The sequence below is a fragment of the Centruroides vittatus genome, unplaced genomic scaffold, assembly GCF_030686945.1.
Source record: "Centruroides vittatus isolate TY-2023 unplaced genomic scaffold, ASM3068694v2 contig_2604, whole genome shotgun sequence".
Lineage (NCBI taxonomy): Eukaryota > Metazoa > Arthropoda > Arachnida > Scorpiones > Buthidae > Centruroides > Centruroides vittatus.
The window spans coordinates 35331-101677 of NW_027121655.1; the positions used below are offsets into that span (position 1 = coordinate 35331).

General features: G+C 28.2%; 2 protein-coding genes across 6 annotated transcripts; one reads left to right on the forward strand and one right to left on the reverse strand.

The window, feature by feature from the left end:
• Nucleotides 1-2786: 2786 nt before the first annotated feature.
• Nucleotides 2787-3468, forward strand: LOC136971580 (centrosomal protein of 19 kDa-like). Its single transcript, XM_067266046.1, has one exon. It carries the CDS (start codon nt 2939-2941, stop codon nt 3416-3418), a length of 480 nt encoding a protein of 159 aa, XP_067122147.1. The 5' UTR covers nt 2787-2938; the 3' UTR covers nt 3419-3468.
• A 5252-nt stretch (nt 3469-8720) lies between these two features.
• Nucleotides 8721-60738, reverse strand: LOC136971565 (chloride channel protein 2-like). 5 transcript variants are annotated; one of them, XM_067266026.1, is made up of 26 exons: nt 60662-60738; nt 57276-57348; nt 47773-47923; nt 45941-46072; nt 38552-38680; nt 38084-38217; nt 36635-36712; nt 32571-32649; nt 26562-26687; nt 24484-24568; nt 24096-24197; nt 21934-22018; nt 21702-21851; nt 21510-21579; nt 20554-20664; nt 19685-19782; nt 19478-19593; nt 18636-18769; nt 18373-18560; nt 18181-18295; nt 17025-17101; nt 15232-15282; nt 15116-15151; nt 14941-15045; nt 9291-9377; nt 8721-9208 (listed from the first exon to the last, which is right to left on the reverse strand). In XM_067266026.1, exons 2-26 carry the CDS (start codon nt 57327-57329, stop codon nt 9026-9028), a joined length of 2676 nt encoding a protein of 891 aa, XP_067122127.1. In that variant the 5' UTR covers nt 57330-57348; nt 60662-60738; the 3' UTR covers nt 8721-9025. The 5 variants fall into 5 exon arrangements, with proteins under 5 accessions (XP_067122127.1, XP_067122126.1, XP_067122125.1 ...); XM_067266025.1 differs by lacking the exon at nt 60662-60738 and adding an exon at nt 58263-58352; XM_067266024.1 differs by lacking the exon at nt 60662-60738 and having other exon boundaries at nt 8721-8928; nt 9010-9208; nt 57276-57491.
• Nucleotides 60739-66347: the final 5609 nt, after the last annotated feature.

The window sequence follows — 66347 nt, forward strand, 5'->3', positions numbered from 1 at the left end:
AAAGTTGTCAAACCAGCCCTGACTGGCTTTAAACGAGTCCTCCGATTCCTCGTTTGTGGAAGTGTGTGGGATCTGCTTCAGCAAATCACCGTAAATCGCTCGTGCCTTCTCACGTATGATGCTTTGTGTTAAGGTTCTCCTTGAAGCTGCTTCTCTGTCACCCACACCATCAGTAGTTTCTCCATCTTTTCATGGAGAGACGTCCGGAGCTTAGAAATTATTGTAACGCCCTTAGCTGGCATTATACGCTTTATCAACTCCTTCTGTTTAAGCACATTGATGTGCTACGCCCGTACATCCTCGCCAAGTCAATTACTTGCACACCTTGCTCATGTTTTTCTATGATTTCACGCTTTAATTCAATAGACATCATCATCTTCTTCGGACCCATGGTTATAAAAATAAATGTGATAATGTTTTGTAAATGTACAAAAAGCGTAAAACGCGAACCCAATTTATCAAAAATTCTTCGAAAACGAGGGAAACAAGCACACAGACTGAGGTCTAGTCTGAGGTGGGAGAAACCGTTAGACGCTGCACACGACCCCAACATGCGGGCCGCATGTTGGGGTCGTGTGCAGTGGTGTAGTGTGCGATTCCTCGTATCTCAAATCTTGCTCTCATCTCAAAGCAAAATATCGCTCGCTCGGCGGCTCGTATCTCAAAACACTCGTATATTAGGGCACTCGTATGTCGAGGTACCACTGTATATATATATACACACACAAGCTTCGCCGTTCGCTGGGCAGTCGTCTTTCTCCTGACGTTTCTGTTCATCGCCCTCGTGCACGGGTACATCAGAAAAAACACGTATACAGATGATGCGGACATGTGGGCGAAGACAGAAACGTCGGTCGATCGTCACATGTAAACCTTCGCCGCCAAACTTTCTTCAAAAACCGCACACTTTTTTTTAAACACTGAGAAGTGGAAAAATCGAAAAAAATATTGGGTCACGTGACCCGGTTTTTTTGCCCGCGAACCTGCATGACGTAGGCGCATCTTTCGAGGGCTATATCTCGCGAACGCGCACATATACAGGTATGGTTCGTTTGACTTTTTTGCTCTCCAGGGGGTCGACAATTTGCCCCCCGTCATTCGGACCTAGAATCTTGCCAGTCGACTCACGCAGGGACCACGTATGGTGATCTCTATCGATAATTCCCAACATGGCCGCTGCCGCATAGAATCACGGGAGCGTGTCCTGACCTTCTTATACAGACCTTGATTTTTCCAAACTTGTGTTCACACGTATTACTTATAAACATCAACAACCATAGCACGTTATATAATAAACACGCCAAACGATAGTCAAAATTCTTAGGTCATTAAATTTAATGACCGATTCCAAATTAAATTTTAGAAATGTCTGAATTAAAATTATTTATTTATAATTATTAAATTTAATACGAGATGGAAACAACTGCCTACCTCCAGTCAAATTAATTAATTTCTAATATTTAATTAATTATAGCTTTTACATAACCCAAGAATTTGGCATATCATTTGGAGTGTTTATCAAACACATTAGCTGTGATTTTTTTTTCTTTCTGCAAATCGAATTCTCATTCCAGTATGGTTCATTCCGCACTAGAAGAAAATATGGTGATTCACGCTCTTTAACCGTGTATATTGTACAGTTTTTTTGAATAAACGTTATACATAAAACATTTGAGCATTTTTTCGGCGTGGAACGCATTATCGCATTTTACATTAATTTCTATGAAAAAAATTGTTTCGCTTAACGAGTGTTTTGCATTACGAGTAAGACTCTGAAACGAATTATGCTCGTTAAGCGAGGTTGCACTTTATTTAATATCTTATAATATAATCGTGATGGATTCATAATGATGACAATAGCGATGTTGAGGCCGAAGTTTTTAACACGGAAACGTGTACGTCAGACGTTCGGCGCCGCTTTCCTGTAAGCCTAGAAGTTTGGCAATGGCCTTTGGAATGTCGAGCATGATTCCACTGACTTTCCAAACGCCATTGCCAAACTTCTAGGCTTACAGGTAAGCGGCACCGAACGTCTGACGTACATGTTTTCGCGTTGAAAACTTCGGCCTCAACCTCGCTAATAAGCGCAGAATCCAAACAGTTAGGGGTTGAAAATTGAAATTTGGTACACGGTCTCACGAGAATGCACAATAAGAAGGGGATTTTCCGAAATTTCCCTCCGAGAGGAGAGGGTTAGTGTTTTATCACATCACACGAGATGGCGTTAGTACAACGAGCGTTCTTAATAGAAACCGCCAAATTGAAGCCAAATTCAAAACTCCACCACTTAACGAGATAAAAAAATAATAGATCTCGTCTTACGTAATATTTTTATCTTCTATCCCTGAGTAAGAAATCGTAAAAAATCCTTGACCCCCACCTACCCCAAAATACCTTACGTAATTTATGGGTGGGCCCCTTATGAACGTACCCATTGTTTTGATTTACAGCGCCACCTGAAGTCCTATTAACTCGCGCATTGATACCTAAGAAAACGAATATTTATATATTTATATAAGAAAATATTTCCGGACTTAATCATGATTCATATTTATATAAAATGCAAATCTGATTTATAAATTTTAAAATGTGGCAAAAAAATCATTAAAAATAATAAAATTTGAATAGTTTTGTTTTACGATCAAAATATTCGATTAGTTTATTTAAAAACATTTTCAAATTACATTTTATTAATAATAATTGAATACGATGTGTTTTTATAAAATAATAAATTTTTCAGTTAATTCTACATTTTTTCAAATTATGACACCAGGGGGCCAAATGTCACATTGTGTATACATGTGGGAGTTGTTTTGTATTTATGTGAGATCTCGAATGTGCTTTTGGAAATGATTATTTTTTATTTCCAAAATAAAAACGGGTGGAATTTAAGGTAAAAAATTAACAATCGAAGCATATTTTTATATTTTTCTTTCGGATGATGTCTGTTAAAGTTAAAAAGCTGGGATTACGACTCAAACCTCCGGCCTTGATACTGATATACGAAAATGGCGATAAAATAAGGCAGAGGAATATGCCAATTCGTGGCCTTTTCAAGAATTCTAGCGTCCAGATTATTGCCAGGGAACTTAAAACCAGACACGACTTTTATTTGAACGACGTTCCCGTCTATAGGCTGGAAAAACAGTTGAGGATCATCCAAGAGACGATGAAAGGAAAGGGTTTGGATGATAGCATCAAAATAGTGGAGAAAGAATTTAGTATAGATCCAGAAGAAGATCTCAATAAGCTGGATGATGATACACTCGAAAGGAAGAAGGATATTATGGAAACGTCATTTAAAACCAACCAGAAAAAACCTGGTGATCCAGACTTTACTTACGACGTGGAAGTGGATTTTGGAGATTTTTGTGTTGAAACGTCGAATTGGGATTCCGACGACAATTTAGAATTCTAATTTTTTTATCTTTACGTTAAATAAAACTAATCGGAATATTCGTAACAGTTTTTTTTTTTTTATTCGACTTCTACAAAGTACATCAAGTTTATTTTTAAGTACATTGAGTAAAAAAATATATATAAACAATACAGGAAGTATATATAACACAGTATAAACAATTATATATGTATATAAAAACAAGATAAAATTGACAATGTAGTTTATTTCATATAAAATTTTACAAGTGGATAGAAAAAAAATCTAATTTCTAAAAAAGTAAAAATCAATTACCAAATTTTAATGGGTTCAAATTAATGTATAATTTCCACAAAAACATGGTGATTGATTTTAGGAACATTAAGAAAAGGATTTAAACTATGCAAATTTTTTTGTTTTTGCAAATATAAATGAGTAAATAAAGATTGTTTTTTGTTTTTTTTTCTTTTAATATAACTATACTATTTTACTAGGTATTCTTAAATTAGTGCTTGAACATTATTAATGGTGATTATGAATATCTTTGCATAATATAAATAGAACTATAAAATTACTTCTCACTATTATTTTAATAAAATAGCCTATAAAACTACTACCTTGTTACTTGATCACGTTAGTTAATCTTGAATATAATACTAGACCCTTTCGAACGAGAAAAATTCAGATCGAGCAAGTACATTTATGGAAAATACAGCTTTCGGATTACATAAAATAGTTCACTTTGATTTAAAAAAATATATATATATTTAAAACAATATATATAATAAAACGAAAACTATTTAACTGGGCGCACAAATTTGTAATAAAAATATATGTATACGGGACCAATTAAATAGGTTTGCATTAAACTATATTGACAACTCCATATAAATTATCACAGATTTTCATAATTTTTCTCTCAATACAAGTTTTTAAATTTCACTGAATACTGTTATCACCAATGTAATAGGAACTCTGCGTAAATGGAATGTACGCGATGAAAATATTTCTGATACAGAATGTAAATATTGTATCAAATCTGACGTTCGATCTCATATAGCATGTATAAAAGTTTGTATAATCTGTAGATCGATTATACAAAAATATAACAATTTTTCCTTTTGTAAATAGCACCAAATGTATCTCGAGTGCCGCATATAAGGAAATTGTATATCTTAAAACAGATTTTTATTTTGTAAAATTGAAGTACTTTTTTTCCCTATCATCACAGGAAAGTAAAAAGTTGTTATTAATTAAAGAATTTTGATTTGACAATGTTCTTTGGATAGAAAATTATGATACTAGCGAAGAACGTGTTAAAGATTGATGCACGCGAGCAGTGAAATTACGACAGTGTCGAGCGGGTTGCATTAATCACCTTCTTTAATGTCGACAACTGTCAGAAATAATTGGTTTAAACCTCTCATTGATATTTGGGTGCAACAATTAAACATTTTCTATAGATTCATTCTTAACAGCAAAATCTTTACTTCTTGTAGATACAAATCCTTTTTAATATGTGACTATATTTTCATTCATACATATTATTTTGTTCTAGAATAATAATAAATTTCATTTTTGATAATGGACAAAACTTGGCACCACACTGAACTTTAAATGAAACAATTTACTTCATTTTACTCTTAAGATAGAGCGCAAAAACAGACCAAAATGCTTTGGGTATAAATGAAAATCAGAATAATATATGGTTAATAATACTCTAACTAGTCTTGTTCTTATTTCAATCTGGATGTGAAAAAATTTCTTAATGACTAATGGCAAATACAATCTATATTATACTATTCTAGCAATAACATTAAGATTTAATTGATATGGTTGAGGAAAAAGGCATGTTAACTTAGAGATGTTTTCCTCCTCATAATTTTTCATGTAGTTTCCTCTCAACATTCAATAAATAAATAAATGAATTATTTATCCCTGACTATATGTTTGGTTAACACTTCACAACCTAAAACAGTTTTCTCTTAACTGTATAAAACTGTATTATAATTATATAAAATCATCAATGATGTGATAAATTGCAGAAGTTTATCTCATACTTCATTTTTATTATTGAACTGTAAATTGTTATTACCTCAAATTACATCCCCTTACATTAAAACTGATGAAATTATTTTATTAATTTAAACAAAGCTTTTCATTTTGTTTCAGTGAGATCGTTAAATGTATTATTTATAAAACAGTTAGCATTTACTAACTGTAAGATTTAATCATAAATGAATATGATATTTACTTTTGAAAAAATTACTACTAAAGCTGGTTTTTGTCTTAAAATTATACCCTGAAGGTGAAGTAATTTTGTAAGTACTTGTCCATCTCTAGGAGTCAATAAGAGAAATAAATATTGAGAGAATATGCTTGACCACTATTGGTTATTTAGTATATTCTCAATCTTTATTTCTCTTCTCAACTCCTGACAATAGCCCAACTTAAAATATAACTGAAAAAGCATCTTTAGGTTTTAAGTACTCGCCTTGCTCTTAAAGAGGTTTTCAAAAGTTTATTTAGGTTCAGTACTATTGTGCACTTAATAGCAAGGTTGAGGCCGAAGTTTTAAATGCAAAAAAAACGTGTACATTGGACGTTCGGCGCCACTTTCCTGTAAGCCTAGAAGTTTGACAATGGCATTTGGAAAGTCAGTGGAATCATGCTCGACATTCCAAATGCCATTGTCAAACTTCTAGGCTTACAGGAAAGCGGCGCTGAACGTCCAATGTACACGTTTTCGCATTTAAAACTTTGGCCTCAACCTCACTAATAACTGTTTATATGCACTGGAAAGTGAGAAAAAAAAACTGTGATAACTTTAAGGCAATAATTTTTTTTTAAATGTTTTCTTTCTGAAAAAAGCAAATTGAATTATAGAAGCTTTTCAAATATTTATATTTGAAAGAAAAGTAATTTCAAAATATTCTATATTTGATAAATTATTATGTAGTACTTACTTCACTTTCATATTATATGGTATAATTTTATATAATATATACAGTAAAACCTGTGTAAACCAGAATCATACACTGTATTGAATTATTTTTTTCTATTTTGAATAGTTTTTAGTATTTTGGTTTTTTTCTAATCTTTAAATTATACCAGATAAATGTGACAGAATTACATTCATTTTTTAATAATATAATCACTTCAATGTATGTAAAAAAAGTTATTATTATTAGGTTTAATTCAAAGTGATTCCAACTAAAAATAGGAGTATTTGAATGCAAGAATTAAGACCTTTTCAACTGCAAAAAGTTCTTGTTGTTGCAGAAAACTGTGCTGGGTATTTGAACACTTTGCAGATGCAATCCTTTTGAGCTCTTAATTAAGACATTGGTTGCCAAATTGGCTTGTTCACTAACTGTATCATTCTACATCAGAAATTCTAACTGAATTACAGTAATACAAAGACCAAGTTATTCTGGCTTCTTGAGAGAGTTTAAGAGTATTAAAGTTCATGATTGATTAGAGTGTTGGTAATTATAAGATTGATCAACTTATGTTTGAATACTCAGTACTATTTAGTTACCAATTTTAATCCAAACAAGGCAAATTGGCAGTACTGTGTTACCTTATTCTCACTGTTTTTACAAATTACATTTGTTATTTGTTTCTTGGAAGCACATTTGATTTAAGAAATGAGAATTTTCAATAAAGTATTTGATTCTGCCACTGGTTAATTTTAAAAAACATTATTTTTAACGAAGACCTTGTGTCTGTATGTCCCCTTGTCACATGATCTTCATTTTTCTGAAAAGGTTCACACTTACTTTTAGAATATAGTTTGTCACCCGGAGGCAATTTCTCTTATTTGTTTACAATAGCAGAATTGAATTTTCTGCTCTATCCAGGTTAAGTTACACTCTTCATACTCATAATCCTCCAAAAAATTTTTTTCATTTAAGCAGGTTCTGTTTTAAACAGGTTTTCTGTATGCATATATAATATAAATCGTAACAAATGGCATTTATAAAATTCTCGATAACATCTATAACTTATTATAGCAATATTTACTGTCAAGTGACCGGAAGCCACAATGACTGACTAATGTTTAAATTTTCATTCAAAAGTAGCTACAATGGTCACGTAACTTATAGAATTAAACTTAATATAATTATAAGATAAAATCTTGTTAATTGGCATCAGAATAAATTTTATACTATAAAGGCTAAAAGAAAGTATAAAACATAAGTCAGTTTTTGATTCATTCTAGCATTAGTATAAATATTGACAATCCTGAATTTTAAGAGAACTTCTTGTGTATTTTACAAATGCACTAGAGACAATAATAAAATTAATATCTATAATTTTTCATTGTACTGTTAATAAAGCTATTGCTGAACAGGAAAAGAAATGAAAGCCTAATATATATTTATAGTAAATTTTTATAAAATAAATTTTAGTTTAAAATCATTTGTACTCTTATTTTAATCATTAAATTCTGTTTATAAATATTATGATTTTAATAATAATAATAATAATAATAATAATAAAAATCAGAATCCAATTAGAAACCTAGCATTTTGTACTTAGTAAATTCTGAGTCATTTCTTATGAAATGAAAATGTATGAAAATATTTAATACATTTTTTTCTTTAGCAAATCATATTCACTCTAAAGAAGAAATAGATTTAGAATATATATTATGCCTTTATCCATTTTCATTTTCATATAAGACTTGTTACACTGTGGGAATTGAATCACACAATTTCAAATTAAAAACACCTTTAATGTAACATAATCCTGTTATGACATCAGGATTATGTTACATTAAAGGTGTTTTAAGTTGAAATTGTATGATTCAATTCCCTCAGTGTGATTGGACTTTCTTGTAAACTAAGACTTAAGTGGATAAAGGCATAATATATAAGAAACTAAGGATAAGCATGTATCAAAAAGATTTAGAACATATTTTCTAGATAGAATTCTATGAGATTTATCCATTAAAAAACAAATAAAAAAAGATTCAGCGATAATCAAGAGCATGAATCTCTAATCAATTATTAGGAACAGTTTTTTTGTTTCAAGTATAAGAAATAATAGTAATAAATATTAACAGAAATTGCTGAAAGTTTTAAAAGTATATGTTAATTAAATTATTTGTCACTCAATAGAGACTAATGAGTGATTATCAAATTTTTTCTTCCTCAATTTTGTCTCTTATAAATGGACTTAACAATAGGGTCAACAGTATAAATTGTTCTGATCAGTACATCATTCTTTAATTGATGATAACAGAGATCTGGATAGGAAGAGATTCACTCATCCTATCCTGTCTGAATCTCTGAATAATAAGACAGTGATTTTGCATCAATACTGCATTCTATTTTAATTAAAATTGATTAGACAAAGAAGAAAATATAACAGTGGACAATATATTGTGACATGTATAAAACAATTTTTAAATATCTGACTTTAAATTAACAAGATTTTATTTTGTTTACATTATGTCATGTAACTTAAAAATATCTTTTAACTTTATGATAATTCTGTGAATTGACTCTGTTGACTATTCATTATTTCTTTGGTTCTTATGTTAACTAAAAGAATTAAAATAATTAATTCATTCACATCAATTCAATTAAAGAATTAAAAAGTTAACTATTGTAAAAATAACTAACAACAATAGCAATAATGCTATACGGATGAAGTTTGGTTATCGACAACTTCTTTTGCATTTCCTATAGCTTCAATTATATCTATTTCAGATTGTGCCTCTGAAGGAGGTTGAGAACTACTTTTGGTTGTTCCTTCAGAAGTAACACTATTTTGAACTCTTGTTGAACTTCTTACAGGTATGTTTTCAATTGCTTGACGAACCTATAAAAAATTTTCTTTAATAATTTACATATAAATTTGAATAAAAGCTTTTTAGTTAACTTAAAATGGAAAAAAATCTTACTTCTTTCAAGGCTACAACTCCAATTAGACAACCAATTGAAGTCACATAAGCATGATTTAATCCAAGCATTGAAAATATGGCATGTACCTGCAATTTTAAAAAATTATGAATCTCATAATGCTTTCTTTTCCAAACTAAACTTGATACTATTAATTCATCGTCATATTTAGAATATGAAACAAAAATACACTTTACTTTAAATATTAAATACAGCTGCTTCTCACTTAACATTCTACCCATTTAATGATGGTTCAGACTTACAACCAACTCTCAGACACGGAGAATCCTTTTTCTTATTTTTGTCTATTTTCCGCAGTTGGTCAGTATTAACTACACAAAGCATTTGTAATCTCCAAGACTACATATTTCATTTATAAATTTGTACTTTATTGTGTGAAATGCATAACTAATCTTGTATGTTAACTCCACTAAAGGAAAGACATCTTTATAGCACCATGTCTTGTGGGGAACTTCCCCAATACCCTCTTGCTCTCTCTTATAAAAGAGGAAACTATATTTGGATATTAGGGAATTTATATTTTTGTATAATCTACTAGAGCCATCTTTTTTGGGGGATAGCTCTATGAGAAATAAGAACACAACAAACACCCTGGCTGACTTTTACCGTAACTCTCTTGCCTAATAGCCTTTGTATTTCTTTTTCCATTTCTTTATGTATATGAAAGGATAAATGACTAACCAGTAATATTTTTGAAGTTACTCCTGCATGAATTTTAAATTCACTTTGATGGACTAAGAAAACTGTTTTATGTGCAAACAGATTTTATATTCACTTAATAGTGAATCTAATTCTGAAATTGTAAGGAATATTACTGTTTAGAAAAAATAATTAGGTCCAAAGCAATCAAATCATTTTCAAGAAGACATGGACGATCCTGTTCAATAATTACAAATCTTACCTGATGTTTGGAACAAAGTGTGCTTAATTTCTGATATTTTTTCCTTGAGACATAAGGTTGTTTTTGCTGGAAATAGATTCTTCTCCTTTCAATGTATCTCATTTGCACTCTCCTCTCCATCTCTACACTCTGACTGGATGCATCTGATGTGAGAGTTCTCTTTTCTTACATATCTTTTCTCAGAATCTTTTCAATTTCCCTTTGTAGATCTACATATAAATTGTAGGAAAAAAGGATATTTCATGAATGTAACATCCTTTGTTTTTAGTATTGAGACAATTGGTGCTAGCAGGTCCTTTGTCTATGCCTATCACATGGGATGACCTTGATTTTAGTTTTCTGGGTGGTGGTATTCTTTTATGAATGGCATCTTTCCTTCATGTCATATGGAATTATCTTCATTCTTTGCTGCAGATAACATAGTTTAAAGAACTAAAGTTAAAGATAAACTTTAGTTCTTTAAAATTGTATACAAAGTTTGTTACTTGCACAATGCTCTACAATCTGGACAGAGACAGCCATCATTGATCAGTCTCACCAATTGCAAAGTAGGAATTGGCATTTTAGATGAGTTACAAAATTGTCAATGTATTCATTCTCTTTCTTTAATAATTTGAAGACAGTTCGCTCAAACAGAGATCACCATTTTTAATTCGTAATTTCGTTCGTCCGATGGCTATTTTATGTTTAATAATTTGAAGACAGTTCGCTCAAACAGAGCGAACTGTCTTCAAATTACTCTCTTTCTACTCAACACTTCTGAAAATGTGGCACTTATATATATATATAAAATTCTACTTTGTAAATTTAATGAAAAATTCAGTATAGAGAAGCTCTACATGGGATAAACAAACTTATATTTGAAGATTTTAAGAGTTCTTTTTACCTCATTTCCTCCTAGCAAAAGCAATACACTGTTTTTCTAGACATTGTGACACTTTGGAAGTAATCAAATAATGGGAATAATGAAAAGATTTCTTCTACCTGAGAAAATCAGTGGTAAGTGATTGTAAAGTCATCATGCATGTGGTATGATGTAAGTAAAAAGTGCAAGTCCTCATCACCATTTGTAGTGTTTATTGAGCTGCAATTTGAAAAAATTTTAGACCTATAAATTACCACTGTCGTCCATCTGTCCTTCCCTAATCTTGAGAAAGGAGTTAGATAAAATCTGAGAACAGATATGGAAAGCTTAGGAGCAGGAGGCTGCAATTAACTATATACAAATTTCTGATGCAAACTGGAGGTCAATTATTTCAATTCAAAACTTTTCCCCCGAAAACAGTTAGATAGATGACACGATTCTATTGTTAAAGGAAAAGTATGATGTACAGAGGCAAGACACTACTAATTTGAGTTGGAGAGCATATTTTTAATTTAATTTAAAATATGTGTTTAAAAATTGCAACCCGGCATTGTGACAATGTCACAATAAATATGTGTTCATTATAAAATAAGTAACCCCAACAAAGGAAGGGTTAGATTAGTTAACATACACCTTTATTGCACCATGTCCTATGGGGAACCATCCCTGACTTTCTCATACTCTCCATTTAAGGGAGAATGTTTTGGTTTATGAATATTCCATAAATTGCTATGACATCTGTTGTTCACTACAAGTATTTCTTTATTTCAGAATATTGTCAACCATTAGTTGAATGTTGCCCATCCACACTACTTGATATTTGTCAAATAGCAAATGTGTGGATTTGGGTCATCAGTGTTTTGATTATAGTTGTTTTTAAACTAGATCTAGTCTTTTATTTTTGAATTTAGTATATTTTTTTTCAACTTGGTTTATAGTTTAAATATTTAAATTTTGTAGTTTTTCTGGTCTTTTTTTTGCAATGTGGTTTTTTTATTGTATTTGTGAAAAAGAGGAATTTTTTTAAAAAAACTTTCACATTTTTCTGCTTTGATGAAGTGGTACCATTCACTATCTTCCTCTTTTAGGTTTAGGCATTTTTTTCATTAACAAATATGAAGTACTCAACTTTAAAAGTGGTGGCACGAATTGCTGTTTGAGAATCATCCATTTTCTATTGAGTCGTTAAAAAAAAAAATGGTCATTTCATTTGTAAATTTAAACTTTCTGGTCTTGTAGTTCAACTTTTTTCCATGTGAAAAGTGCTGTATGTTTGCAATTGGAAAAGTGCACATATAATATGTGAATTTAGAAAAGTAATCTCATTTAAACATGTGGAACTTACAATATAAGAGTACTTTGTCTGAGGGCACGTAAAAAAGAAAATTGAATAATTTTCTTTTTTTTGGTATAAGCTGGGACATAATGCAGCCAAATCAACCCAAAATACCAATAAAACTTTTGGTGAAGGTTCTGTGAGTGAGCAGGCCACCAGGAATACAAATCTCAAAAATCAGGATTGAAGAACATCACTTGACTGTCCAGGAATCACAGAAAGAATAATATCCAGTATGTTCAACCTACCATTTCTTGACATCTAAACATGTTAGGGAAAGTCAAGGTGGACAAATGGATACCACACAACCTCAGTGAGAGATCATTTGGAGGTCTGCAGTTCTTTAATTATTTGTCAAAAAATGAAAGTATTCAAATGAAATTCCTCCCCATCCACCTTAGTCTGTTGGAAAAAAGTCTGGAGAATATCACTTTTTTTTTTATACATTTGAAGTCTTTTGGCAAGGAAAATCTTCAAGGAAGAGGATGCAATAAAAAGAACCTTTAATGACTTTTTGGCTTCTCATTCTTATGATTTCTATCAAATTGGAAACAGTATATTAATGTTGATGGAGACATTTTTAACCAAATATGTAAGTTTTAAACTAAATTAACCCTTTCCCGGCCAGGGTACCGATCTATCATTACCCTAATTGTTTCGCAAAACGGCCAGGGTACCGATTCATCGTTACCCTGTTAAAAATCGATTTTTATAAAATTTATCGACAACAGATGTCAGCACTTGATGGTATCGTCTTGTTTATCGTCTGTTTTACATATTTTTGTCCAGGTGGTGTTCTGTCGATTAAAAAAACTTTTAATTATCGATAGTTTTTCCTTAATTTTTCATTTTCTGATTATTTTTTATTTTATTTTTAGCATATCTATGCAATAATATTACTATAATAAGTTCATTAATGCTATAATAAGTTTATTCAGCTATAATATGTTAATGCATCATAAATATTCAAGTTATGACCTTCAGTTCTGATATTTTATATATTTTTTTAATTTTTAATTTTTAATTATTTTTTAAATTTAAAATATCCGAAAATGTTACATCTATTGCTACTGGTAATCATATGTTTATTACGAAAATAAATAATTTTGTTTGATATAAAATGAATAAAGTATATTAGTTCATTATATTAGTTGAAAGCAGAATAAAGTTCAAATTTTAAACAAATGTTTGATATAATGTGCGATAATTTCACAACGAATAAACGTACATGCATAAATGTTATATCAAATTGTACAGAACAATATTCTACGTCGTATTGGCTCAGTGACAATAAGAATGGAGTAAGCAGGCAATGTTAATTTTGACAAATAGTAACAAATTTTCAAGTCTGAATGTCAGTTATCATATATTATTATTTTTTTCTCATAAATGTTTCAAACAAACTTTATTGAAATATGTCGTATTTAAAACTAACTATATTGATAAATATATGTAATTTTTTTCATATGAATAAAATAATAATTTAATTTTTAGTGAATTTTTAAAATAATATTGCCTGATTCACCTATTTTGACCTTGGCCGTTTTACAAAATAAGGGGGCGTGGCAAACGGCAGGCTAAGGGTTAATAAGCGTTCAAAGTCAGAAGTAAAAATCGGCCATTTCATTTGCTAAAACCTAATAGACCTCAGTTTTTCATATTGAGAAGTTATTATTATTATAAATGATAAAATATTACATGAATATTACAGTAAACGAAATCATATGACATGGGAATGCAGAAGAATTTGCACCATAGTTGCTTTTTTTCCTAGATTTATTTCAGCAATAGTGTTTAATTAATAGTAGGACAAAATTTCAGCATTCAGAAATAAATTATTATTGTGGAAAAAAAGTGAATGATAAAGTATGTGTGTAAAGATGTAAATTAAATGTTTAGGAGACAAATATCAGTTCTTTACTGAACTCCAAATCATTATGTTTGTAGAATATATCACACAACTCAGTGTTTACTTTGATCAACCTTAGTCACGATTGGATCAAAGATCACTTCAGTATAGAACTCTCAACAATGCTCATCATTGGAGAATGAGCAAGTTATTGACATTTCATTGGACTCTATATTGAAACTGAAGTTTGTTTCCTCATCATTACCTGAGTTTTGGAGCTTTGTAAAGCACAAGTATCCAGAAGTTTTGATTCCTTTTGCAACATACTATTAATGTGAGGCAGGGTTTTCAGCATTGGCAGTCATTAAACCAAATACAGAGCATGACTGAACATTGGAAACTGAGATTTGCATCTCTTTCTCAAACTAATGAAGAAGCAAGCTCATTCTTCCAACTGACTTTGTTACAAGAAAAATATTAATACATTTTATATTTACACTTTAATCAAGATAAACATAAGTTTATTAATTTGTGTCCAAAACTTGTCTTTCTACCCATACATTTACAAATATCTAATTGAAAGTCAAAACCACTTACATTTAATTAAGTTATAAAATTCAAATATCAAGTTTTAAATTATAATTATTTTAATTCAGTAAGGCAGACAGCTGACATCTTACCTTTATTAATGATGTTCTTTTCACTAATTGGAATGGAGCAGGATCAATATGACATTGAGAGAAATCTATGATGCAGTTCATTTGGTCTTCTTCCCATGCCAATTGCTTTAAAATTTAAAAAAAATTTTAATTTTAACATATTAATTATAAGATTAATAATTTAAGTTTTACTTACCTCTTCAGGAGACATATCAATTACACGTTCTTTAGGCTTAAAGTAAAGAATAGTTAATTAAAACAATATATACACACACACACACACACATTCAAAAAGTAAGATAAATAGACTACCAATTGAACTCTCTTCGGTAATGTTGGAGTTGTTGGTGCACTACTGTCAGACTGTAATTTTTAAAAAATTTAATATATATATATTAAATTTTGTCCTTCTATAAAATTGTTAATATATAATAATACTATTAGAATTTTCAAATTAATAATATTTATTTGAAATGTTCAAATAATGCAATGAAATGCCCTAATGATAAATAAAATGAAAATTACATTTACTAGTCATTCACCGACCAGTAAATGCAATTAAACATGGCAGACAGATCCGCCATATGTGCACCACATGGCATTTGTGAAAAGTTTCTTTTTTGTCTCAATCATTGATATTGCAACCTTCCTCATCAACTTTGCTTCCACATATTTCTTGGATGCCATGGTTAATAAGTAAAGGTTATATTGGGTTGAACAGAAAGTTTTGTGTACTTTCAACAGCTATCATTATTTAACATAAATGTGTGGTTGAATTGTAACATTTGTGAGATTGTATTCTTTGTTTAGAAGCTTCACATTTTGTTTGAATAAAATCAAGTTGAAAAGTCTTCAGTTAAAAAGCATATCGGGCATAGCTTGCTTTGTGAGTTTCAAAAGGAATCATCATCATACAAACAGGAAAAATAATTCATAATATGTGTGGAGAAGATGCTCCTAAATTTTAATGTGTCAAATGTGATTTCAAAAGTTCAATGTTTAGGAAATTTTGAACTAAAATATATATATATATATATACACACACACATACACACATTATACTTTTTTTTCTTATGTTTTGTATTTTCTTTTAATGAGTGAAATTACATAAATTGAGTTTCATGTATTATTATTATTAATAGTTATTGAATTTTAAATGTTCTCAACAATTAATGACAAAATAATAGTTTTTTGCCATAGAACACAAGAATTAAAAATTGTTAAAATTTAGCAAATTAAATTTCTATTTTTCTCATAAAATATAATTTGATTTTTACTATAGTAGGTTTATAAATGAAAAATAAATAAATTTAATTAGTTCTTAGAAGTTTTATATTGAAAACTCAATAATCCAAAACAATGCTGATCTTGACAAACATTTTATTTCATAAACTGCAGTTCAACAACCATAAATGTATTTTGAAATCATTTATTCCATACTGAAGAAGGGATAAATTATTCCAAAATGTTATGGCTATTGAATTACAATTTATAAAATAAAGATGTTTGACAAGGCAAGCATTGTTTTAGACTACCGAGTTTCCTATAAAAATTAATTAAATATATATATACAGGTATACCTCGCCTTATGTCGGTAATCGGTTCCAGGAGAGGCAACGTAAATCGAAACTATGGTGGAAAACGTTAATAATGACCACCTAAAGACCGCTAAATAAGACAACACAGAAAAACAGATGTTTTCATGTTTTGTTCTCTAGGATTTATGATGATTCTATTAACATTTGCTGTAAATGTACATATTTTAATATGATTTTATGTGCTTTTAACACTTTTCTAGTGATATTACAACTTCAATATTTATGGCAGATGGATGTAAAGTCAAATAAAATGACTTAAACTTTACTTTTATTTTTCCATATACTTTTCTGACAAACAACGTATAATCGAAAATGACGTAACTCAAGGTATAACTGTATATCTTAGATATTAAAAATTATATATATTAATTAATTATAATATTATATTTTATTTATTCTTTATCTTAAAATATATAACTTTCAACAATTTGTAAATATAGTATTAAAATGAAATAAGAGTTTGAATGATAAGCTAAAGGTTATCTAACAAATTAATTATAAATATACCTTATCCCCACTATTAACATCTTGAAGAGTTAATGTTTTTCTGAAAACGGCATCAAAAGCTTGTCGCAACCTAGCATCTGCAAACAAAATATTTGTAATAAGTACCAGATATCTTCAGATAATTATCAGAGACTCAAATTTTAATAAGCTGATTTACTAATAGATATAGCCATATGGACCATTACAGTTTAAATTTATACCTAGTAACATTGTAAAAACAAGCATGAAATGAATTATGAATTAGGAAACGTTTAGTTTAATGAAAACCTATAACAAGAGTTTAACATTTTAAACAAAATTTCATTCATTATAAACATTGATTTTTGAAAATTTTAATATTCTACAGGATAATGCTCTAGTTTATATGTAAAAGAAGTTTAACATACTATAGTAGAAATACAGCTTGTATTTTCTCTGAAATTCAGATTAAAAAGAATTAAATAATATTCTTAATAATTCTTAATGTTTGTTGACTAAAACTTGAAAATGACATTAATTAATTAATAATTATGGTGTTTTTTATAAGCTTATAAATTAACAGAACAAAGCATTTTTTTAACTAATCAATATAACTTTCTTTTTGTAAAAATTAAAAATATTATTTTATCTTATTTTGTTTATATAATATAATATAATATAAGAATTCAAATTTAAAAAAAATTTATAAATATTAAGTACAACAGATTCTTGCTTTTATGATCTAATTAGTTCATGGAAAAACATCATATGAACCTATGAAAAATATTAAGGTGACATTGCATTCCTGGAAATATAATTTGAACTAGTCAATAAAAGCAATAAAAGCAAAAGCAAGAGGTCAAAGTTATTAGGATCTACTGTGTTACATAATTAAACAAAAAATTTATATGTAATTTAATAATTTAAAAAACAGTAAAAGAAAGTTTAGAAAGTAGAAAAATAAAACTTTAAATAGAAATTATCCCATTGATATGTGTAATTGATCTGTACTTTTCTGTACTTAATATCATTCTATTGGTCTAATATATATATATTAATATTTTATAGCTTATATATACATATATATACACACCTCATGTAATACATAATATTCTTATATTATAAATTACATAAATTTGTTGCTAATTTATATTAAATTGGATTTTTCAATCATGTATAATGTTAAAATATTTCTTACCTAAAGATGTAATAGTATTATATGGTGAATTTACAGGAGAATGTTTTAATATTGATTTTCTAGGTGATTTTGGTGTCATTGTTGGAGATGGTGGTGGTGAGACTCTAGGTGATCTCTGAAATAATATTTTATATTTATTCCTTTTTTATAAATTTTATTTACTTCAAATAATTTTAAAGTTCTTATACTTACTCGACCATTGGCAGGAACAGGAATAACTTCAAAACGAGATTGTCTTTGTTCTCTGGGACTTTTCCTCAACGAATCATCAAGAGTCTGTCTTTTTGCAATTTCCTGTAGTCTTCGTTGTCTTCCAAAATGAATTTCATATAACCATAATAATTCAACACGATGAACAGATCCAAGAAGAATCATAGAATCTATTTTTAAGAAAAAAATAAAAATTAAGAATTGTAATCTCAAAATATGCACTAAATAAAAAAATTTTTCAATACCTGGAGATTCAACAAGTGGAAATACTTCTAACCTACTTGATCTTAATAATTTTTTAAGATCTCTAAAAGTAGCTCCTTTCCAGATGTATATAATATCCCTTACCATGATATCGTCAACATAAACGTTATGGATGCTGTAAAATAATTTTAATACTAAATTTTAATTACCATATTTACTACTTTATTTATAACTACTGATATAATGCAAAACAGACCCTGAAAAAATTTTGTATGAATTTTTTCGTTTACATTTATGGGCTCATAGAGTGTCATACATCAAAAAATGCAAAAAAGCCAAAGGTCAAAATTAACTGATCACCATACTTTCCCTACATTATATTCTATAACTACTGTAAAAATATAAATAATTATAAAACACAGTAAGGAGTTGTAACCAGAAATTTTTTTCTGCTAGCTTTGATTTTAATAACGTACATTATAAGTTTGTTATAATAAATAAATTATTATTAAATATACATTGAGATTTTATGCTCATTGACTCAATCTTCGCATGCTATATTTGTAAATAAAAAGAAGGTTCTAAAATTTTTCCTTCATTATGAAAATTTTTTTGGTCTATTAAAATGAGGGTCTACTGTAAAAAAAAAATGTTATACACTATATTATTATATTTGCATTATTTATCTCAAAATAATTTTAATAGAATTAGTAAAAATTAATAATAATGTATAGAAAAGAATTTTTTTTAGATTACAACAAAAAAGAACAAAGATAAAATGTTTATAATTTACCAAGACTTCAGAATCATAGATAAATTTTAAATTTAACTCTGATTATTTTATTTCGATAAAGATTTTTATAAATTATTAAAGTAAACTCACTCAGAAGATGCAGAAACAACTGGAGGCAAATAGGGAAGATTTTTCATTTTAATGATACTGTCATAAATTGAAGGCTGCAAACTGTGGGCAACAGCATTTGAGACTAAAACTGATATCTGTAAAAATGAATTTACTATAGATTTATTAAAGATGGATTTAAGATATTAATTTTTTAAATTATAATCACACAAACTACAAATTACATACAATTACAGGTAAAATATGAGACATTTGTCCTGTTAGTTCAAACACAATAACTGAAGTTGATATTGTGTGTGTGACACTTCCAGAGAAAGCTGCTGCACCTGCAAATATATTAATAATATCAGTATTAAAAATTTATTTTCTGTATTTGATTTTCACAATCATAAGTATGGGCTTAAGATTAAAACTCAGCAAAATGTATCATCCGGAAAAATTATTTAAAAACCTGAAAAATTTTTCAATTTTTAAGAACATATAAGATATTTATATTCAAAAGACAATAATACAAGTTTTTAAAATAAAATTATATTTTTTTTATACTGTTATTTCCTTTGCCATTACTCACTGTTCATAAAACAAGATTTCTCATTACTTTACACATATGTTATCATAAATAAAAGAACAAAGACATCAGTTTCTTTGCACAAATAACTCGAGTTAAGTAAGATTTATTTTGTTCGTGAATATTCAGAAATTTCTAAAGTAAAGCATCCAAACAAATTTTAGCCCAGAAATTGAATGCTGTCAAGATCTGTTCTCAAACAGCACATGGAGCATATGACAGTTAAAATAAAATAATTTTGTTCAACAAAACACTTCAATATGCTTTAACCATTTTCACAATAGTATTAGGAAGGTAAAATTTTATACTAATATTCTCAGCAAAAGTAAAATATCTTTCCTTTTATTAATTTAATTTTTTCTTTTAAGACATATTAAAAAGTTAATAAAGCTATCTACACTTATTTTAAGTATCAATAAATTCAGTTAAATCTATTTTGCCAACAGTAACATCTCAATTATATTGTTTTGTTCTCCTGTTCAATTATTAGATTTTCATTTTAAAATAACAAACATTAATTTGTACTTACCAGCAACAGCATAACCTCCAGGTATAATGTTATTCTGGGTTCCTGCCATATGAAGACCTTCAGGAAATAATATTACCATTCCTTCTCCAATTAAACGCCCAAAAGCAGCTCCTGTTTATTAATATATTAAACTAAATTTTCAAGTAATGTTTTTACACTAATAAATACAATGGGTGATCGGTCAACGAACCTAATCCATTCCAAGACCATGTTCGCTATCCGAATTGTTCATTAACCAATTATCGATTTACCATAAATTTTTGTGGGAATTTGATTAATTCATCCTGGAGACCCCAAAAAATAAATAAAAAATTATATACTTTCTTACAATGTTTATTTACATGTAATAACAAACTAAAAGCAATCTCTATTTTTTCACGGATGGCACATCTTTGTTTCTCAGATGCGATTTTCATTATTTCTTTATCTGCTTGAGTCTTTTGATTATATCTTTCTTAGCCACGACTGTATCTACTGTAGAGCTATTGAAGTCATCTGCCTACAATATCAGACATCTGCCCACTCTCTACCTTGGCTATTATCTCTTGCTTAGTTCCTATAGTGAACACAGTTCTTGACACTCCACTCTTTTTAGGCCCCATAATATCATCAGTTTTTTAAATAAAAAGTTCAGGAAAGCACTTACAAAAATTCAGAGAACAGAAATTGACTAGTGCAAAAAAGGTTATGTATACAACTGTAAAAGTCTCATTCCATAAACCATGTGTAGATGCCATTAAAATATAGTTTTACAAATCTTAAACACAGCATCGCTTCTTGTGTTTGTTCTGTCAGGTGTTCGTTATCTAAACAAGTGTTGGTTGTCTGAACATAAAAATCTTTCTTGAAAGTGTTTGTTGTCTTATTTGTTTGCAGTCCGAACAGTTCATTAACCGATCACCCACTGTATTTTGTTATGTGCTCATATTGTAGAATGAAAATTTATTAAAATTTACCCATTTTAAACACTGGAATAAAAACACCTGAAGGAACTGGTAATGTAGCTGCAATTGCTGTTGTTAAAAACTATTAAATGAAAACATTTTATTATTGTTACATTTATTATAAAACAATGCAAATCAATAACCAAAATTGCTTTATGAGTAATTAATTATATTTTATATATAGGAAAAATAAAATAAACTTACAGTAACAAGTATAAAAATTACAAGATTTACATAAAAACTTGTGTATTGTGTGGTCCAGTGACTAACAATAAATGCCACATTTCCATCAACTGTATGGTCTTTCCATGTCATATTACTAAAGAGTTCTCTAACAGCCTCTTGTGTTGAAAGCTAAAAATAATAAATATATTATTAATTATTACTTAATAAAAACATTTTTAATTTTAAGCAGCAATAAAATAAAATAAATTACCTCAGCTGCCATAAATTGTCCTAAGCCTAATGGAAATGTTAATGATGATATAAATAATGTTATGAGAGTAGGGTATAGCAGACGACTATTAAAATAAAATGTTTAAAAATTATATAAGAAAAAACTTGGAAACAATAAATATTACACAATTTCATAATTTTACTAAAATTAAAGTTTATCAGATTTTAATACACTATACTCTTGCTAATCAGGCCATTCCTTGCACAGAGGTATGCCAAATTAGTAAGAGTACCAGATTATTCAGTGTATAGATCCTGCCTAAATGCAATGTAATGAATAATGTCACCTTTTGCCCTTTAGTACTAATTTCTTTTGGAGACAGGTAGGCAAATAATATGACACACTGACTTGCAATATTGTACACAGAAATGAAATCCAAATAAACAGGAAAACAGGATGTGGGACTTGATTAACATTTTCATGGTAATGGAAATGCACAGGCACTCACACTGCCATATGCCAGATAACTGAGAGGCCAAATTAGCAAGAGTTTACCGTAATATGAAAAATTAATTTAAATTTTTAAATATTACAGACAAGCAAACTAATAATGTATTCAACAGTATTTTGTTAAATTTTCTTAGGATATTCAGAAATCTGAATATCCTAAGAAAATTTAAATTTCTGAATTCCTTTTTTTTATTTATTTTTACATTTCGATAAGATGAAAAATAAAGTCTAAATGCATTAATATTAATTTTTGAAGTTTCTTTTTACATTCAATTTGTTCATTCAGTAACTTATTTTTTCAAAATAATTTCAAAATCAGAATTAATAACGTGCAACAAACACTTTGATCACTGATTTACATATATTTTATTTTATTCAAAATTATAAAAATACAAAGTAAATAGGAAGAACTAGACATCTTATTACAATAAGTATGAACTATTTCATGTGAAATCTTTCATATGTTAAACACTAAATATATTAAAACTCTACTTAAAGTAAGTAATTGGAATAAGTAAAACTCAGTTTACTTATTCCAATAATAATGTCATTTTCAACTTCACAAGTAGGTTACACAGTTTGATCACTTAAAGTTCTTTGAAACAAAACTCTTCAAAAAATTGAATGCCTTAGAACATGAAACCTGTGAAGTATCAAAACTTGTTGAAGCTACACTAATTGTTAATCACTTCAGTACACAAATACAAATAAGAGTTTATTCTAGTATAATTCTATTTTCTATCTATATGATAGAAAATAGAATTATAGACTATAGATATATAGACTATTATTTCATTTTTTTAATCATATAATAGTTGTGCAGTATAACAAAAATTTGTAAAATTTCCAAATCTGTTTATAGAAGGAACTGCAATCTCTGACAAAAATTATGGAAATAAATGTTATAGCAACTGTCTAAGCAAATATGACTCCAAATGTAATGAAACATGTGAAAAATGTCAAAAGTTCCTTTACCAGAGTCACAGAATGGTTATATGAAAAACTTACTATGATAAGCAGTTGGTGGGTGAAAATAAGAGTGATTACAATACATAGCAGATAGTTCAAAGAATTCATACATTTATGCATTTTTCTAAATAACAAATATTAATATGACTATTATAACTTACTTTTTGAGTTTAATTTTATGAGCTCCACCACACCAAATACATGGCTTTCAGTGACTATACCAATGCAAATTTAAGAAAGCTACTCATTATTGAATTTAGTATGATAGCCTTTATAAAAACAAACAGAAAATCTAATGCTAAACTCTAGATACAATGGAGTTATCAGAATACTTTGAAATTAGGTATTTTTAATATTTGCTATGTTCATCAAACCTAAGTAGAATAATAATTAATTGAAGTTCAAGCTTGATTTGTGAAGATGTTTTCAGACCTTTTTACTCATACAGTTCTTACCTAATTTAAATTTTTGTTAAAATTTAAATACATAAAAATGATAATTCAACTTCTTCTAACAAATTGTTATATCTATTGATGTTAAGAACTTCTAATGAACATTGGAAACAAATTCAATCAATTTCAAAGAAAGATATAAATCAAATAAATATAAATATATTTATAAAAATATTCTATTTATTAAGAAAATATATTATTATGTAAGTTTGAAAATTAAATTCACATTATATTTTTAAAAATACTCTACATAAAAAATAGTCACCATACTTTTTCTGAAGAAACCTGTTCAACTTTTTACGACTCCTTACAAAAAGAACAATTTTCCTGTGAAGCCATACAAATGCTGCTCCAGCCAAACCACAACTTATGCTAAAACAAATCAATAAATATTCTATATTAAATTAATTTCTTATTTCATACATATTTATGGTAATTCACATTGTAACAATTATTTCATACAATTCTTAAATAATATAAAATTTAAAATTCAATATGACTTAGAGAAAAATTTCCATTATTACATAAAATTTTGTTTATGCATAAAAATGTTTTAATAATTCCTTTTATATTATTTCAATATCTTAGACTTTATAACTAAAATTATAATAACATTCTACATAAATCAATTTCAATCTATTAATTTAGGAAATCATACCCAACTAATGCAAATGCAATTAATTCTTGAGGATCAAATGGAAAATCAGTTTGAAAATTTGTTTTATAGAGTGCAATAATTGTTTCTGAAAAATAAATAAATTTAAAAATTAATTTGAACAAATAAAATGATTTTAAAAAATTAATAAAATATTGGATGTACAAGAATTATCTACATAACTTTACTTTTAAATAATAAATGTATTATCAAGCACTGACAGACATATCATTTATGTAATACCTGACTCTCAAAAACTTTGACTTTTATGAGATAGAAAAATCTCCAATTTTGCATAGGAGCCATTAGTCTCTCACAAAATATCCTTAATGTTCCAATTCTGATCATACGTGCTGCAGCATATTTACATTAACAGTTTCAATTGCAACTGTGATTCTCTCCAAGTTGCTAATGTCAGCCATTGGGGTGTTGTACACATGGTCTTTAACATATCCCAACAAGAAAAATTTATACAGCATGATATCCATTGAACTAGGCAGCCGAGGAATTGCACTACCACGACTAACCCACCTGTCTGGAAATTTTTCATTGAAAGAATCACACATGATCAAAATCCAGTATGGCAGAATTACTCTGTGAAACTTTCAGTTTTTATATCATATCAGATAATCTGTATTTCTTTGGCTTCCAATTACAAATTTTTATTATTTGTAGCAATAAAAGTTGTGTAGATAATTTACATACATCCTGTATTTTTTTCATTTAAACTGATTTTTAACATAAATACATATTATAAATTATCAAAGACAACCACTGCCCTATGTTATTGGGCTAATAACAACTATAATATTAATCAATTACCAAATAATTTGACACTAGAGGAAGGCATTAGGTGCCATCTCTTAATAAATTTAATAATTATAATTTTTAATTAAATAATTTAGAACTACTGGAAGAAAAGAATCAGCCCGGAGCGGTACTCAAACCCACAACTCCCACTTATATACATAACATACAGCAGTGGTTGGCTTTGATATTACGAGGTATTGGGTTTAGTAAAGTTGTTTGTTTATGAAAATAAATTAATTGTAACAAAAGTTACCGACAATATTTCAGAATTATTCTTTACAATTCAAACTATTAATTTAGTTAATAGCTAAAATAGTGTTATTGTAATTCAATTATTGTATAATTTATAAGAATACATTTTATAGCAATACAATTATTAAGAACTAACACATTTCATTAAGTTATTAACATAGAAATTTCTTTGTTATTAACAGTATTAATTTCATGTTAATTATTTGTTATAATTAAATCAATATGTGTCCTGTATATAATAAGTATTACTGACAAGTATTAAAATTATTTGTGAAAAATGAGAAACTTCATCCTCTATTGAACAATTGTATATACAGTCGACTCCGCATAAGTCGACACCTGGAAAACTCGTCACCGTAGGTTAGGTAGTCAATTTTTTGTGGTCCTGGCCGACTTACATAGGCAATAATGTTATTAACCTTAAAAACCTCAGTTTACTCGACATTGTTTAACTAGTCACCACTGGATAAATCAACATACTTTTCCTGTTTCACACTTTTTTGTCGTCTGATAAGTCAACTCCCCTCCTGAAAAAATGAGTTCACACCGTACGATAAGCTGTGTGGTGTGAACTCATTTTTCAGGGGGGAGTCGACTTATCAGAATTCTAAAAAGTGTGAAACAGAAAAAGTATGTTGATTTATCCAGTGGTGACGAGTTAAACGATGTCAAGTATACCGAGGTTTTTAAGGTTAATAACATTATTGCCTATGTAAGTCGGCCGGAACCACAAAAAATTGACTACGTAACCGACGAGTGACGAGTTATCCGGGTGTCGACTTATGCAGAGTCGACTGTATGTTTTAATATTACAACATATACATATTATATGGATTCAAATTCAAATAAAAAATTAACTGCATATTAAATTAGGCTGAAAGTTTGACAAATTGTATGTTACAAAATCCTATGCTAAATAACAGCTTTTAATCAGTCACTCTAAATTATAACAACGCATTATACATTAAATAGAAGTTAAATAAAAAGTTCATATAAATTTAGTTCATTCAAAAAATTACCTTCCTCTTTTAGCCAGACATCTAATAATCTCCAAATCATTGCACCACAACAAGCAGCAAAAAAGCCCCTCCAATAATTTCTTACAGCAAAAAACACAGATGTTACTTCAATACTAAATAAAACACCTAAAAATTGAATATATAATAATTAAATTTATATTTAATTCATTGTTTAATAATACACACTAGTGCTTGAAGATACATATTTAAATTTTATTTCACTTCATTGTTTATTCAAGTTTAAAAGAAACTTATATTTTACAAGGAAAGATAATGAAAAGACTACCTAACTTTTAAATATTTTATATTTAAAATGAAAATTTATGTGAAATTAAATCCTATACATAATAATCAAAATCCTTGATGGTAAAGTTTTAATAATAAAGAATCAAGTTGAATTTATTGGTTTTATATGCTTTGACACAAATACACTGGAACATTGTTTAACAAGTATAATTCGTTCCAGAATCTTACTTGTGATGTGAAACACTCGTTAAGCAAAACAATTTTTCCCATATAAATTAATGTAAAATATGATAATGTGTTCAATGCCGAAAAAAATACTCAAATATTTTATGTATAACGTTTATTCAAAGAAAATTATATAATATACATTGTTAAGAAGCATGAATTCTCTTCATCTTTTCTTCTAGCACGAAAGAAGCACCAACCTGAATGCAAATTTGACTTGCATAAAACAAAAAAAATCACAGCTAATATGTCTGATAAACACCCCCAAACAATATGCCAAATTCTTGGACTATGTAAAGGCTATAATTAAATATTAGAAATTAATTAATTTGACTAGAGGTAGGCAGTTATGCTTGCCATCTCATATTAAATTTAATAATTATAAATAATTAATTTTAAATTTAAACATTTCTAAAATTTAATTTGGAATTGGTCATTAAATTTAATATGAGATGGCAGCATAACTGCCTACTCTAGTCAAATTAATTAATTTCTAATATTTAATTATAGCCTTTACATAGTTGAAGAATTTGGCATATTGTTTGGCATGTTTATCATATAACAGGTAATGGTTGTTGATGTTTATATGTAATATGTATGAACACAAGTTTGGAAAAATGTGTGATCATAAGGGACACTAAAGATGTTAGCGGAACGAGTGCTAAACACAGAGTGATGGAGCATGCGCACAATCCGGAACTTCTCTTCTCGTCACTTGTTATGCAAAACATTGCTTGTTAAGCAAGTAATTTTTTTTACAATTTGTTTTGCTCGTTAAGCAAGGTTCCACTATATAGTCATAAGAGTGAGTGGTATAGTAATGTTGGCCAGATGATTGAGGTAGTTAAGGCTTCAGCCTACCACTCTGGGTGACCCAGATTGAACCTAGACAGTTGAAAAATCCCAAAAATTTTTCATGAGCAGTCTGTTCTGAATGGTGCCATAAGTAGGCGGGTGCACTTGGAAGGGGGCCCAAAATGCATGTATTTGTTTTACTATTTTCCCAAATCTAATTAACTAGTTGAGTAACGCTGTATCAGCGTGTAGTCGCACCTTTATTTTCTAGATTATGAGGGAAAAAAGAAACAAAGAATCATTCGTTCACAACAATATATTTGATTTCTATTGGATCATTTAAAGGTACAAATATAAGGTCAGAATAAGCCATTAATTAATTGCTATGCCAACGTCTCACGAAATTCTGTCTATCATTATGGTCCTGGGACTTACAGATTGACTTGTAGCGATCTTTACTGTAACTCTTTAAAAATACTGAGCCAGTTATTTTTTTCACCCGACTCAATGTAACATAGGTAAGACCGATAGCTGTCTCTTTTCCCCTATATCTATTTTGATTTTTGGAAGAGTTAATCCCTGTGATTTATGTATAGTCATTGAGTATGCTAAGGTAAGGGGAAACTGTCTACGAGATTGCAATATACTGTCATTGTTTGAAGAGCATGTTATGGGGATTATTGGAAACAGATTATCATAGATGAAAGGTCCCTAATAGCTATCGAATTCCACTAAAATAAACAGCAGGAAGAGCATTAGGAGCATATATAATGTAGTGTATAGTTCCTAGTGAACCATTGACGAGACCTCCTTGCACCCATAAGTTGATTCTTGGTATGATTCTGGCATTAACTGAGAGATTAAAATACTTGGAGAGACCAAGAGCTGAGTCATCTTTGGACGAAGGCAGGGCAATATCCAGAGTGTTTTTTGGATGCTATATAAGCAACAGGGTACCCAGTTGACTGCAAGTAGTCTTCGTTGCTTTGTTTAACTTGCTTGTTTGTTGGATATAGCCGTTTGGAACTGATCAAGTTCATCTCTGGATAAATAGGCTCCATTTCTTGTCGTCAGAGTGTTCAGATCTGTATCAGAGAAATCACCCAAAGCTAGATGTTGTAAGACGTCTGTGAAGGAACTATCTGTGCTATTTTGTCTATGAGAATTACTAAGTACAATGAACTTCACAAAAGAATTAAATGCGAATGTAATGTAATGTCCCAACAAGGTAGGGACCTTGTTGGGACATTACATTGTAAAAAAACACTTGATTAGAGAGGAGTATCTTTAACAGGAGGAAGCTGATGAAAATCACCAAACAAATAGATAAAGAATCCACCAAACGGCTCATCTTTCTCGGGGTTTATCTCCCTCAATTTTCTCTCGATCATGTAAAGCATTCTTGCACAAATCATTAACATTTCATTGATGATGATGAATTTGAGCGACTTCATCTCAATCTGAAATCTCTGTGCAGCTTCTCCATTTAGAGATCGAAATTTCATACTAACGATAGGAAGACGAAGGAGAGAATGGATCATAAGGCCATCAATATTGATCACTGCTGCTCCACGTTTTAAAAAAGAAAACTTTTTTAAACTTAATTGTATAAATATAAAATTGCAACGTTTTAACAAAAATACTTGTTTACGTTATTCATCTGTCGCCTCTGTGTTTGTGAAATTGTGGACTGTCAACTGGAGCGAACGACGGATGAATAACATAAACAAGTATTTTTGTTAAAACGTTGCAATTTTATATTTATACAATTAAATGTAATACCGTCGGCCATGTTTTATATTTATTATTATTTTAAACTTATTATTCTATAAAGATTCTTTATATTTGTTGTTGTGTATCTAGTTAGAAATAACATTTACCTTTCAAAATTACCGTTTTACTGCTTGTCATATTTTCCAACCACTAGATGCTTCTACACGTGCGTGCAGGAAGTGACTAACACTTGACTTCATGCATTCCTTGTCAACATTATAACTCTATAATGAATTGTCCAATCTTAATGAAATTTTCTAGGATGACTCAGCATCAGACAAGGGTGAAGCGATTAAAATTTCAACTCTCAAAAATGAACCATACTGAAGAAAAACGCAATCTTCGTTTTGACCCCTATCTCCAGTTCTAAAAAAATGGATCAGTTTTGAGAGTTGAAATTTTAATCAGTTCATCCTTCAGTGATAATGATTCGTCCTAGAAAGTTTCATCAAGATCGGACAATTCATTCCAGAGTTATAATGTTGACAAGGAATGCATAAAGTCAAGTATTAGTCGTCACTTTGTTTTGACAATTAAGGGGCCTAAATGCAAATTCTTGCACAGGCATAGGAATGGCTAGTTACAGAACTGGTTCTGGATATGTTGGGCTCTGTCCCTCACCACCCAGTCATCAGCATTGTGATCCTGATCACAATGCGGATGACTGGGATAGGGAATGGATATGGAAAAAAAAAAAAAAGCTGTTAATGCCAATAATGTAGTTTTAAAAAATTAAATTCTATTTTATTTCTTTCATTTAAAAACAAAAATTGAGTGAATGGCATAGTGGTTACATCTTGGCCTAAGAGTCCATATCACATGACTATTTTCAGTTCAAATCTCAATTGTTTTTAAGAACTTTTTTAATTTCATTTTTTATACTTTTTATTTTCCACTACTGATTTATTTATTTTCATGTTTCAAGAATAAACTATGTTAATCTTCCTATGTTAATAATTACATTGAATTTCTTCAACATTTCCAAAAACACTACTCTAACTTTTTAGTTGTTCTTTATATTTTTCACCTGGAACTTTTGTCCTTGAACCATTAAAGCTGATGGTTACTTCAATTTCATAATAAATTGTAGTGAGTACAGGCATCCCTTACTTTTGTTTAATGAGAGATTTGATTAATGTTTGAAATTAATTGCAACAATCCCTTTTTATATGCAGCAAAAGTTTAAATTAGTGCAGCTTTAACAGCTGTCTTTACTTAACATATATATGTTTTTCTCAGCAAATAAAGTGTTATTAAATTTGCTATTTTTGCTAAAAATGTTTGTTATTAACTGAAAATTTGTTCTAGAGTCAAGATTGTTCATCGAGTACCAAGATACCACTGTATTTGATTAACGATTTACGTGGTAGTATTGAAAGATTAATTAACCACATTAATCAAGGGATACTTGTATGTGTCACAGAATATGTAGTGTTCATTATTGATACATGTAGATAACATATAGAAATTTAATACATTTCAAGATTTCAAGTTTAATATAAGTTTGCTGTTTTCATAAAATTAGTATCTAAATACTGTGATAATGCTGTGTCGAATTTATATATTCATTATATACTGTATGTAAAATACTGCTCCAATAGGGGATGTGGCTCTTGCATATTTCTAATAGAGAATGTATGGCTCTTATGACAAAGTTTGGTCACCCCTGTTCTATACACTTATAACAACAATCAGGATCCCATAAAATATCAAATATTTTCTTTTATAACATATTTTTGTTTGTATGCTTTCTGAAAGTAATATTTTATATTTTATTTTAGTTCTTCAAACTATAGCAGATTATGAATAAATGTTATATACTCTACTCTGCTACATTTAATTTCTAAATTATTTTTATGAACAAAGTGTGAAGTTTTTCTATACATTATCATGCAACTGTATTGCAACTGTAAAGTTTTGCCGTATATATTTATTTGCAATTATATCAAGTCTAAGCAGTTGATCTTGGGCAAACCTCAACAGAAAGATTTGATTGACATTTCTTTTCAAAAGACAAGTGTCATGTGGGTTGGCAATAGAGAGTAACAGATGTTCAAATAAAAACAGAGTTTATTTAATTTTAAAAAGGAGAAAAATTATACAAGGAATCTTGCTGAGAGCATGCAGCACCCTAATCTCATATCACATGTAATAATCATTGGTAGGCTAGATGGTCTTGATTTTTGGACATTAACCTTGACCTCTATGGAACTTGACTGGCTCAACTTTGGAGCATTGCTTCAGAGAGGAACAGTTCACTCACTGGACATAGTGGTCAAAAGTAATATGATTAGGCTCTACTGACTCTCCTCAAATGCATCTCTCCAAGAATGTGTCTGTAAGCCTTTTCCTTTAGTCTCCTTTTCTCCAACCTTGTGGCCCTCTTTGGGGGATAACCAACTAAGCACAGAGTTTCGGCAGTTGGCCCTTTTTGATCAATAAGACAATTTCAGTGTTTTTTTCCATTTTGATGAAAATGGAAAATGAATGACAGTTCAGTTATCACCTGAGAAAATTTATTTTGTGAGTGGACATGATTTCACATGGAAAATTAAACCTAATTCACTTTGATGCAAGATCAAGTTAAATTTTTTTACTTTATTTTAGAAAAAAATATTGTTCTAAATAAATTTGGAATCTCACATAACATTCTGTTCTAACTCCATTACTCTATATCTATCTGTAAATGAATGTATTATATTTTTCCTCCAAATGAAACTTTAAAAATGTAGTCTTGATTGCCACTGACAGATATAACGTTATGTCAATGACATGTTAGAAATGGAATTGAATTATTCATGCTGAGTTAAAGGTGAATACATTACATTTTACTGATACTGATTTTGATACTGAGTAAACCAATGAATTTAGTAAACAGAAAAACAATATTTCAATTTGGTTATAAAGTTATACTTTTTAATTAACAAAACTATTAATTATTTATATAATTTAAACTTTATTTCTTTTTACCTCCAATTGGTGCTGCAAAACTGCAGGCAACACCTACAGCACATGCTGCGGCTAACATTTCAGTTGTTCGAGATTCATTCTATAAATAACAAATAAAAGACGACAATAAAGTTAATGTTTACCATATTTTAATGAGAAATAAACCTTTAAGTGCTTTTATCATATAAAAAAAATTATAATTATAAAAAATAATTTTGTTTGTGTAATTATTATTATCCTGATATAATAAATTCAAAACAGACATTTAAAAAATAATTATTTTACAATAAAAATAACATTTCTTATAAGTATTTCTATGATAATAAATTAAATCAAAATTGCAAAATGCAGTATCTTGAATATTTAATGCATATCTTTAAAAAAATAATTTTAATGTAACATTAAAATTATATGTTATTGAATATAATTATAAACATTAAAATAATTTGTTATATAAATTTTATATACATAAAATATATACATGACCATGGTTTTAATTATAAAATTAAAGACATGTATTAATTATGTGTATGATGAAAAGCTACATCTTAATTGCTAGGAATATAAGATTTCATATTTATCTTATTATCTTGTAAAAAAAGACAAAGAATGCAACTCTGTGAGATAATAAAGTGAACAGGAGGTTAAATCTGGTGCCGACTGGCTGTGACCTGTTTTGCATATTTTTTAATTTCATATTTTTTCTGGGTAGGTAAAATTTATTAATATATTTTTTTTTTGTTTTTTTTTATTATAATGGTATACATTTATTTTTATTATAAGGACATCAGGTCGTCACAATTTGTCAGTTTGTTTACGTTAACTTTGTATGTATGGAATATTGTGTATTAATTACGTAAGAGGATACTGTATTGATGCATTGGTAACTGTATTCATGTATTTTTATTGTTTTTATGTAATGGAAATGGTAATTATGCACTGGTTATTCTGTTTATGCAATGTATATTGTATTTTATGTAATAGTTATTGTATTTACAAATGATATTGTACACTGACTATTATATTTTATGTATTGGTGTTTGTTCTATACAGTGGGTGATAGGTTGACGAACAAATCGGATAATGAACACTTTTGCAAAAGATTTTTATGTTCAGACAACAAACACCTCACAGAACAAACATAAGAAGAAGCAACGTAAAACAATGAATACCGATTGGTCATCCCTTGTCTTCAGGCAACAATTCAGAACTTTTCAGAGCACGAGAGATGTCAACACCGACACTCAACCCAGTATATACTGATTGGATAGTATTCATCCAAACTTTGAAACTCTCCCTTGTAATTCCAGCCTTTTATTTTTCTGACAGAAACAATTCTTTTATAGTATTCGCGAGACCGTCAGGTGGGCACTCGTTAAGTTTTGCATCAGTTTTTATTTTTGAAAGGTGAGAGTATAATAGCAAAGGTAGAGAGTGTACAGAAGATGTCTGATGTTGCTGGGCAGTATGGCCTGAACAGGTCTACAGTAGGCCACAGTTCAATCTTATCTGTATAATCAAGAAGACTCAAGCAGCTAAACAAGTAACAAAAATCACATCTAAGAAATAAAGAACATTGTAGAGCTCATAATGGAACCTGAAACTGATCTGACGACAGAAAAAATGCCAGAACTCTTGAATGAAGAACACCAAGAAACTTGGCAAGATATGTTTTCTTCTGAAAAAGAGGATTAATGCCGATATCTGCTATTAAACATCTTTTGAAGAAGTGGGAGGATGTCAGAACAACAGACTTAGAATGGCATTCAAACCAGGTAGAGGTTAATAGGCTTAGGGATCTCTACAATTACAATGCTATTAATTACTTCTGAAAAATTCTGAAGAGAGAAAAGTCATCGACATTAGACAGATTCTTTAACAACCACAAACAAAAAAACACGACTAATAAAAATGCAAGACTGTGTATATATGTATTTTTATTATTACATATAAATAAATGTAGTAAGAAAGTATATAATTTTTATTTTTTTGGGGTCTCCAGAATGAATTAATCAAATTCCCATAAAAACCTATGGTAAATCAATAATTGGTTAACGAACAATTCGGATAGCAAACAAAGTCTTGGAATAGATTATGTTCATTAACCGATCACCCACTGTACTTGATAATGTGTTTCTTTGATGTTTTGTCTACTTTGTTCCCCATACAAAAGGTAAAAACCTTGTACTATATAAATAAATAAATAAAGTGAATAGCTAGTATCTCAAGAATAAAAAACAACAAATAACTGAAGTTAGATGAGATTGCTACACTTGATAAGATATTCTAAACAGATTTTTAATTCCTTTTTATTATACTCATTGACAACAAAAGATAGTACATCAAGGCAGTAATGAAACTTTATTAGTGTGAACACAACAACAATGGTAATAAGTGATTACAACATCATAACCAAATGGACAATTTTCAGTGGGACAAAAGTAGAATTTAAAAGAACCTTTAGTACCTTTAGGAATTCCTCTTGCCTGAATACATGGATCAAATGGTCATGCATAAAGGTATACAGACACCCTATGCTATCCTGAAACAAATTTACCTACAGATGTTGTAACTGTTATTCCAGATCCATTTGTAGATGGCTGAAGCTTGCAACCCATTTGGACCCACAAATGCTCAATAAGCAACAAAAGCAGATCAGATAGGCCAAGGAAATGTGGTAATGTGATGGAGATATATTTCTTAGAAACCTAAGCTATCAGCAACCAAATATCATCTTGTTAGAAAATTACTGTTTACAGCTTGTCTTGAAAGGCAACAAGAGACAGCACAGGATTTTCTAAACACATTGCTGTGCCATCAATGTTCCTCACATGTGACTGACTATCATACAAAAGGCTCCCCAGACCAGCAGACTGGCAATAAAAGCAATGTGTCACTCAACAGTAAAGACAGAATTGAAGCACTCATCACACTCTAACATGGTGGTCAGCCATTCTCAAACAGAACCAGGTTTCATCATTTAAAACGATACACTGCCAAGTCCATAGAAAACCATATTTCTCTGTCATGGCACTACTGTAGACAAAGCCATCAATATTGGAGTACTAATGGCAGGACACTTAGCAGTTATGGTGCATGCATCTTTGCCTCTCTGCTAGTCACCTGCCAATGACATAGAAAAAGACAAGGTTCTGTAGTAAAACTTTCATCTGTCTCTGGATGGAAGACAAAGACACTGTTGCAGCTGTTCATGTTTGCCTCACAATTAGATGATCATCTTTTTTGATAATCATCCAGAGCCTGCTTGCCATATATGTATGCCCTCATGTATCCACTGCACCAACACCTGCTCACAGTCAGGTCAGAATGTCTTTGACTGTATTATATAGACATGCCTAGCACTCAAAGACCTTTAAACAACAGGTATACTGAAAATTCTGAACACACAGTAATCCTCCATGAGCTTGTTCATAGTACACTAGGGTAGCGGATTTTAAAACTTTCTAAAGACATTACTAGGTATGTAATTAGACTTCAACTGTAATCATTTACATACCTAAGACATAGATGTAGTTGCAAATGCAGTAATTTCTTAATTACTCATATTCAGGTGCATAACTTTTTTATCAATTAGTATTTAATGTTTCACAATTAACTGAATGAAATAACAGATATTCAAACTGATGTAAACAAGCTGAATATAACAATTTAATTTACTAAAAATAACAATAGTTATTATTTTTAACATGTTGTTATTGTTATTTTGTAATTCTTATATAATCTAAAAGAGGAATTTACAATGTGAAACTACCTTTAACTTGTAAAGTTAAATTATCTTTCTGCAATGTTATTACATTTCATATTCAAGTTTTTCTTTAGACAATGTCTAGATCATATTTAAGATATTTTTATTATTTTAATATAGTATCAATGTAATAAGTGTAGTAATCAATGTTTTGACTTATCTTAGAATATGATATTGATTTGCAGTCTTGATCATATGTGTAAAATATTTCAAGTATATATAATATCTGAGTTACTAAAACATATAAAATTCTTGGAAAATATAAATTAAGATGCTTAAATGAATCAATACTTAAATTAAAGAATAATTTTTAAATTACCTCATAAATTCCCTTAAAGGAAGTAATTAGTTTGCTCAACATTGTGGCAACAATACTAGCAATATGTACAAATGGACCCTGAAATATATATACATGTGTAATAAATAAATTTACAAAAATCAATTGAAAGCATTTTGAAATTTTTAGAAAATTAGATGACTATTATTAATTATTCATTATTAAAATTTATTCAATCTAAACAGAATTCATTTGAAATTTGTTCCAAATTTTATTCAAATAATATATAAACAAATGTAGATTTTCAATCAGTTTTGTTTATTACTTTAAATACAGATCTATCTTAGATTAATATCATTTAAATATAAAATCCAAAATTATTATTTCTTCTATAATTTTAAAATCAGTTTCATTAAAAAAAAAATAAGTGAATAACTTGTTAAAGTTTTTGATTTGAATAGCAGTTTCATAAGATTTTATGATTATATATTTTCTGACATATTAAGCATCTTTGATTGAATTTTGTTTATTTTTGAAAGCATGCACGCCATTAGAACGTCTCAATTATAAACATGACATTCGCCTCAATAAATTTTTTTGACATTTGAAATTTTACAAATGAAAACTTACTGAACTTGAAAATTTTATAAACATCTTTCTTCTAAATCTTTTATTTCAAAATTCAAAATTAATGAGAAGAGTTTTTGTGTTAAAAAAAACTTCATTACTATGCATTTGACATATCTATTACATTTTGTTTTTTTAACAAACTTTATATCAAAAAATTATTTTCTAAAATTATATGTGATGTTTTGTATTACCATTCCTAAAACTTTTTGAATAGTTCTTGCAATTTAAAGCTGTAATTTCTCTATTAAAATAGTGTCAACTAAATAAGAGGATTTATAAAATGGTTACAATTTGAATTTTATATTTGTACAATACTTTGAACTTTGATGAAAAGTATAAGGAGATTAATATATATTTTTCACTCAGTAATAAATTCAAAAATAAAAAGTCAATGAAACCTTATAATTCAAATCTCTCATTTAACTTGAAATTTCTGACACAATGAATTTTAAAAATAATATTAATACAGTACGCTTCCAAAATTCTTGAATTACCAGAAAACTGGCTATTTTTTAAACTAGCCAGTTTTTAAACTGAATTTGGTGGGCTATACTATAGCTGTAGTTCACCACACAGTAGCTTTTTATTTTGTTTTCCATGGTGTATACGTTGCATGATACCAGCCCAATGTGACTGTTGGCATACAGTGTGTTAAAACAGTTTTGTCCTTTATTTTTCATTGTTTATTTTGTATTTTAAGTATATATTTAGCCTGTGTCCAAAAAACCAGAATTCTTCCAATCCCAAGCTTACCAGATATTTGGTCCAATACTATATAATTTCTTTCAATGCTTGTGGTAATTACATAAAAACAATTCTAACATTAAAATACTAAATTAAATTCATTAAATATTATCTTACTTCTTTCCCTAATGGAAGACCACTTGCCAAAGTACATGTCAATCCCACCATCTTTGATACAAGCGTACGAAGTGTTAAATACTCTTTCAACACAACACCTCTTAAAATTGTTTTCATTTCTGGTATTCCAGAACCTAAAAATATACAATTTTTTTCAATAACAGTTATAACAATAATTTTTAATTTTAAATATAAATTGCATTCAGATTCTAAAATATCTCACCTTTCTCTTTTAAAATTACTTCTTGTTCATTTAGTTGTAAGTATTTGAAAAATTAGTTAAAAAGTTAATTAAATCAGAAAAGTAAAAAGCATATCCAGAGAATAATAGAATCATCCCAAGTCAAGATAAAGTGAAGGAAAAAAAGAAAAACCTGTCAGAGAGAATATATTTAAACAATTGAAGTTTTATCATACAGCATTTTTTTAAACTATTTTTTTTTTACTACTTATTAATTAATTATTTACCTATTGCTTGTGGAGCTGCGAGATGAACAAAACCCGATGCAAAAAGAATAAGTGTCATGGGGAATGCAATCCATGCAAGATACTGCAATATTGGATGTTGCGTCAGATCTCGATAAAGCCACATTCGAGCTGAAATAAAACAATAATTTAAAAATTTTTTAAATATTTAAAAGAATATCAAATAGCAAATTTAAAAATTACAAAATTACATTAATAAATTTATAATGAGAATAACTTCTTGTTATTGAAAAAATCTTAATTTTCTTTCTATCATTTATAAACATCAGTTAATCAATTTGGCTTCATTTTTTATAAATATATTTTTTTTCTAACAGAATAATATTAACTATGTTAACTTTAGAAAGTATTATTTGAGCTTTTGAAGTGTCCAAAGAAAACTAATTTCAAAAAATTTTCAAAATAGATACCTTTACTTTATAAATGAAAATTTCCATTAATAACTTTATGAAAAAAATACTAATAGACAAAAATTAATTATTTATAAGTAAAATAAGTTTTTAATATTTTCAAAAATTTTCCTACAAATAGCAAATCATCAGGCTTCAAGTTATGTATTAAAAGTAAAATAAAAGATTCAGTTTTACATAAAGATTTTCATATAATTATTTAGTATTTTTAGCAAATAAAATATGTTGATATATATTGACAGCTTATGATGATATTTTTGTATACAAAGTACAATATCTATCAAAAACTATTATTATTTTTAATAATTAATTCAATGATTAATTCATTAAGTATTAAATTAATTTTTATGACATATGTAACTCTATTATGTGATAAATTTCTTAAAAAGGATAACAAGAAAAATATACAGTGATACTTCGGTTTTCATTGATAATCCGTCCGAAAACAATTGGTGAAATCCAAAACCGAGGCAATTATTTACAATGTAAATCCAATTAATTCATTCTAGACACTCCAAAATACATACCAAAAACACACTTTATAGAGAATAAATAGTGTTTAATACTAAAAACTATAAGAAATTAATATAATGTTTTTGATTGATCCAAATTAATTATAACTGTTCAACATCTTCAATTGTTTTTGATCTCAATTTCATTAGCACATTCGTGCCTTTCGCTACATTAGCCTCTTTTATTGCTTTCTTTTTCACCACAATGGAACTTATCGTGGATGGCAACTTCCCGTACATGCAGCCATTTCAGCAATCTTAATGGCGCTCTATTTTTCAATGATTTCCCTATTCAACTCAATCATGTTCTTGGCCTTCTTCTTTGAAGGGCTGCTGGCTTTGGAAACTTTCTTCAGTTCCATGATGGAGCTAAAAAGATAGAAAAGTAATGGAACTGTTTGGCTAGATGCATGGGGTAATGCTCACACAACGAGAAACAATGCCACACTGAGCAGGAAAACATGTGGATCACCCTTTGTTTTCTAAAAATTAGCAGAGAAGTCACATGAGCACACTGACAAAATCTGAGAAAACTGATGAAAACTAAGATGAACTTTTCACAAAAAAAATCCACGAAAACCGAAACTGATGATAACCAAAGTCAATGAAAACCAAGGTATTACTGTACATATGTTAAATTGATTTTCAAAACTTAGTACATTTATAATAAATGGATGCAATAAAATTAATAATTGTGTTAAATATCATAAATATCATCATCTCTAGATTTCTATTATTCTATAATGCCTAATTAATTATTAGATCTTAAATAATCTTAAATAAATGCATTAGATCTTAAATAATGACATTTTGCTTGAATACATAGCTTGCCAAGATACAGATATAAAAGTTGCTTGTTTTATTGTCATCTCTTTAAAATTCATTAAAAATAAATTACAAAAATATTTGCAAACTATTGTCTACTATAACACTACATTTTATGGTAAATGTATGTATTATATATATATATATCAGATATGGGCAAATGTGGCTCTTGCTGAAAGTGTTAATGTGTTAATTTCTGTTTATTATTATATTTTTACAATTTTATTTTTATAATTTTGTGAAAAATATGTTTATTAAAAAAATTCAATATTTGTTTTATATTATATTTATATTATATAATAAAACCGCTCGCCTTACTATACTATCTGCCATGACAGTAAAGAACTGCGACTCCCATGCATTTTGCAAAACCTACATTTCGGCTCCCACTGAACTCTTGCTTGCCCACCCGAGATTATATATATATATATATATATATTATACATACAGGGTAGGCCAGCAAAAACGAAACGGCAGAGTGTTCGTGTTCGTCTAAGCAAATCGCTCGGACAGGTCAATTTTACTCTCGAGGGGACATCTTTTGCAATAAAGTTTTTGCGATTCTGAATACAACAGACAACAAAAAAATTTTAAAAAACTCATTTATTTTTTATTAACTAAACAAACATTTATTTCAGAATAAAGTAACACAAACTATTAACAAACATAAAAAAACCTTTTAAGCTAGACTGCAAATGCAAGGGGAAAAAAATTTATTATAAAATTAAGGCTGATAATGTGTTATCTGTTTGCAGATGTTCTTTTTTGTAGTGTTCACATTAAGCTTGACCACTTAGTGATTCAATCAGAATTTAAGATTATTATTTGTTTATTGTGAATTTTGTACAACGTAATCGTTATGACTTACACAATTGCTGAAAGGGTGGAAATAGTAACTCTTTATTTCAGAAATGGCGAGAATGCTCATCTTACTGCAAATTTATTTAATCAACGCTATCCAAACAAACATTGTAATGCAAAATACGTTCTGGAGTTGGTTCAAAAGTTTCAGTTAACGGGTTCTGTGGCTAACAAAAGACGCGACCCCGGACGTGAACGTCCAGTAAGAAACGAAGCGACAGAGATTGGGATTTTGGGGCAAGTTGCTGCGGACCCAACTTTAAGTACAAGGAAGCTGGAGGCTGTGACTAGCATTAGCAGAACATCTATTTGCCGGATCCTCAAAGCTCACAACTTTCATCCGTACAAAATTAATTTAGTTCACCAATTAAATGAAGACGATTTTGATCGGCGACAGCAATTTTGTGAAATTATGACAGAAAGGTTAAGAATTGACGTGGATTATCTTTTTAACATTTGTTTTTCCGACGAGTGCACGTTTTTTTAAACTCAACAGTTAATCGTCACAATTGTCGATATTGGTCAGATAATAACCCAAGCATATTTCATGAAGTTCATAGCCAAACTCCACAAAAGCTAAATGTGTGAGCCGGAATCTTTGGAGATCGAGTACTTGGCCCCATTTTCCTAGACAGTAATCAAACTGGAGAAAGTTATTTAGATTTACTTGAAAATGTTGTACATCCATTACTTGTTGATATCGTCGAACTTGATGACCGATACTTAGAAGACTGCCTTACTTTCCAACAAGATGGAGCCCCCCTGCATTGTGCAAGATCAGTTATAGAGTTTTTGAACACGGCTTTTTCTGGGCATTGGATCAGATGTAGAGGTCCTTTAGAATAGCCGGCTAGATCCCCAGATCTTAGTCCTCTTGATTTTTTTCTTTCAGGGACATTTAAAAAGTAAGATCTATGCAACTGAACCAAGATCTCTTGAAGAATTACGACAAAGAATTATAGACGAGTGTTGTCAAATAACACCCGAAACTTTCCGAAGTGTAAGAAACCATTTTGAGCAAAATTTGTATTATTGTATGGAGGCTAGTGGTGCTCAATTCGAACATCTTATCTTATGTTTGTTACTTTATTTAAAATAAATGTTTGTTTAGTTAATAAAAAATAAATGAGTTTTTTAAAAAATTTTTAAAAAACTCATTGTCTGTTGTATTCAGAATCGCAAAAACTTTATTGCATAAGATGTCCCCTCGAGAGTAAAATCGACCTGTCCGAGCGATTTGCTTGGACGAACACAAACACTCTGCCGTTTCGTTTTCGCTGGCCCACCCTGTATATATATACACACACACATATAAGATAAACCATTAATGACAGAATTTTATTTGGCAAATTATATTTAAATTACTCTGACATTAACTTAAAATCTTGAGCATATTATGAATATGTAATTGTTAGTAGCTGTTTATAAATTCTTTTCCTAATAAAAAATTTTTTATTCTTGACTATTTTTCATTCCATTCTTCTAATATCATACAAAACAATAATGCTATTTTAGTAAAAGAGTCTAATTTTAACAGATATTCAAATAAAAATGTCTTTCAAGACTCTTAAACATCTCATCTTCAGTATCTACTGTATAGATTCACCAAATTAAAATTACATTCAAAACATATTTCAAACTTTACATTAAAGAATTTAGGCAGACTTTTTAAAAATAATTCAAAATAACGTTCCAAATCTACTTTATAGAAACATATGCAGAATAATCTTTATCTTAGCACAAAATTAAAATATTTCAAGGAAACAATCATTTTTGGTTCATCTATTTGTCATGGCTTTTTTATGTCTGAGATCAGCCAGACCCAGGAGTATCCAATTAAGTTCACTGCCTTGAGATTGAATATTTAAAATACGTTGTGCGAATATGTAATTATTTATAATGTTTTTGCTATCCTTGTCTGAATTTTGTCTGTCTCTTGTATTATGATCTTGGCCTCTTGTCATTTTCATGTTGTCTTTTCTCTGAAATACATACTTTTCCAATACTGTAGTTGTTTTGCCTCTTCTTATGTCTTTTTGTGTTCTTGTATTCTTGTTTTAAGAGAACGACATATATCTATGTACAATGTGTGAGTTCAATGTTGCATTGTAGTTAATGGAATCATACACTCCACTCTTCTGTTCATCTGGGATCTTATCTTTTTGTTTTTGATCAGGTGATAAACAGTTGGAGGACATGTAGTAACAACTTAGATACCCTTATCTGTAGAGTATTTACATACTGTTTTTGTAGAATAAATTCATAATCCAGTATAGTAACAGAAAAGGATGAAATCCTACTAATTAGTCAACTAACTTTCTTAGACAAACAAAATTCATAAAATTTGTAGAGATCAATGGAATACTTAATAACAAATAATGTAATGTAATGTAATTGTATGATATATCAATTCTATTAAAACTTAATCAATTTGCAACATTAAAAATACATTCTAAAACATTTTAACAGATTTTTCTTAATAAAATTATATTGGTTATTGCTTTTAATATTTGACTAATATACATTTTATTTGAAAACAATTTGATACTAAGACTGAAAAAAAACCAAAACTATCACTTTTTTTAAAGAATATATTATGAATATCTAAGGAATAATAATAATCAAAATTAATATTTAGAATCTCAGAATATCTTTTAATTCATGTTGAAAAATAAATAATAAATATTACCAAATCTTTAATGTAAATAATAAATATTTCATTTTCAATGGCAAAGATAAAATATAAATATTAATAAATGATACAGTGGAACCTCGCTTAACGAGCACCTTGCATAATGAGCAAACCAAACTGTAAAAAAATTTACTCATTTAACGAGCAATGTTTCGCATAACAAGTGACGAGGAAAAGGGAAATTCCGGATTGTGCTTATGCTCCATCAGTCTGTGTTTAGACGTCGTTTTGCTAGCATTTTGGTGTCGCTTGTGATCAAATATTTTTCCAAACTTGTGTTCACATATATTACCTATAAACATCAACAACCATCACCCATTATATGATAAACACGCCAAACGATACGCCAAATTCTTGGACTATGTGAAAGATATAATTAAATATTAGAAATTAATTAATTTGACTAGAGGTAGGCAGTTATGCTGCCATCTTGTATTAAATTTAATGATCAATTCCAAATTAAATTTTTAAAATGTCCAAATTAAAAATTAATTATTTATAATTATTAACTTTAATATGAGATGGCAGCATAACTGCCTACCTCTAGTCAAATTAATTAATTTCTTATATTTAATTATATCCTTTACATAGCCCAAGAATTTGGCATATCGTTTGGCATGTTTATCAGACATGTTAGAGAGGTCACGGCTGACGTTTTCATCACGAAAACATGAACATCAGATGTTCAGTGCCGCCTTCTTGTAAGCCTAGAAGTTTGACAATGGCGTTTGGTACGTTAGTGGAATCATGCTTGATGTTCCAAATGCCATTGTCAAACTTCTAGGCTTACAGGATGGTGGCACTGAACATCCAATGTTCATGTTTTCGTGATGAAAATGTCAGCCACAACCTCTCTATTATCTGTGATTTTTTTTGTTTTCTGCAAATTGAATTCGCATTCCAGGTTAGTTCATTCCATGCTAGAAGAAAAGATGAAGATGCTCCTTAACAATGTATATTGTATAGTTTTCTTTGAATAAACGTTATATATAGAATATTTGAGTACAGGTAGGACTTCTACAACACAGTACCATTACAACGCGTTTTCGCTCCAACGCGGTTGGAAAAATGTGGAAAGTTTCTTACAAAGCGGTACTTTTACGACGCGGTTTAGAGTATTTAGAAACGAATTATCTTCCACATAACAGAAAAATCGCAACTGATCACATAAGTGCAGTGGAACTTGATGAAACAAGCTCAGATCTTGAAATAAGGCCAGTCAAACATTCTCGAACAACTATAAGTGACGATGAGGACTGAATTTGTGGGCATAACATTATGTTTCTTTTTGATTTTGACTTGAAATCATAATCTTTTTATTTTATATGATGTTGAATTTTATTTAAGCTTTTTATGTACATAAATTTAAAAAATGATGAAAATGTTACACTATAAAAGGCAGTTTTTCTCTTTTTAGAACTGAATCCCAGTTTTGTATTAAGTTGGTGTCTCCTATAATGTGATTTCCCACAACGCGGTATTTTCAAGGAACGTATCTACTGCGTTGTAGGAGGCCTACCTGTATCTTTTCAGCGTGGAACGCATTATTGTATTTTACATTAATTTATATGAAAAAAACTGTTTCGTTTAATGAGTGTTTTGCATTATGAGTAAGATTCTGGAACGAATTATGCTCGTTAAGCAAGGTTTCTCTGTATTTTGAACATCTTTTTCCCTTTGATAAGCAACTTAATGTAGAAGTTCCAGGATTTGTTTAGGCAACAAATCATAGTTATAAAAAAATTTATGTTAATTCTTCGTATTTAAATACACTAATTCATTATAATGAAATATTTAAACTTTATATTAAGTCTCTAATTTCAGTATAATTACAAATAGTCATTTCTCTATAGTCATAATTACAAATAGTCATTTTCAGACATTAGCATGTATGAAAATGAAAATTTTAAACAGAAGAGCTTTCATTATTATTCATTATTACTTTTAATAAATTTACTAATCTTTTACATAGTCTATTATTTTTAAAACGATGATTCCTGAAAGTAAAATTTAATAAACAAAAATTCCTATTTAATAATGTCTAATTATACAAAATTACAAAAGTAGTCACCTTTCTGACAGATTGAAATTCCATAATCCATTGTAAAACTAAGAATAGAACATATAACTCCTAATAAAGTTAAGAATATCCAATCTTCTCCTAAATGGGCAAATGTATGTTGCCAAAAACTTGAAAAATAACCTATAAAAGAGTAAAAAAAAGGACATAAAAGTTGAAAAATATATTTTTAAAATTTTGAATTTTGAAAAATTGAAACATATTTTATGTGTGTAAAAAAATAAACAATATACTAATAAAAAAAGCTTTGATAATTTGACGAAACAGATTACCAAAATCAATAAAATACACAAAAATGTTTTCAGCTTCTGCCTTTTTTCTTATAGCAAATCTAATTTTGTTTAATGTATTTGTAAAGTTTGATACATAACAGAATCATAAATTAATTTGTTTTGTGATACATCGTGATAATTGAAGTCTGATTAAAAATAAAGATTAAAATTTTAAGACCCCATAAATCTGCATTTATTTAAATATTTATATTAATATTAAATAATTATATATTTATATAAGGAATATTAAAAACCAAAGTTTGGCAATTAAGTTTCAGCTCCTTTATCAAATTTCAAAAACACAAATATTTAAATATATTTTCAAATACTGACCTTAATAGAAAAATTTATGCTATAATTACTGTAAAAAAGCAATTACACTCCATACAATTTATGTATATTATAATACCCTCCATATATCTCTCTTTCATACTACTATACTCCATTAAAATTATCAGTTTTGGAAAATTTATATAGTCTACTCTGATAATATATTATATTTCACATGAAATTTATATGGGTATCTTTCTTCGGGTATAAAAAACATTTGTTATTTTTAGAAAAATAGGTTTTTAATTACAATGTGATTCTTTCTATTCAGATGGGAAGTTAATTTATGAAGACATTTTTTCTCATCTGAAACAATTAATAGAAAGAAGTGAATAATAAATACTGCAGATTGAAAAATTTTATTTATTCTTTTTCTATTTTTGACTAATTAATATAAAAATTACATTTATTGTAAGAAACTTTTAAACTTTTTCTATTATTTCATATTTGCCCCATTTATACTTTAAATAAAAGCTTACTGTATTTATGCACAAATAAGAGCATGCTCTTATGTTTGACAACTTGTTTGGGCTTATAAGAGAACTGCACTGTTGCATCATTGTAAACTAAATGTAAATGTACCAAAATAGTGGTAATTCAGTGGTATCTCTGTGGTAACCATTATTAAAAATTAAAAAAAGCTTCTGAAACTATAAAAAGTTTTTAAAATGGTGAGTATTTTTAGTTACTTTGCAGAATATAGTGCCATTTTGCCCAATCTATACACACAAAATTACGGTAAGTAAAATATAGAATAAGAATATAATATTCCTTTTCCACATTCCTATTCAAAAAGCTTTAGTTTTTTTTTTTTTTATCTTTCTTAATTAAATATGAAGTCATCATACTATAATTTAAATAGAAATATAAAAATATATATATAAAAATTAAATGATTTTATTTTTAAATAAGAAACTTATAGATTTTAATGACTTTAACAAAGATCTCTATTGTACATTTAAATGAATGATATTGAATTTTTTACTTTAAAGCATTATTGAAGATATTTTTATAAGCTCAATTAAATTTAAGGCTTAAAAAGTTTCTGTAATATAAAAATTGTTCTTTGAAAATTAAAAAAAAGCAAATAAATAAAAACTGACTTTAATATAAACAACTTAATTTTTATAAAATTAATTTGTTTTCACACTAACAAAAATTCAATCCATTCAAGAAATGAGTTTGTGAAATCAATATTAATAAAAATTAAAATTTAATTACCTTTGCAAATCCTTTGCCATTTACTTTTATATTGTTTTAATTCTCTTTCAATTAATTTTTCTTCTTTTCTTAATAATTTTTGAACATGTTTTATTCGAAATGCTTCTGCTCTAGCATATTCTTCTAAATTTTTTGTGTAATGACCAAACATCTTAAAATATAAGAAAATTTTTTTAATGTATATTAACTGAAATTTAATACATTAATTATTATTATGATACTATTATTTATTGTAATAACAATATTCGTATTTCATTTAATTATAGAACTTTGATGAAAAATCATGCTAAGACATTGGTAAATAGTTATACAAGTCAACTGTAAATCTCAGATTGTAATAAATTGTTGGCTAGTCAATTCTACAGCTGGTATTTACGAATTATTAACATAAACAAAAGATCATTTTTTTTTCATTGTTTAAAATTTCATTACAGTAATCTGTCAATACTTATACAACTCAGACTTTATAACATAATCATAAAGTCCAGATGAACAACATTAATGTTACATAAAAAACTGTGGTATTTATGTAAGGAGAACATTTTCTCTATATTTCATTTATTTGTTAAATGTAAAGAAATACATTTAACGACATGTAAATATATGTCTAATGTTAATTTTGATAGAATAAAACAGGATAATTCTTGTTTATTATTTCATAACTTGTTGGGAATGTCTGTTATCAAAATGATATTTCAATAATTGACAGAGTATGTCATATAATTTTTTTATTCAAGATCTGTTATTTTATAGAAAAATTATATTTGCTCATAATGTTATTCTTACAATTTTAATATAGATGACTTAAAAATTATGTATATTTAAGTTTATGGCAATAAAGCTACTTCATACATACATATATATATATCATATATATATATATATAATTTCAAAACCTTGTAAATATTTTTTAATTATGTATTATATTACTATTATATATTTTTTTCCTCTAAAGATGCTTGATTTTCAACTGTTAGTAGTTATATTTGATTATATAAGATGAGTAATAGATGATTATATAATCAAAATATATTTCATTTTTGTTTACATATTCTGAATTGACTGACTTTATTAAACACTGTTTTAATATATAGTTCTGTCATACAGAAAACAATGCCTTAAGTTTGTTTTGTTATTTGTTTAAATCCAAAAAAGAGTATAGATACATAGCCAAACGATTGCCTTAAATACTCAGGTTTCGTAGCCTGAGTATTTAATCATTTGGCTATGTATCTATACATATATCAGGCTTTGGGTTGTTATTTGGGTGTTTAATAAAAAAAAAAAGAGCACTTCATTATTTATTTTTCATTATATCAATTCACATTAACCTATAAACATTATAAAGTCATAAATTTCAATGGATGTAAGATAACGAAAATAAACATTTTTAGAGACAGAATGATAATTTTTTATCTATCATTTTTCAAACTGATAATTTTATATATAAAATATAATACTAGGAAAATACAAACGAATATAAAAGTATGATATTTTTCATGAGAGAATCAAATTTAATATTATTAACTTTATCAATAATTTTTTTATAAAATTAATATTAAAATATTTTTAATAAAATTAAGCATTATTTATATTCTTTAATAATTTTATCAAAAATGTTATCTTAAATAAATTTTCTTTTGTAATTATTTTATTTAAATGCTGTGTACAATATGCTCTGTTTCTTAATTAGCTAGCAATCTGTTGATTATATAACTTGTTTTTTTTTTACATTAAAATATACAGATTTATAGTAAGTTAATTATGCTATTATTCATATAAATGATAAATTAGATAAATTATAATTGATTCATATTAAATACAATATATCGTATCAATTTATTTCATTCTTAATTATTTATTTGTTATCTTATAAAATAATTAAAAATTTAACTTAAAATATCTCTTGAAATAAACTGAAAAGTGTTTTAAACAATAACGTTCAAAAATTCCTCTTTATCAAATTGTCATGCATTACATAAAGATATTAGAAATAAATATGTAATTATTATAATTAAAATTGTCTATTCATTGAATTGTGTTAATTTTTCATAAAACTCATTCTTAATATTGATCTATTTTACTACTACTATTCAGTTTTTTATTGATAATTTCATATTTTCAGACATAAGTTTCAAAATGATGACATCTTGGAAAGATCAGTACACATTTTTTGAGTGATTAGCAATGCCATTCAATGAAAGTAAAGTTTTTTTTTGTTTGTTTTGTTCTGAATAAATCTGATTAAAAAGATTTGTGTATTCTAAAACATCAGAGCAATTTTGTTTGTATTTTTTTTAAATAGTTTATGTATGGAGTTGTCACAGACTATGATCTATCTTATTTATTGTAAATATAATAGACAACGAGCAATTATTTATTGTGACAGTGTCACAATGCCAGGATGCAAATTTTAATCATATTTTTAATTTATTTCATTTAAAATGTATGCTCTACACATGCCCCTGTACATCATACTTTTCCATTAGCAATGGAGTCGTGTTGGTCATCTATTTAATACCTTTCAGAAGAAAAGTTTTGAATTGAAATATAGTGACTTCTAGTTTGCATCCATAGTTCATATATAGTTAATCAAGACCTCCTGCCCCTAAGGTTTCCATATCTGGTCTCATCTTTCATTTACCTAACTCTGTTCTCGAGATTAAGAAAAAACAGACAAAAGACAGTGGGAATTTATTTTTCAAATTGCAGCCAAATATGTGTTTCTGATTACTGCCTTGATAAAATATAGAGAAATCTAAAATACTTATGTATATTTTGTTTTCCATTTTTCTTTAATTATATTTTAAAACATCACAATAAATATATTTATTTCACATATTGAAAAAATTCAATATATTTTCCATGTTTATCTCAAATTATTTTCTCCCAAAACCTCTGTATCTCAAATTATGGACCGAAGTGTCAATTACAAATTTAAAGCTCAGTGACTACATTTTCATAAGCATAAATTGTAGTTGAGAAACATCTCTTGCAATACAGTTCACAGTTGCAATTAATGCTGCTTTTCTCTGATTGGCTACGAGTTTGGCTTGTGTCTTATTGATTGAGAAAGTCAAGTATTGGAAACTATTGGCAAACTATTTCTCTTAAGGCATGTCAAAAATGTTTTATTTATACTTAATGCAGGTACTGTATGTGCTGTACTTGCTATTGTATTAATTAATAAAATGCTGTACCTACAATCAAACCTATTACTATTTATTGTGTAAGAACCTTTATATCTTAAAAAACCTGTCTATCTCTACTTTTTTTCTTGTTTCTGTGAGATGTGAGATAAACAGATTCAATTTGTTTTCAAATATTTATGGACTTCTTTTAAAATTCATCTTTTATCACATAGACTTAACAATAAGCAGGACACTACTCTTGCATAACAGCAACATCCTTTCTTTTTGATATTTATATATTAAATTATAAGAAATATTATTTTAAAAATTATTCTGTATTTCTTTAAATTTTAGCTTTTTTTATAATGTGTGTTATTTTTTAATTCTTAATAATAAATAATTCTTTTATCATCAATTTTAATTATTAGTTTTTTTATTTATGTGATTTAGGGTGTTAAGTTGGTATTTAACTATTTTAATCTTATTTTTATACAAAGATGAATCCAGAAGTAAATCTTACAAGGAATTTTTAATTTATATAATGAAGTAAAAGTTTTATTGCTTTAATAATGTCTTAAAATAAACTATACAAACTCAAACATAAAAATGTAACAAAACTGAAAGGTAACTATAAAAATATAAAAGTAAAGGCATTATTTGAAAGAAAGAATGAAGTTCCTGTTAGCATAAAGACCTCTAGGTCCATTCTTGTCTATATGTAATTTATATTGTCCATGTATATGTATATGTAATGCATATTGTTCTGTCCATGTGAGATAAAAATGACATTTTGTACATTATTACTTTACAACTTTCTAAAATTTATTTTAAGAGAAATATTTCAAGCTGAATTTTTCATTAAATACAATTATAAAATACTAAATGATACATTAAGAAGAAAATAAATTGATAAAAAAAATATTTTATGTTTTAATTAAAATAATTAAAATTTTATGAATTATATGACTAGCTAGGTGACTCACTGTAATTCTAATAATAACTGTTTAAAATAATTATTCTTCAGCCTAACAGATTGTATATATGTTCTATTAACATTTGGAAAATGTTACAATTAATAAAAATATAAACGTTATGTTTCTTAGAATTTAAATACGTTTCATAAATGACAAACTTTATGAACAATATGTAGGATATAGATCTTAATTGCATTGTTTCCAGAAACCTAGAAACAATATTGTTTTTTTTTTTCCAATTTTATATTATTTTATGAAAGAGGTCAAATATATTAGTATCAACAAGTTATAACAGACCAAGATTCTTATTATCATATATTCCTTACAAAATTTCTAATGTAAGAATTGAAAATGTGTAATAATTTAAAAGTTAGAATCTGTTAGTTTAAATAAATTAGTTAAAAATATTCCTTAAATTATTATTTATATTATAATTCACTTTTATTTTATTACATTGACAATTTTCATGCTAATGAATAATTCTAAATGGATTCAGTTTTGAAATATATTCAATTGTTTTTTTTAACTACAATAAAATCTTGTTAAGTTGAAGTTTAAATGGTAAAAAAATCCTGATTGAGTTAACAAGTTTGATACTCAATTTTCTGAAATATTTTATGGCCATGAATTTCCTGTTATCAACCATTTCTCAAGAATCTATTGACAAAATGATTGCAAAATTGTTTACAGTTTATGGCACTTTTGAGTATGTTGTCAAGGCACTCCCTTGTGTCCTAATCAGAATGCTGATGACATACTACATCAGCAGAGAGATTTTAATTGTCTTGGGCCCTAGGAGCAATGGTAAATTTGAGCTTCTCTTTCATATACCTGATAACTACCCATAAGTAAACTTTAAGTGAAGCAATTTCACTTAATATCAATTTTACTTAGTTAACTTTTTATCTGTATTTACAATACAATAACAGTCTAAATAAGTCAGAATCAGATCAGAAAATGCATGAACCTGGATGAATTCATAATGGCATTATAAAGGAATTTTTTTTTATTCAGGTCTTCCTAGTACCCACAGGACAGAAAGCTTTAAAAACAATTTGACTAGATTAAAAATAATAAATTGAAAAAGTTCATTTTAAAATCCCGCTTCTAACTTATGTTTGTAAATTGTTTTACAAAACCCTGATCTGTCAAAGTATTTTTACACTTTCCACTTCATGGGTCCTAACAGGGTCTTTTTTTTTCAAAGTTGAACCATAGGTTCTGCCAGACCCATATTGGGACAGTCAGGTGATGAGACTTGACGCATCCAGAATGAAACACCTCTGAAAAATTCTTTGGATTTTTCAACCTGCATGGATGTGATCTCAGGTCCCCTAGAGCATAGGTTGATGTCTTACAGCTTCAACCATTTGGCTGGCAACACACAAAGGGGTTTGCAAATGGAGAATTTTGGAGATTATAAAAGCACAAAAATATTAATTCTAGTTTTCTTGCTGGGCTAGCTGATGGGCTAAGATATTATTAATCTAAATATAACCAACAGTCAGATGGCTGAGTGATAAAGGTGTCAGCCTATCTGGGGAACCAAGAACGAACCCAGATAAGTCATATAAACCCTTGTAATTTTTCAATGATGATCCATGCTGGATATGTCAGGTCCAATCTCTCATCACATGGCCACCCCATTGTGGGCTAAGTTGAACCCATGACAGGCTTGATAAAAAAGGACCTCTACTGCACACAGTGAAGAAAGAGTTCTTATAAACATATTTAAATGTACAGTAAGGCAGCTATTTCACTTATTTATCAAAAGATTTAATTATTTGGTATATTTCTGTAAAAACAGAATTACTATTATTTTTTTTACATCTTTCCAGGCTGCAAACCCCCATTTACTGGGTTCCAGGCAGTTGCCTAATTTGACTAATGGTTAAAACAACTCTATCAATAAAAAGATATCAACACAAGATTATGTTTGGCATGGAACTGTAGCATTACTTTCTGTATGAATACCGACGATTAAGATAAACAAACACTACAGTTAATGTTTGTTTATCTTAATCGTCTGTATTCATACAGAATTTAAGAGAAAGTGAAGATCACAGATCTAAAAAAAAAGCAGGGGTACACAGGAAAATAGGTTCAAGTTAAATGTACCATAATTTCAACTTAATCAGACTGTATTATCTGAAAAACCCTATATACTATGCCTGGAATTGATAGACAGATTCAAGTTAATGCAACTTCGAGTTAACACAGTTCAACTTAACAAGGCATTACTGTATTTGTTTTTACATTGTAAAAATCAATGTTATATCAGGAAAAAATTGCTAATTGAAAAGTCTAGAATAATCTAAGATATAACAAAGATTTTTTAAGTGATGATTTAAAACATGGTTTATTAGCAACACAAAAACTAATCATTTATTTTTAAATAAATTTTTTTTTCTTCTATAAAAATTATAAATCATAATTTTTTGCATATTGTTAAGCCATAGTAATTAATTTTATTAGTTAATTAAAATTAGATGTTTATTATAATAGCATTTTTATAATTTATATGATAATTAAACTATTATATGATATTTAATAGTTCAGAGTTTTCAGCTGGTAGATCTTCAAAACTAAGCTTTTTACTACTGATAAATTTATTCTTCTGAAGACAATTTTGGAGAATTTATTTTGAAAAAAGTTTAAATTAAAACATTCATTCCTTCAAATAAAATACTTATACTCTAATTGAATAAAGGTAAATAAAAATTATATTAAAATTTATAAATATTCTAATGATAAAATTATTTTTATCATGATTATCATTAGTATTCATCTAAGAATAAATTCCTTGAAATGAAATTAATGAGACATTAATTTGAAATCAGATTTTAAATATTATAAGTTAAACAAAATATCACAAATTATAAAAACATTTTTTCTATATTGAAACTGAGAGTAAGTACTTATTTATTTTAACATCTAACATGTTTTATTTATTTGATATAATTGATAATAGATAATTCAATACAATTTTGTGTTGCTTTAACAATATATTATTTAGTTATTAGTCAAGTATATTAATATATATAATAAAATTTATAAAAAGATTTGAAACTTTTCAAGCATCGTCCTAAGTAAAATTTTTTAGAACTATTTAAAATTTATTATAATAATATTAAATTAATATTTCAGTAAGAGAGCTTATTATTGATGTTTAGTATCCAACTGTGTTACTGTAGAGCACAACAGGAAGCAGTAACTATTGTCATTAACTATAATATACTGTTTACATTTATATGTAAATGTTTTATTTATTAACAAAATTTATTGGATCAAAATCACAATTTTTTTTAAATTTCTGAGAATTTTTAATGGAAATAGAAAGTCATTCTACTTGTGTAAAAAAAAAACTATTCATCATGATTATTCACATTAATACTATAATAATTTCTTTTTGTTATAAAGGTTTTCAATGAATGAAAAATGTAAAAATTAGCAATGATGACAAAACTTCTATTTGTATAACTTTTACCAAGTCATCAAATTAATAATGTAAATTTTCTAAACTTAAATGCTTTATCCACATAGAATGACAACTTATAATTCTATAGTAACAATTATAAATATTTATAAATTGTTTGATTAGATTTATTTTTAGAATAGCTTTGAAAGTTATAAATTTAATATAATAACATAAAGCCAAAATTAATTTTTAATTCAAACTATACACAAATTAAAAATGTCATTACTTAAAAAATAAATAAATAATATTTTTGAAATAATTTCCGTGCACTATTTTTTAAAATTTATAATACTGATTCAATACTTTATTACTTTTGACTACTAAGACCGTACAACAGTCAAAAATGTTTTATATAACTGAAATTACACAATGATGTCTAATATTTATTTAAATCTCTTTTGATACAAACAATTCCATTTTAAATAGAATATAAAAACCAAAAAAGTACCCGACTTCTTAATCTTTCAAACAGTTTGTTTTTTGGGGTTTTTTTTTTATTCTATTTATTTACTATACAGAATGTTTATTTAAAAGATAGAAATGTATGCAAAAATTGAAACTATAAATACTTAAAACAATGATTTGGAGTGTGGCTACATACGGATGTGATTCGTGGACAATAAACAAAGAGGCAGTTAATAGGATTCATTGGATAAATTCCTTTGAGATGTGGTGTATTAGAAGAATGGAAATAATTAATTGGATAGATAGAATAACCAATGATGAGGTTATGAATAGATTTGGAATGGAAAGAAACCTGATGGTCAGCATCCAGAGTAGAAAAAACAGCGTATGCTAGGCATATAATAAGAGGATTCTGAGGAGAACTGATAAAAATTGCAGTTCAAGGAATGGTGGAAGGCAGACAGAGAAGGGAAGACCTAGGACAATGTCAAAAAATGGACTGGCTCAAGCTTGGGAAAAGCCTACAACTGTAAAGAGTGGAGAATAACTGTCCATCAACTGCAACTCTCTTTGAAGAGGATGCCATATGAATGAATGAATGTTTATGGTGTCAAATATTCTGTTTTAAACAAATATAATATAAAAAGTAAACATTTATATTTGTTTATAATAATACTAAAAACAAAGTGATTTTATTTATTTGTATTTTAAAATAAGCAGTTTGATGATAAGTTATAATAAAAATAATAATGATAAGTTATATAAAAATAAAATAAAGAAATAATTAAGATATAATATATAAACTTTCTGTTATATTCTTAATGATCTTATTTAACCGAAACAAGATTTATTACTTAATAAACTGTATGAAAATTATCAGGTGCATTCAGGATTTAATTTTGGGAGAGCCCAGTCGAACAGATAAAAAAATTAATTCCCACCTTACGTGACCACTAATTCATAAGTAGTATAGAAACAGAAGATACAACACAGTATTTTATAATGTATTTTCTTTGGAGGGTGCCAAGTCCCATTGATTTGACCCCCCCCCCTGTGAGTTCACTGCTGAAAATTATAAATGTCAAAGTTTATTTCTAAAAGTGAAAGTTGATTTACTAACTGCTTCAGTTTTAATGTATATTTTTCTGGAACAGAAGAAATTTTCTAAGTAAAATAAAGTGTCGAAATGTTGTGAAAGTTTTAATCATTTCAAATTATTATTAATTAATTAAAAACTTTCTCACATAATACATTTAATGTTACAATAAACAGAAGCAAATAAAGCATGTAATATAATGAAAAGGCTTATTTTAATTTATTTATTTCCAAAAAAAAAAAAAAACTGATATTTCCATACAATTGTCCTAATAGGTCATTGGATCAATAGGTCAATATAACTATCCGATAAAAAAAATAAATGATACTAATTTATCCTGTCTCCGATGGGTAATATACATAAAAGACTTTAAATTAAATTAAATTAATTATTTAAATATTAAAAAGAAAAATGTTTACCAAAGTATGTTCATAACCGAGTGCTTCTTGGTCGTTTATTTGTACTTCAGCCATGTTTATTTTGATTTAAAAACTAATAAAAATCAAAATAAATAATAAATAAAATACGATGTTATAATTTTCTCAAATTTCATATATTTTCCGATTAGAAACACATGGACTTTATCATTCAACTCTCGGCACAAACGTCTAGTAACATCTGATTACGATTTTTAAATTTTGAGGAAATGACGCAATAAGATTTCCTATAAAAACGGAAGTGGATAATGACGTAAGCATGAGTAATTTTTCTATTATTTATTTTATGTTCCATAATCTCCGAATGATATTTATAGATAAAAATTTATCGCAAAATATTTATTATTATTTATTTATTTTATTTTGATAATTCCGAGTTATATTTAGTTAATCGTTCTATAAATATAGCACGAGCGATTAACGTTAGTGACGTAATTACAAATTTTTTTTTGTTTTTGCAATTTTAGAAAGGAATTTCGAATTAAGAAATAATTAAATATTCTTAATTTTTTTAAAAATAAATTTTTAAATTATTTATGTTGAAATATTTTTTTAGTAATTCGATTTTTTTTTTTTTTTTTTTTTTTGTTGTTGTTGTTGTTGTTGTTGTTGCTATTTGAGCTGGTGATATAATTTTATTTCTACAAAGAAAATTGTTAAAAATGAAAATTAATGCATTATTATATAAATTTATGTTTTTTTTACTTTTTTAATATATAATTATAACCTGTAAATTGCGTGCTTTGTATGGCAAATAAAGACTTTTGGCAATTGTAGCCTTATAGCGAGCGATGACGCAAATTTCGCTTCTTTCCTCCCTCCATTATTTAAGTGGAGACATACCTAAATAATCACCAGATTTTATAATATTAAAACGTTGTCTATCATACAATCATTGAGAATTACTATTAAGCACGCTTCAAAGAGACAATAGATTATCTATTCTCATCAAATCGTTTTAAGGCCTACTTTCAAGGCTGGATTTACAAATAAGCTAAGCTACAACTTAGGGCATCCCTCTATCTCCCCCAAAAAAGAATTAATATATTTTATCCTGTATTATTTAACGGAAAATATAGGGCCTTTTGTCTACAATAGCTTAGAGCCATAACGAGTTTTGAATCCGGCACTTTACTTTCTTCCTCATTTGCATATTTTGCACTTTAAATTAATTTTTAATGCTTAAAATTCTGTATTTTAAAATATAATTTCGAGTTAATTTGTCCTTCGTTATAAAATGTTTAATATAATTAAAATAAGAAATTTATTTCTAATTTCTGGAGTCGATCCAGATTTTCTCGGTCCCGAATTAACTATTTGCATTTATACAATACGAATATAAGATAATTTAATTTTATCAGCCAAAAATAATAATGAAGATAATAATGGTAATTAGACTTTTTCGAATCATGCTGATGACCTTAGTTGATTTATTATTATTATTATTATTATTGATATTTAATAATGATAAATGAAATTGCTGATTTGAAAGTTATTGAAAGTGGGTTCCTTATCTAATTGAGTATATCTCATAAGGAATTAATTTCAATAACTTTAAACCGAACATTTATTTATTAACTTAAGTATTATCAGCAATATTTTGCTGTTCGTAGTGTCCTTTAAGAATATGTTATGGATAATGTTTCCGTAGGAAGAATAATCGACTGTTTTGTCAATTCGCAGAACAAAATGTATTTTTGGTAATGCTGTATGCAGTGGCGTAGCGTAGTGGGGGCGGCAGGGGCGGCCCGCCCCGGGCGGCACTTATAGGGGGCGGCAAAATTTCGCAATAAATAATAATATCTTGTAAAAATACCTAAATAAGGGGGTGGCGAAATTTTCCTCCGCCCGGGGCGGCTGACACCCACGCTACGCCACTGGCTGTATGTTACATTTATCGTGTTTTTATTATACATCAATGGAATAATTTAGTATGTTTGTGTGTGTATATATATATATATATATAAGTGAGTTTGCGCCGGTTCGATGACCAAGAACTATAGGGGATCCAGAATTGAGTTTCAGCGAGCAGTTCTCTAAGAAGTTTCATAAGAAATCTGCTACGGATATGTTGTTCCCCGTCCTCACCATTCAGCCGCCTCATTGTAGGCCTGGCCGAATCCACAATGTACTAATTGTGGGCCCTGTTAGTGCCCACAGGCGAAAAGAGGGGAGAGAAAAAGAACAGATTTGACACCATGTTCAAGTGATACGTATTTAATATCCTGAAAAGAGGTTTTATCAAAAGCATTCTCAATATCAAGAAAAGCAGCTAACGCAATTTCCTTGACTTTTAGAATTTTCTCAATTAGTATAGAAATTGTATAAAGCACTCTAGCGAGATTTACCAAGATGATAAGTGAGCTGAAGGATGTAGAGGAAGTCTGCTCAAACAGGTGTAAAATTCTGAAGTATGAATTCCTTCAAATGAGGCCTTTCGATGAGTTTTTCTGTTATCTTTAACATAAAAGACATTAGACTAATAATTCTAAAATTTTTGCCTTGGATTTAGAATAGGATTTCTTGCCAGGCATTGGAATAAATATTTCGTTAATCCAGTGGTTTCCAACCTTTTTGTACCTAGCGGCCGGATGGCCGAGCGGTCAAGGTTAGCAGCCTGCCGTCCTGGGGGACCCGGGATCGAATCCGGACGGGTCGAAAACTCCCCAGGAATTTTTCGGGGGTGGTGCATCCGGATATGTCGGTCCCCGTCCCTCACCACCCGGCCGCCCCATTGTGGGCTTGGCCGAATCCATAATGGGCTTGCTATAAGAGGCCCTCTTAGTGCCCACAGGGCGGAAAGAGTTACAAAAAAAAAAAAAAAAAAAAACCTTTTTGTACCTGCGCCCCCTTTAAAAAAAAATGTTGCGCCCCCTTAATTTTTCTAACAATCTAATTTCATAAATACTCAAAGCGCGCTCGGCTCCAAACGCGAAAGCGAGATGTTCTCGTTCCAGCAAGAGTATGAATGGATGTTTTAGCATTTGTACCCGAAAAATTCGCGGCGAGGATTGTGGATTACGTATACCTATTTTGCTGATTCATTTTTTTGACACCTATTCGACTTTTTTAGTTTGTATTCGAAAATGATATTTTGGAAACAGCTGCATGCCCCCCTTGCAACAGTCTCGGGCCCCCCTAGGGGGGCGCGCCCCACAGGTTGGAAACCACTGCGTTAATCGGTCACCAAATCAAAGATGCATAGCCAAATGCCAGACAGGCACAACACACATGATAAAGAATAGGAACAAAATGTTAGTTTCAAATTGTTGGTGAATCAAATTAATACTGTCAGGCGCGACTGACTTAATAAAATTCTAGATACCTTTACTAAAAATTTTAGAAAATTTGAAATGATTGAAACTTACAGGGATTATCGTGGCATTTTTATACAGCATTTCAACTATTTCAATAGAAAAAAAAATGTATATCGGTTCGTTGAAAAATTCCGATTTCCAAATTTAGAGATATTGAAGAAAACTTTAAATAAATAAATTTTCTAGAAAAATGCTTAGTGTTTAGAGCAATATATTCAGCCAAACGTTGATGTTTAAATATGCCTGTAAAATATGCTTGTTATCAGTTTCCAGGAATTGTTTATACACGGACACAAATCATGCTGTATGGAGAAATTCGCTGTTTAATTTATATTCGATTGTCATAGCCATGTATTAAATACCGTATTTTCTCGCATATAAGACGAAGTTTTTATTCATTTATCACAGCTTCAAATTCCTAGGTCGTCCTATACGCGCGAGCGAAAGATTCTTTTGCGTTTTTGCAAAAAAATTTTGTGAACCGTGTATTCGCATTTTTTACCGGATGCTTACCCTCTTGTATTTAAAAAATTAACTATTTTATCTGGGTCGTTTGAGTCGTTCTTGTAATATATACTATCAGGAGTAAAGACGAATAATAATAGGAAAAGCAAAGCTTTTGAATTGAATTCCAGATTGAAATTCCAAAATCACACGGAAGTTCGATATAAGTTTTAATCCATTCCCACGTGAAAACAGATGATTATTCGGAAATCAAAATTCGGAGAAATTCATAAGTGTAATCGACGAAGAGTGAATTCGACTGTTAAGAATTGGCAAAAAAGGTTACCGATTGTCCAGCTTTACGTGAACAAATTATGTTGTCGATTTTACAAGATTTTTCCTTAAAGTTTAAAATGCTAGTAATTTTTGCAGGACAATGTGTTCATTTATGTTTATTTGATATTTTACTTGTGATTAAACGAAATAAAATTAGAATCGTATTAATAAATCTAATTTTCCTTATTTTTATCTTTAAAGTCACACTCGTGCTATATGCGAAGTCGTCTTATATGCGAGTAAATACAGCATGTCACTTGTACGCGTAAACAGGTAATAGCATATCTGTTTAGTTCCATTTATCTGTTTGAAATATATTAGAAACTGTTGGCAAATCCAACTTTCGTGTTTACTACCAATGGTATTCACATCTGTATCTGTATCTACATCTAATGTATACATTGATTCTAACCTATACATTGACTCTGCAATAAATTCATGAAAAACAAAAAATTAAGCCTATAATATTCTTTCCTTTCTCTATATTGAAAATGAAATACTGTAGTGTAAGTTTGGCATCTTAAAAATTGGGATTTTTAAGCCTATCAATTATTATTTTATTATTAATATTTGTTCCAAATAGATAAAATCAAAAGGTAGGGTAAATAAGCCATAGTGGATACAATGAAAACTGTAAGAGAGAAAGTGAAATATTAAAATGTTTTAATGCATTCCAATAGCAATAATAATGCATTGTAATTAGCAATTTAAATAAAGGTTACATATATAATGAGCCCGAAAGTATAGAGAGACAAACACTTTAAAATTCGAAAAACGCACTTTTTAAAATTTTATTTTTAACGATTTTTTCTCAGCAATATGTATCAAACTTACTTAAATATTTTAAGTACAATGGCGTATTTTTATTTTACTATTTTTCAAACATTAAGTATGAAAAACCTAAGGGAGACGATATTTGGATCCTTTACCCTTTGCCCTTTCGTTGCTAACAAAGTTTCCTCACATAATATAGCGGAACGACCTGAGAGTTACCTAAGTTAGCTTAGCTTCAAGTTGTCAATGAAAATGTTTCCACCACTGCATCTACAGTTATTTATAGCTCCATGGTTCATATAGAGTAAACCGGATCACGACCACATTACGCCATCAATTCCTCTGAATGCAGTGGAGCGTCAAACTGCAACCTTCCCAGGTTTGATCCATGCAATAAGTGACTCGATCGAACTGGCCTTCATCTCTGAACACACTCTTATTGCGTGTTTTCCTTAATGTTTACACACAAAAAAGTAATTAAAATTGTAATTTTCAAATGGTGTAATGTATTAATTAGTAATTAAAACTGTTAGACGTTATTTATTTCAATCATTAAAAAGTTCAAATACTCTTAATCATATTTTAATTAATCTTACAATGTCTATTAGAGCGTGTGGTCTTTATCCAAAAGTACAATCCGAAAACAGTGGATATTCCGATGACTCGGTTTGATATGCCGACATCTACGCACCACAAATCATTAAGTACAGGTACTAGGAATTATCTGTGGAAATGTAATGAAGACGTTCTAATAGAAACAAATGTTAATATCGCAAAATAATGGCGTGTTCATTTTATACCATCGAAATTTCGCATTTTCTGAAAAATTGAAGGAATAAAAGCGATTTCCATTGGTTACCAATCGATATGATAATTTCAGGAACATTTTAAAATTATCAATAAATCAGTTTATTTATATGAATGAATTACGTACCGTATATATATTTAAATGTATTTTAAATAAATTATATATGTTTATTACCTTATTTTATATTGTATTATATAATATTTTATCAAGGTGATATACTTATTATATATTACATTATTATCAATAAAAATTTGTTTTATTTTTCTCCGAATTCTTATTTCAAAACATAACAGCGGAAATGGTATATAAGAGATAATATTAAAACACCTAACTTACGCAAATAACGTTATTGCTCTAATTTTAAAAATAATATAGATTTTATTAAAAGTTTAACTTACATCGTCATAATTGAGTCATTTATTTAATACGTTTAAAATTAATGTACTAAAATAAAAACATGCAATTGTAAAATTTGGAGTGTAATTTCATAATTTTTAACCCCCTTCCTCCTTTCCAGTGTGGACGTCATTTATGGACAGCTCCTAAGTGTAGAGAATAAATTATTTAAACGATTGTGCCTCTAAACTACTAATTACAGTAAATTAAAATGAGACAAAGCTTCTATATCTGAGATTTACGTTTTAAAGTAAAGAAGTTACAGACAATATCGTAAGCATTTCTAATGATTTTAGCAATTCCAGACCCATGAAAATCTTAGATAAGGAATCTTGATTTAAACTGGATTTCTTGATTCTTAAGCTCTTCCAAGCAGAATCCGAAGGCTTACTGTTCGGAAGGATCTCTGCTTACTTGAAGCTCATTTTCCGGACATCAGAATAAATTATTCTAGTGAGTTTTTGGCGTTTACCAAGCCAGATTGTCCAGATGATATAGGAAAGCCTGGACTTTGGCTAGATAGATGAGTTAAGGTCAAAGGTTTAAGATCAAATTGGCTGTTAAATCATTTGATCCATTTAACAGAAAACGCGTTTCCAAATCGCAGAAGTATTTTTCTAAAGCTAAATTTGACTAGAATTTTAATGAGTGATTTAAATTAGTACTTTGAATTGAAATATATAATATAATATATATATAATAATATATTTCTTTATTCGATAAATAATTTTATAAACGGATTTAGAATTAGCACTTATATTTATAAGAAAATCTAAATGTCACTGATATGGATGTATTAAGATATACAAAATATTAATGATAAAATGTTTTCGCATCTGTTTTTAATTATTTTTAAAACTGTTTTTACATGTGCTTTTTATTTTGTGTTTTAAATCTAAAAGTTTAATTAACCTTTAGACTTATAATTTAAGCTAGAAAGAGATTATGAGATCAAAAATAAACTTACAAAACAACAGGGAAGCAAGAAAAATATAAAATACATAATCAATTCTCGATAAAAGAATTTAAAATTTTGACATCAATTTATTTGTGTAAGATTGAAGTTTCAATGTTTATATTCAATCAAAGTACATTTTTTATACATTATTTCTAAATTAAATATTTATGAATATATTTTATTATACGAAACGGGGCCGGAATTGGTTCCAGCTCAGGGACTCGCATCATGAATCTAAAGCTTATGGCCTCACATTTTTAAATGTATAATTATTTGATGGAGGGAAAAAGACTTGTTATATTATATGTTATAAATCTTAATTTATATCACTTCCAAATCATGCCTTTTACTTAAAAGATGTATTTTCTTGTTCAGAAACAAAGGACAAATGTTGACCTTTATTATCTTGCCCTATTCAGATGTTTTCTAGATAAATACTGTAGTTATAAAACAGCACTTTGTAGTATCCATTAACATTAAATTAATAGGTTTACTAATTAAAGTTAGTTTACGTTTGTAAAATTAACCTTCGTATGAATAACATTATTTATTAGCCTACAATGTTATTCGTGCGACGTTAATTTTACAAACATAACTCCAAACATAGGCTTTATACGATAGATTTTTTTACAGCGAATTATAATTGCATGAGATCACGCTACAAATAATAATAAATTCGTATCTAAATATCGATAGCTCGATCAATGGAGCAGGAACTGAAAATGTCAGGTATTGCTAATACTTTAATTTAACTGTTCGTAACTTTATTTTAATAATGTCTTTAACATATAGAAATTATATTATGAATAGTTATGTAACATATTTCTAATTTGTAGTCTTAGAAAAGACAAAATTATCAGTAAAATTAATATAAAAAATCATAAAATTCCTATAAAAATTAGAACGGCGTTGAAACATGTAAAGGAAAGACGCATTGGTTTCGTCAAAGTAATGTTATACTTTTACGTCAATTTTACGTCATAAAGACTTCAAATTTGACGTCATAATACCTTCTGCTTACAAAAATACAGAACTGATGTCAAATTGACTTGAAGGTGTAACATTATTCCTAGTAAAGGAATTGCATCTAAACAGCAGTAAGCGCGGCAAGTCCACATGGCCGGATGTGGTGTGGAAGAAAATGATAAGCGGCAGAGATCGGAAAAACTGATTATGGCAATAAAGACAAAGCACTGATTCTAATTAAAATCGAATATTTGTATAGTTCCATTATAGATAAAGTCATGCGTTCTTCTGTAGTTGTTAGGAACCGTACAATTTAATATTCGGAAGCGACTTAAAGAGACGCTAGACTTCTATATAATAATAATAATAATAATGTTTAAAAAATTATCATTGCCAAACTTTTAAAATATTTCAAAAAAAAATTTAAAGTCGATATTTGTTTTAATTTTACACCATTAAAAAAAATCCAATAGTCATAGACTATTTTAATGCTAATTGCGTAATTTTGTTTTATAAATATTTTTTATTTTCCAAAACTATTAATAAAAAAATTAAAAACAGAAATAGTGTTTTAATACCATTCAATAATAAATATTTATTGACATAAATTCCACAAGTTACATGTTTTAATTGACTTTAAATATGAACAGTAGTAGAAAATTATACAAAATAAATACATAAATAATTTATGTATCGAATAACTTTGGATTAAACTTAAATTTAATTAATTAAATATATTAAAAAATCGATTTTTTTTCATTTAATAAATACAGATGGCGCCACATTATAACTTTTTAAAAACTAAATAACGTGATTAAATTATGATTATTTTATTGGTAGAATATAAAAATTAATAATAATGTTTATAATAATCTTTAAAAAATCTAGTAAAAATTATACGAAAAAAAATTAAGATATTAATTACTTAATTTAAATTTAAAAAAAATTAAAATTTATATTCTGATAATCGACAAAAAAGAAAATTGTAATAAAAATATATAAAATTGTATTATTTTGTTTTATTATTATTATTTTTTTTTAAATGCTTTTATCGT

Coding starts and splice junctions, on each gene's coding strand:
- LOC136971580 (XM_067266046.1), top strand. CDS start 2,939: ATGATGTCTGTTAAAGTTAAAAAGCTGGGATTACGACTCAAACCTCCG.
- LOC136971565 (XM_067266026.1), bottom strand. CDS start 57,329: ATGGCTGAAGTACAAATAAACGACCAAGAAGCACTCGGTTATGAACAT. Junction 26,688..32,570: donor TTTTGCAGCACCAATTGGAG/GTAAAAAGAAAT, acceptor TTCAATTTTTAG/GTGTTTTATTTAGTATTGAA. Junction 15,283..17,024: donor ATGTTAATAGTGGGGATAAG/GTATATTTATAA, acceptor TAAAAATTACAG/TCTGACAGTAGTGCACCAAC.